The following is a 72089-nucleotide window of genomic DNA, read 5'->3' on the forward strand; positions in this document are numbered from 1 at the left end:
TTATTTGGATGTATTAAAAGTTTTAATACACATTTCTGCATGGTAGCTTCTAATATGAATATATGATAATTAACAAAGGAATGGGTTGAGACATGCTCACATACAAGTCCAAGAGTCACAGATCAAGAATTTTCCATATTTTTCCATATATTTTAGATATTCACTTCCATTAGCTTACACCAACTTCTATAATTTCAATATAATAAATAAAGTTAACTAAAGTTTCTTTAATTAACAAGCAGCTTTTAATACTAATGGGAAGACACCTGATTTATATATTATATACCACCAATTTGGTGGTGACTTAGACACAATGTATCCCAATGGTGAAAGGGTCAGCACACTGTTAGTGAATCTGTCCACTGTGCTGCAGTCTTCCTTTTTTCTTGGAAAGGCAGCTAGACTGTCTCCTGTTCTAGCTACTACTAGAAGATCAGCTATGGGTGATATATGATGCCACTGGGAGACAGAGAAATCCATGCTGTACAATGGAAAATGCCATATAACTGTATAAGAATAGAGATCAATCTTTTAAACATTTAGAGGCAATAGAATAATGACATATACTTGCCGATATTTTTAGAACTCCAAATGCTTGTAAATAAGTCACTCGTGTTCTATTTAAATGTGACAATCCATTAATTTCACAAAGGAATTATTTCTTTTTCACCATTCTCTCTTGCTTTAGCTGTGGTTCTTGTTTCCTGTCAGTCTTTAGCACTTTAATTTAATCTTTAGCTGCAATAATTGTATGAGCAATAGCCAAGATATCACACAAGCCCTGTTCCCATAAAAATGAAACACGTGAGAGAAACATCACAATGGATCAAAAATAAATTCATTTTTATAGTATTCTTGAGTCAAAACAGAAGTATCCTAACCATTTCTGCCTGAAGCATTTTAATTTCACAGGCAAGAATGGAAAAAGAAGCACTGGAAAAGTTTTGATCCCTGTATTTAGTTATACCTTGTTCAGCAATTAATAATATTACTTTGATATTAGGATATGATTACTGGACAAAGGATCGACCCAAATCCTCTAGGGTCAACAGAACACACTGTGGGCTTGCAGAATGGTTTAGTTTTCTCATGTTATTTCAGATTGATATCACAGTTATACTGCTATGCAAGTGACCCACTAAACTACATGAAAATAAGTGAAGCCTGGACTTTACAGCAGCTGGAAAAGTCTCATGAAACACTGCCATTTTTTTCTGGCAGAATAATATTTCCACAGTATCTACATTTAGGTTAACCTATTACTTGTGACCTAAATGTCACCTGCCTGTTAAATTTTGCACTATGGAGGGATTCCTGTAAATGTTGTGATTTTCTTTTGCTCTAGTATGAGGCTAGGTAAGTTAGTGAAGTGACATCATCCATTCCTGTCTTATTTTGATTAATGATCAGTGGGTGGAATAATCAGTGTGCCCCCCTCCCACACAGTGTATATGTACATATCAACTGTCCCTGTCAGGGTTCCCTTCAGAGGTGGAAAATGACAGTTTCAGAATGCCCAGCCAACACATCTAGGAAAGCTGCTTGGGCAGGCTGACATATGTATAGCATTATTCATTTTTAATCCATGTTTTAAAAATCCCCAAATCTTCACATTACCAAAATTAGTCTTAGAAATCAAATTGCATCAGTAATTAAGAACCTTGTGGATTATTGCATGTAAAAAAGCAATTTTCATTGATTTAAAGCTGACCACATCCTCTGGCTAAGAAAACGTTCTTAGCAGTAACCCAATAGAATCATGAACAAATAAATCAGCATAATGCTATCCTCCTAGAGTTGTCCTAGAGCACTCCTGCACTCCTGGAAACAAAAATCTTTTTCTTGAATACTGTAGTGTAGTGTATTATATGCACTAAGTCATCTACACTAAAAAGCACTAAATGATATTATGGCAACGCTTTCTCAGTGATGTCTATGGAGTGCATTTCATAGTGATTCTAGGGAATGTTTTTTTAAAAAGTCTGTCTTGTGGAGTAATTATCAGTTCTTGAAGAAAGTATTATGGGGTGAAGTGGGGGTGAGTACCATGCATTTGACTATATCCTTTCTTTTTCTTTTTTCAAAAAAAATTATTGGTTTTCACACATATATGGGGAAAGGTAAATGGGTATAGAAAATTTTTTGGCAGCTCCCACACTGGTGTTAGTAACCCATCCAGCACTCACAGTTTTAACAATCTTAAGAACAAAATACAAAAGATAAGCAGAAAACAAGATCTTATTCTGTAATAATAAGATCTTTTCTGTGTTTAGATGCGGCTTCTAAGGTGGAAAAGCTTCTCCAGCACAGGCTGGAAAAATTGAGAGTGGCCAGGAGAAAGGAAAGAGAAGCAGCAAGGCTCAAAGAACTAAAAGTCTTTCTTTACACCTCAGTCATTTCAAATATACTTTTCCTTCCTGAGCCAAATATTTTCATCTTACCATATTTCAACTGCTATAAAAATCTGGATAATCATTATATGATACAAGAACCAGTTTGATCTCATAGTTAAGGTACCAGACTAGAAAATAGAAGGCTGTGAGTTCTAGTCCTGGCTTAGGCATGAAAGCCGCCTGGGTGGGTGACCTTGAGCCAGTCTTCCCTCTCACCTTACAGGGTTGTGGCTAGATTGCATATGTTCATCATCTTGCGTTATCTCTCAAAACAAAAAAGGTGGGATACAATTTTAAAAAATAAAAGTAAAGAAATAAAATATGGCAGTGAAGAAGCTGCCATCTTGTCATCATTTAGCAATATCATACTGCCCCACATTAGGAGACAACAAGCTTTCTTTTGGTGATGGCCAAGAATGCTGAATAACAAGGTCCTCCCTATTCGCCAGGACAATGCATAGCCCATCACAGGATTGAAATCAGTGGTGAAATTCAATATTTTAACTAACGGTTCTGTGGGCATGACTTGGTGGGTGTGGTATGGCTTGGTGAGCGTGGCAGGGGAGGATACTGTAAAATCTCCATTTCCACCCCACTCTGGGGCCACCCAGAGATGGTATTTGCTGGTTCTCTGAACTGCTCAAAATTTCCGCTACCAGTTCTCTAGAACCTGTCAGAACCTGCTGAATTTCACCCCTGATTGAAATCCTGTAGGCCAGCATGGAAAACAGCTATTTGCTTAACATCTATCCAGTTTAACCCTGAGAATGTCTGGAAAGAGGAATAGCAATAACACTTAGACTCATATACTGTACCTCTTCATAGTGCTTTACAGCATTCCTTAAGCGGTTTACACTGTCAGCATATTGCACCCAACAATCTAGGTCCTTATTTACCAATCTCAGAAGGAGATTGCAATATCTGCAATATTACATTCTAACCACTGTGCCATCACAGATCAAGGTTAGTGCAAGGTGCCTTCTTGTGGCCTTACCATTAGTGTTCCCTCTATCAAACCATCTGGTTTTGAACTGTCTCACTCTGTCTGGTTGAAATTGAACAGGATTAGGTGTGATCCTGGAAAAAGTGTCTCTGCCCTGTATCAGTGCAGTGTATCAGGAATGGAAAGATTCCTCTTGTGATTGTAATGCTGATATGCAAACTATTAAACATATTTTGCAAACTTGCTCACAATATGCATTGTCTGGTTCCCTAGAAGATCTACTCAAAGCAACACCAGAAGAGATCACCTGGATAGTTGAATTGGACATACAGTTATAAGGCCACTGCTATACACCTGGGGAAGTTTTGTATATAATTACATTGATTGTGTAAATAAGTTGCTTCGCTTCTGTCATGTTCTTATCGTATGCTAAATAGTAATAATAATGGGTGGGCAGAGCTCTGGTTTTCCTAAACAAAGGTCCAGAGTAAGAATGATTCAAATGTCCATATCCCAGTATAATAAAGACAGGCCAGGGCATTATTTAGAAAATACTTTTTCTTCCAATATGTACGTCCATGTATGGGCATCTATGTAAGACTGAATTCATGTGCAGTTATTCTAGAATTTTTGGTGAAATACATTGCATTGATTGATTGATGACTGAAATTATATACATATCTCATAACAGTGACTTTGGATGATATGCAAAGAAAATGCAAGTAAAAACCTAACAATTAAAAATAATGCAAAGCAGTTTGGGTAAGTAGCACATTCCAATAATAAAAATGCATCACCAACAGGTTAGCCTAAGCTCCTGGACTAAACACCTGGTCAATCATCCAAGTACTCAAAGTTCTATGAAAGTCTCTCAGGGCTTTTTCAAGAGACCTATCCGTTTACTTATAAAGGAAACATTGCCATGTTACCACTTTCCCTGAAATGAAATGGCTTCTTACTATATGCCCATTGGCATTATTTTACTTATAGTACAAGGATTCTCTCATAATCATTTATCTGATCCAATGATATTTAATTTATTCTGATTTACCTTCCTATTGATACAAACAGGAAAGTTTTTACACCTTTAGTTTTTTTCACACTAATAGATGCATCTGATTCTTGAATAATCCACTATTACTAAAAATTATGGCTGATAATGTTGGGGATCTATTTTATATCACCATATAGAAGTTCACCATTCATTGAAGAAAGGGAAGAGGCTTTATCTCATTAATATTTTCTGGTGGATATATTAGGAGAGCTATTTGATTTTTTAAAAAGTGTTGATGAATGCAAATAAGGACTTTCCTAGCAGCCCTAATAAAACCCATCAAGCACTGTAACGTCATATTTTTGTAAAAGAAAAAAGAAAATGAAACCAATCTCAGTGAAGAGGCTGGTATCACCTACAATGTAAAAAATGAAATGTTACTTCATGATTCTGGTGGAAACAAAAATAAATCATGTCTTAAAAAGCTATGTGAATGAAAGAAATAATTCAACATTTAGGGAAATCGCTAATCTTTTACAACAAAGCACCGTGTACATTTCTTGAAATGATTAGATGACTTACTCAATTTTACTGTAAACACTATATACTGCTTTAAGGCCATATTGGGTGGGCTCCCGTTCTTGATCAACCCATTTTCCACCACAGAGGACATTTATCTCACAAAGGTCCCTTGAGATGAGGGGGAAGAATTTGTTTTTTTTCCACGATTACCTTGAAGAATGTGAGGGAATCCTTTCTGTGCTCTTTCACTTTGAATACTTTCTATTTAAACTACGTAGGTTGTGATTCTGTGTGATATGATTAAGCAGCTTTTTTCCTATGAATATTTTAAAACTGGATTTCCCTGAATATGACCTTTAGAAAGATATATTTACATGTGATTTGTGATAAGGGCTACAGTTATCTAAGAGCACAAACTGAATCTAGAGAATGGTGAGTACTCCAACTATTCTTTATTTCTTTTACCTGCTGAATTAGCCAAAACCTTTTATATTGAATGTTTTCAACAAACAACATATCTTTATTTTGATGCAAAGATGGGTTATTTTTTTAAATTAATTTTAATGCAATTTACTGATAATAAAAATAATATTTCTTCAAAAATAGCCTCAGAAGTGCAAGGGGTCATGAAAAAGTGTCCCAAAATGGATTCTACTAGGGAAAACTATTTGCAGAAAATGTGTATGTTAGTCAAAATTGTAGACAAACATTATACATGTGCTTAAGCAAACATTCACTCAAATACATACAGATCATAATATGATCTTTAAGAAAATAAATCTAACAAATCCAGTAAGTCCAACAAATCCAACTGGCAAACATGGATAGTTGAGAAAACCTACAATTAGATAATTTTGCTTATCTCCCACAGAGTCCAAAATATAGCATTCCAAGCCTATTACTCTCCAGTGTCTGCTTTACCTAATGACATTGCAACCCTAGAGAAGAAAATATCTTTCTGTGTCTGAATGAAAAGTTGGGGTATAAATGAAACCAAGTACAATACAGAATAAAATGCATTCAACTGTTTGGGAACTAATCAATTTAATTATACAGAAATTCGCATTGTAATCTCATATTGTTTAGCCTGGAGTATAGCATTATAAACTGACTCTGTAATTTTATGTGTGATAGTGGTTACTTTTCTAAGTTTAAGACCATAGCACAAATTTACATTTGAAGATGCATGTTGGAATAAAAAAGAGCTTGTTTAGAATCAGGAAGATAACTGTTTTGTTTTTATATAATTATCAGAATCATAAGTTAGCTCAAATCTAACTGGACATTAAATATTATCTTAAATTAGATCTTTTTAATGGAATTTGTTTGCTTTATCTATATAGCTATCTTTACAAATCTATATTCAGATATATTAATATTAATATTAGTATTTTAATGTAACATTGTAGGACTGAGCAGGCTGAAATATATGAAATACTGGATAAAGCAAAATTATAAACAAAAATCACATAATTATCTTAACATGTCCGCTGTACAGCTTAACAGTAATTATTATAATTATATAACTCTGAATTATGATGCATGAATAAATAATTTATTTATGCAGTAAAAGTTTTCTATAATGAGTCTTAAGATATGATTATGACTCAGAGACATGAAAATATTTTAAGCCAAAATATAGATCTCTAAACCAATTATTGGCTTAATATTTTTTTCAGTTTTCATGGCATTTAAAATCTTTTGGAAAACTACCAATTATAAAATTTAATTAAGGATATATACATCCTACATTTAAGTACAGTTCGGATTTGATAAGTGCCAGCCTTGTTTTATGGCATAGATTCGTGATTTAGAACTATAGAAGATTCACTCAGTAGCTCTTGTTAACTCCATTTCTTATGACTTAGATAAGAATTATTCATGATCAGTAATACAATTATTTATAAAGGTCCATTACTTTAACCCATTTCAATGACCTTTCATCAACAAGGCCCCTTCTCTTGTGGTGTTTAGAAAGTCTTGACTGTTTAAAAAGACCCTAAGAGAATGACCTTTGTTCCCTGGCCGCAGAATTTATTTTTAATTTGAGTTTATTTATTTATTAAACAAATTTACATAGCCACCTAATTTACACATAGATAACTCCGAATGGCTTCCAACACTTAAAAAATGTAAATTGTTTTGTTCATAAACTATGTAATATACATATGTGGTTCATACTATTATGTAATTTTATGTATTTGTTTGCATAGTTTGTTTTTTTCAACCCAAGTTATACAGGACAAATTGCTTATTCAAATTGTGAACAAAGCAGCATATATACTGCAAAATACATAAACATCACTGGCTGAAAAATATTGTGTTATTCCCATCTCAGGGATGAATGTATGATGATAGCAGCATGTATATTTATTAAATTATTACATATTATGTGTAATATAAATATTATTTCATTGAACAGGTTTTGTTGTAAATTTTACTAATTAAAAAGATACTTGCTGATTATGTGGATCAATATTTTTCAGTTTGATTTTTTTGGGAAAAATAAACAAAAAAAATGCTCCCATACTTTTCTAAAGTTGGTGTTAACTTCCTGTCTCTTCTTCTTTCCTAGGAAGACAACTGGCAGGTTAAAATCAGATCTGAAAGCTTGAAAAAGAAATTTGTAGATATGCATAACAGTCAGTCCTCTGATTCTGAAAGGTATTGCATTTTGTTAAATGTTGCCCATTTATTACCTACAATCTGTCTAGCTACAGTCATTGTGAATGAAATGGATGAAGTACAAACACTGGAAAGACAAGTCATTCAAGCTAGTTATCTAGTATGTAATACATATATTCCAAACCAAGCTTTCCTGGAGGCAGTTCCCCATAAATCCACTGGAATCCGGCTTCAGTTAGGTCAAGGATATTGTGAGAAGCTGAATAGAAAAACACTCCAAGTTATGAGGGCCTCCTATTCTTTTTCTTTTGATATCTCATAGTATTAATCTGCCTTTAGCTAGTGCTGCAAATGCAGAACATGTATTGCTGTACAGGGCTAGTACTCCACAGGAGAATTTTACTTGGAGGCCCAACAAAATATAGAAAATGCTCTGAGCTATCAGGCTATTTAGGTTGTAATGATCATTGATGAAGGTTGATTAAAACCATACCAGGCACACTGAAGATTCAGCCTCAGTTACTGATCTCCATCTGTCATCAAGTGTAGGCAGTTTCATAGTCACACTGATTTGATTAAGATAATACCAATAGACAGCTGTGGATATAACTATATTTCCTCTATACAACCTGTCTTTGAACATAGCATGGTAATTGATATCAAAAGGTGCTTACAGATTGCACTTTCTATACAGGTAGACCTTGCTTAGCGAATGCCCTATATAATAAATGTACGAAGTTATACTGGTGCTGAAAAACTAATTTTATGGTGAATGAAGGCAGTATGTGTTTCAGAATAATATTGCAGTAATCATGCAGGGTCCAATCTGAGCCAATCACTGGGACTAGATGTTTATTCTTCAAGATTTTGGACTCATTCTGGACTCATCGTCAGGGAACTTCTTTTTCTCCAGAATCTGTGCACTGGATTCTACTATGCCTAGTGTTGATATGATTTTGTAGGTAGCTTTTAGCTGTTAATTAGAGTGGTGATGGCTGGCTATTAGGTCATTGATTTTTGTTTCCTTGGCCGCTCTGCCCTAAGCTTCTAAGTATCTGGTAAGCGGCATGCCTTGTTCATTGCAATGTGAGGCTGCCAATACATTTGTGTCTTCTCATCTAACCACTTGTTCATCTTCTTGCAATCTGTAGTTAGCTTCCTCCCTGTCTGTTCTACATAGTCACAAGGGCAATCTGTGCAGGGATTCTGGTAAATTATATTAGAGGTTTGTCCCGGTTCCAAACAATCTTTGTATGCATTATTTGTCCTCATATTATAGACTCTGGGTGGAGGCTGATGCCAACTCACAGATATCAGAAGTTGCATTCTACTGCTTCCGAAATGTTTTTGATGAGTGGCAGGGTAATATAGTTGGTCTTGTGCCTTCTTTCTGCCTTTCTTCCCTGCATGTTGTGCAGGCATCTTGTGATAAACACTTGTGAGTACCCATTCTGCCTGAATTGTTCATGTAGGAACCTGCTCTCTTTTGCTTGCTGGGTACACCCTGCCATATGGTGCTCTGATGCAACTCTTTTTATGTGACAGTGGATGTTTACTGTTCAAAGTCAGAATGGATGGAGTGTTGGATGGATGGAGCCTTGTGAAATATCATGATTTTTTCTGCGTCAGATCTATTGGAGCGCTATGGGATACTCTACTACAACCTGGCAAAATGGCTGGAATGGTGCTTAAGTGTCCTGATTCCACCCTCGAACATCATGGTCACATCATCCACACAACTATGAGGTTTAAATATGACCCTCACAAGATCATGTTCCCTTTTAATGCAGTGTCCCTACTTACATCGCTCCCTCCCCGCTTAACCTTCTCAAACTGGTGGCTCCAATAAACACGTTTGCAACTATATTGTAGCTGTAAAATGCTCATTTTGTATTCTAAAAAGGTAGTCTTTGAGATGCCTTAAAATAAAACAAAGCAACATTATTAAAATCACAGAAAGATTCTTTTCTTTAAAAAAAGCTACAGAACTGGCAATTGTTTGGCAAAAACCATTTTTTTCTGAATATATCCCAACTATTAGTAACATTAGCCATTTCTTGAGTAAAAAAAGATGATGTAGCAGCTGCTGTACAATGAAGAAATGTTTAAAAAAATGTTATGAATTGTCTTGTATTTGCAATCTATTTGAGATGGAATACTTGTACTAAAATGTCATATTAGTCTTATCTTAATCAGTGAAGATTTCTAATTACTGAGTAGTTTGTTCAGAGATTTGCAAGACTTTTGGAGACCCCGAATGTTGCCTTCATATTAAGCATTTATCCTTTTATTATAATTGAGCAGACACAGGTGCAGATTTTGTTAATAATTGGGACATTCTATTTTTTATGCAAACCAGATGTTTCCATGCTAAGTATGACTTTTTTTGTTTTAGCTTTGTTATTTCTATGGTTCCCCAGAAATAAGTAAAAGCTTTTAGAAAACAATTGGTTCTATCCACATTTAACAACATTTAGTTTTCCAGATGTGTCATTTTTCAGACAAACAGCTGCCAGCTATTAGATGTCCTTTAAAATGCCATTCCTTTGTCATATGGGAAACACAAGCACTACTAGGACATTTATCCTAGATAAATTCTAATTCAAGCAGATATTTTGCTTGAATTAGAATGAAACGAAAGTGGTGTTTTTCTTTCTCACCTAATTTACATGTCTATATATATTATTTAAATCTATATTTATCTCTATTATGCCATAGCACCCTTTTCTAAAGAAGAAATAATGATTATACATCCATGCAGTTTTCTTAGAAGAATTTTGTTTACTGTTGCTGTCTTCAGTGCATATTTACCAGGATCTCATTTTAGCTAATAGTCATAGGAATTCAAGAATACCTCCCATCAAAACACTAAATATGGCTGACCCTTACCTTCTGAGATCAGCTATGCGCTACACTGGCTGAGGCAAACAAGAGTTAGACAATACATTTTCTTGTGCTGGAGTGTTCAATTTGTTTTCCAGGTCTGCATATATGTTCAGATGCCTTTAGAACTTGGTGCTATCAATAAATGTTAAGGACATGTTAACTGGAAATTATGGGAGCTGCCAATCAAATATATCTGTAGGTTATCACATTGGATAAGGCTGGACTACAGTAACAGAAAGACAGTAATGCTGTACTTTTCCCCCCAATGCTTTGATAAAAAATAATAATCTCAGCCTCGAATTCTTTGTACAATATTATGCAAAGAGCTCACATGTATGTTAGATATGCCAGTTGATGTACAGAGAGTCTTCAATGTATGACCACAATTGAGTCTAAAATTTTTGGTTTAAGCAAGACAATTATTAAGTGAGTTTTGCCCCATTTTATGACTCTTCTTGCTACTGTTGTTAAGTGAATCACTGTAGTTGTTAAGTTACTAATATGGTTGTTAAATGAATCTGGCTTCATTGACTTTGCTTATCAGAAGGTAGCAAAAGGGGATCACATGACCCTGGGACATTGCAACTCATAAATATGAGTCAGTTCCCAAGCATCTGAATATTGATCACACAACCATGGGGATGCTGCCTGAGAAATTTGCAGGAAGAAAGTCAATAGGGAATCTGGCAGGATGGGTACGTCTCTCCTACTTGCACCCTCTCTGCCATGATTGTGTGTATCATGCTGGCCACTTGCGAAGTCACTGCGTCTTTCCCACCTGGCAGCGACCACTTAGTTGCCTGCTGGGAAAGAAGTAAGAAGGGAAAGAAGGGAAAGGAAGAAAGAAAGGAAGGCAGGAGGAACTGAGAAAGGAAGGAAATAAAGAAAGGCAGAGTAGGAGAGAAGAAATCAAGAGAGAAAGGGATGGAGGAGGTGGAGGCAAGGGAAGGGAGAGAGGAAGGAACAAGGATCATTCATAAGTATCTTTCTCTGCCCGTTATTCACCTGGGGCCTTCCCCACTTTTAGTTGTTTCTTCCCCTTATCTCTTACGGTTATTCTCACATACCAGTAGACTTTATGACCTCAGAAGCAGTTTGAATCTGATAATGATCTGAATGCTTTATAACATTGGTTCTGACTTTGAACCATTTCATTCTGTAGACGATATGTTTATAAATATTGAATTTGACTGCTAACAATATACCGAAAAATAGCTTGTTTCTCTACCAATTTGAACTAACATCATTTGTAGAACTGACATTTCAAACATAGCATGTATCATGTTCCAGATGATGCTTTTGGCACTTTTACTGCAAAAATACTTTAACAGCCTTTTAGCTAGATATTTTAGATGTCTTGGTGTTTGTCTGAAGCTTCCATTCAGGCTCATACTTAAGAGATGCCAACACACAATCAAACAGAACATTGTATTAAAATGCCTGGCATATAAATTATGCAGATTTATTTTTTTAAATAAATAATGAAGAGCATATTGTAGAACTTACCCAAAACACCATTCAGATATTAGACCTATTAAAGCAACAGAATAGGGTTGTTGTTGTTGTTTTTGCTTATGGTGGAAATTGAAGGAATGTCAACAAAATTTTTATTGTTGCTTTTCTTTTTCCAAAGTATAAAACAATTTAGTTTTGTCTTTATACAACTATGTTGTATTGTAATCTCAACATAGTTATCATATTCTTGGGGGGAAAAAGCAAGTGAAACTGAATGTATTTGAAAGAACTTTCATCTCATGGAATTTTATTTGTAACAAAGCCATCAAAACAGTACTAATCTATTCTGGTGGGAGCATAGTGTTCAAAAGAGTTTTGTTTAATGGGATTCTCCTCCAGACATAATGAAAACCAACCACACTAGTAAAAGAAAAAAAAACACCCAAACCTATTGAATCCTAAATTTGGATAATCAACAGAGTGTGTATATCATCTTTCTCTCTTTTGACATTCATTTGTGTCTTCCAGCTTTGGCAATGAATGTCATAAAGCCATTTAATTTAAAAGGTGTGGGATGGAAAATTCACCAAAATGTGATGGTAACTTTGAAATAGTACAGACAAAAAAAAAGAGGGGGGGGGAGGAGATTTCAGGAAACCCTTTCAGAGTAGAAATGTGCATGATGTGGCCTGTTCAAGTTTCCATCATAGCTTTTTCAGTCATTATCCTTGTTTTTCTCTCAGGTACAAAAATCATTATTCCACGATTCTTTGTTTAACATAATAGAATATCTATGAATATAGGTTGAATATATACCTTTTTCTAGCACTTACTTATCAGGTGCCAGAGCAGCTCTGATTATGCTGTCAATATTGAAGGTAAACATATTGTTTTGATTGATAGGTTATTGGTTTTTTGTTTGTTTTTTGCTAAAATAAGGGGCCAAATAGGTACATTAAGATTGGGCAATACTGAATGCCTTTATTTCAAATCTTATCACTCCCTATAGTATCCTAAAACAAGCCAACAAATTTTACTCCATCTATAATGTGATCTCAAATATACATAAACACACCCATACCACAGTGGTGGGTTCCGGGTGGTATGGCCAGTGCGGGAATACCGGTGGCAGCTGGCAGTAGCGTCCACTGTATCGGAATGGTGTTTCAGTGGGCCCACCCACCTGCCCATGTTCCTTACCTCTTTTTGAGGGAAATGGGACAATTGCCCATGCGCGCACAGTGTACGGCACCTAAGTGACCTCGCCGAGCAGCTGGGACATCGCAGGGTGGTTGTATGCTTGAAGTGGACAACTGGCCCTGTCACAGCGTACTGGTTGCAATGGGATCCCGAACCCACCACTGACCCATACATAGAATATATAGCTCTGCTGTCCTGTGCCCCAGCAATAATAATTTACCTTTTAATTCTGACTAAGCCATGCTTCATACCTGATTTGTTTTTCACACAGTTAATAGTATGAAATAGCATTAAAACTCTATATCAAATTGTCAGAGATCTAAACCCGATTTCTAAGCTGTTTTCTAGAACTAAGTGCACCCACTGCAGGAAAATGGTAAACTTGTGAAATTGTCTGCCTGGTTGGCAGCATAATGTTATGCAAGCATTAGGAAATTTTTACTCTGACAGTCCTGAAAACATATATTCTGCATAGTTATGTGCAGGAAGAACATGGGAAAGGAGTTTGACACCCCAGGAATACAGCATAGTCAGACCTCGTGAACACCTCATGACTTATTTGTATCCTTGTTACTTTTATAACTGTCACTTTTTGAGAAGTTGCTAAACATGACAATTTGTTGGCTCAGGTTTGTTGGAATAATGGAAGGAACATTCATAAGTGCGTTGAAAGATGCTTGAATTACTTCCCCTTCCAACGTACTGCTAGAAAATTAGTTTCATAAAGTATATTTAATCTCCTTCTTTCCATGAATGAAGATTCTTTACAAACTATTTTTGAGAAACAATTCCTTGTCCCATCATCTCTTTCTCATCTTCAGTCTGTTCTTTGGGCAGCCGTGACTTGTCTTTGGTTGACAGTCTGTAGTGGTTCTTTTGTCTCTCTTTCAGCTCTTTCTCTTGGATATATCTGGATCTAGTTTGAGAATAATATGATCAGAGGCATTCCCACATCCTGTTTGCAGGAACTAATTATGGTTTCTAGCCCAGAAAACCTGAGGATAAATACATCCTCCCACATACCTCCAAACAGAGAACAGTAGAAACCTTTTGGCATACGATGACTACTTGGTGAGAGGAAAAAACCAACCAAAACTTTGCTGGAGAGAAGTATATTGCTGTCTTTGAATGCCCTACTATAACCCTAGCAGGAGAATATATCAACAGCAATTTTGTTTATGACTATATAAACAACTATCACATTAGTTGTGGTAGATTCCATAGCCTATGTGAATGATAGCATCACAATTAAATATCCCATCAACGATTAAGAGAAAAACAACATGTAGGTAATTTCCATTCTTCCTTAAAAATGTTAATGGAAACGAAAGTACAATTCAGGGAATCCAGTTTCTAAACAAAGATTAAGTTGCATTGCTACAACAATTTGATTCTTATTTTAAGAACAAGTTACTATGATCTCTTCTTCAGGGACAGGTTAATATATTTTATTTATAAAATAAATTACAATATCCCTGAAATATGCCTACACCAGGCCTCAGTAACAAGGCTGGGAGGGCAGTTTTGCTACCCTCCTGCAATTTAATGTGGACTAGTTGTAAGAATTCAAGCTTTATTTGTTTGTTTCTTTCATTTATTATTAAGGGAATGACTTTTTTGCCATTCCATTGGATTAACAGAAAATTACATGGTCTTTCCATGTAAAGTATCTAATAATAACTAGTGATCAACATATAGCTGTATTTGACAGTATACTAATTATCAGTAAACAATTTTTTAAAAATGTATTTACTAGGGTCCACTTTTCTTCCAAGACCTCAGTACATCTTCCATGGCGATGTCCTTCATTTTATTCTCACAGCAGCAACCTGTGAGACAATGAGGCTGAAATAGAGATTGCAGTATAGCAACTAAGATTTCTTTATGTAAGCAATTTTCTGTGCTTGTTTCAAATCACCAGATACAGAAATATCCATCCAAGTATTAATGAACTGTGAATGCAATTTTTTATTTAAAAAGAAGCATATTGTATTTTATATCAGTATTTACCAGTCTGGTGCACTCAAGATGTTGAACGGTAAATTTTGCAAGTTGAAGTGCAAGTGAAGAATATTTAGGAAACAACAGATTGGAAAAGTGGATGTTGTTAATTGATAACTCTGGAACTGAATGAATTTGAGGAAGTTAGGTTTCTGCCATAGCTGGAAATCATGATATTTTAAGTCAGTATCTCTTGTTAAAAAGTCAAAAATTAAAATGCAGCTGTGGAAAAAGTGTGTCCTACAGAACATTCTTGTAAGCTTAAAATTTTTTGATCAGCTGATGGAAATACAATATATATAAGGAAACCCCCCTGGATGGAACAGTATATAGAAAACTGCCCCAAATAGGAAAAAGAAACATCTTTAATTAAAAGACTACTTCACTGGGAGGTCCTGTAACTCAAAACTTCTAATGAATATTTCATTAAAAACAAAGAGGTTTAAATTTAAAGAACTTTACATATGTGGCCACAAAGCACTGTTGCAGCTCTGTAGTACATATGAAAACCATATTTTATGTTCCAAGCTAGATATATTTAAGCTTATTAGATCAACAGATTTATATGATCAACTAACAGCTTTTTAAAAAAGTATTTGAACAATATTTTGTAAAACTCATAAGTAATTAACAGGTTATCTTTTTTACCAGAAGCTCCAATTTGATTTGATAGAATATTTTTGGGAAACTCTTAATATGCTTAAGAGTATTCCTAATTGAATATAGGGTTAAATTAATATACATATATTTGTTGTCTTTAGAAAATAAGATATCATTTATTTTTCTCTTATGAAACCAGATGTGACAGTGTGGAACTTGATGACAAAATAAGGATTCTGATCAGGAAGAATGATACTCCAGAGTCCTGCAAGAAGCGAGAGGACAGTTCATGTGCCTTAAATGTAAGTATCTTATGTTTGTCATTTTTGACAGCTGCTTAAAATTAGTCAGTTGAATTTCTTTTACGTAATTGTACAAACGCTTCATTTATTGCTAAATTGATGCACCTATCTCTTTGCTCTCTGCAGTTGATTTCTGGTAGTACAAAGAACACTGGCATGAGATGGCATAGTTTGTATAGTAGAGTAAGACATCATTACATTGGTGTGGCAGGTTTTGGACATCAGATTTACAATAATCAGTTCTGCAATAATCTATGAACTAATTTGGGAGGTTTGAAATCAATACATCAATGAAATGATTGCTCAGGTTTTATGGATGAGATCAATACTTCGTAGTTCCATCTTCTTGCTTCCTCATTTATTTTATATTATTCTGTGAGAACTGTACAGAGACACAAGAGGGATATGTCAGGACAATTTATTTGAAAAAAAAAAAGGTTTTCATTGAACGGATGGTATCATTAGTATGCTTCTCCTTGGTGAAGAAGTGTTATATCATTATTCAGATACAGAAATACTATCACATGGTATTCAATTAGATACTGCACAGAATTTGTCAGAAATACTTTACTTTGAATTTCATTACTATGCAATGCATTAGAAATGATGACCTAAACGGCAGCTTCCAAATTATTATTCTGTCCACATTTCTTCACTTTAAATATATATCACAGCTAGATGAAAAGTCATGATTATATGAAATCATCATGAGTCAAAGGAAAAATGCCACCTTTTCCTTACCAATCAGACTTAAAGATGGAATTTCTTCATCAACCGCTTCTAGATTACATTCTTCGTTTCCACACGGTAATCAGTTGTGCTTAATTTAAAGGGGGAAAATATTCAAGAACACCATCTGCTTGATAGAACTAAAATAATGATTCCAAAGAATACAGACTTAACAAAATGATATAAAGAGCTGAAACAGGAAGCATTGTTTTCTGCATTAACTAGTTTTGTGTATCATACTAATACTAATGAGAGTGGTGTGAGTAACTGTTCTGTCCCAAGCCTCTAGCTTATACTGACGCTGGCTTGGCTGTCTGCCATGACTAAGGAGGAAGATAGGCAAACCCTTGGCTGGGAGTCCAGAAAATTATCTCTTAGGAAAACAAGGCCTGACCTCACGGATTTCTTCAAACATTCACTACACCTGGATAAATAACTATTGTTTCCTTCAAAATTCCATTCCTATCGCCCCACCTATAAGCTCTCTGGGAGAGGTCACTCAGTAGCCACCTGTTTCCTATTTCCTTCTATGAGCCTGTTTCCAAAGTTGCTCCCTCTTCCTATCAGTTCTACGCAGTCACACGTCAGGACAACCTCCCTCTGTCCCTCCTCACTGCTCCCTGACTCAGATGCCACCTGGTGGCCAACAGGCCTCTCTAGTCCGTACTCTGACTCTGAACGCCCCCCCCCCCCGAGTCTTCCTCAGCCTCCAGGGCAGTCCCATAGTGTTCATCACTGTCAGATTCCACCAACAGCTCAGCTGGCCGCTGCTGGGCCACAACAGTAACGACTAATGATTCAAAAACCTTACTACCTGTTTTTCTTCTTTATTCATTGCTGGATATTTTTCGTTCTTCCTACTACAATTATTTGTGTGATGTTGGGTTAATGTGTGGAATGAAAAGTGAGAAGATCTTGTTTCATTTCCCACTTAGACATTTTTGGACAATAATGATTCAGCAATACCGTTTTGTTTAATTTATCTTTCTATTTAATCTGAATGTATCTATAAAACATCTGAGCAATAGCCAAATAAGTGCCAAAAGAAATATCTATAGTGCGTTAAAGCCCAACATTAAAAGATTAGTTAAATTTCAGCTTGCTATAATGGAATCACAAGTCTAGATCTAGGAACATAATAGCCTGGTAAGAATGTAAGTAGATATGGTGACATCTGTTCTCTTCACATAAGCCAGTTCCTTTCCATTACTAAAGTGATTGTTAATTGATGAGACATATTGGAGGTTAGAGAAGTCCAGATGACTGAAAAAAAATAAATTCCTGAAGGATGTCTTTCATAACGTCCACCCCATCATGTGCAGAATATTCCTGATATTTTTGATAACCTCCTGACTATTGTCAGGGATGGTTCATGAACACTGTGAAATATTGACAGAAAACAGCAGTGTATGGATGCAAAGTTGTTTGTAATGAATACAAAATTAGGATTATAGGACTGTAAAACACATACAATTCCTGTATAGAATTCTTTAAAATAATCCAAGGGCACTTCTCCATTTTCTTACAGCAATCTCTTACAGAGTGCAAACCAAACTGTATCACTTAGATACATTAGATATATCCCTGTCTCCCTGTAGCCCTTGACTGCCAAAAATAATTCCAAATAAATAATAAAGTGCCTTGGCCTTCTGTAACATCTGTGAGGTTCTCCTTTACTTTACAAGACTGAGATTCAAGACTGAAAAGCAATATGTGGATGAGTGAGTAAAAGAAGGTGTCACAACATGTGTCATGTTATATCTAAATTACAATTCTTTCTTCATTTCTATCTAGTCATGGCACTGATGTTCCCTGGAAATATTTTTTTGGTCAGTTGTACACTAATTGTTCATTTCATCTCCAGCCTATGCAACTAACAGAATGTTTCCGCATCAATCTTCAATATGAAATAGAAGGAGGTGAAAAATAGTTATGACAAAATGAGTATTTTAATATATTGTATAAATGAAAGTGTACAATAAAGCGAGAAAGTAATTATGTTTTAATTAAAAGAAAAATTATTTATAAATTTTTTCACCAGCCTTCTAAATTTCAAAGTGCTATGTACTTTTCAAGAAATGCACCTTTTTGACATTAGATTGTATTTTGCAGCCTGCTGTTTGGTTTGGATGAAAGATTAGATAATCTTGAGATATAAGAGAATGTTACAATAAGAAGGATATAACCAGTAGAAGAATATAACCTGAGGGTGGAATGTTTTTTTAATGGCACAATAAAGTTAAATTTAATGTCGATTTTCAAAACCACTATGTTAGAAGTATCAAATTAAGAAAATGGAATCGATATAAACTCAGACTGTGCCTGAAAATACCTTTATCGGTTTCAACACAAGACACATTTTATAGAAGAGAAATAGCAGGCAAACTCAAATTGTTAACATATCTGGAATTAGTACAGGAACATGAGAATTTAAAACGAAATCCAGACAGCAACTGAGTGCAGATGCATTTAGTTTTCAATATTTCCGATACTTTTAGTTATTATATACAGTTAAAAGAAAGGTTTAATGTACATAGAAAAATAACTGAAATTAAACAACATAAATATTTGAAATTGCACAGTGTACAAATGATGAACAAATGATTGCTAAAATATATTAACTTTTGTTGAGGTTTGATATGGAAGAACAAATTAAACAGTGTATGATAACATGAGCTAAGATTTTGGTTATAATATACAAATGGATTAGTAGGAAAGAATGTGGTTAAAAGGGCTGAAATTTACATTGTGTTATAATTTAAGACAATACTTTTATAAAACGATGAACTGTACTGTTGGTGTATGATTCCAGAAAAAAAGTGTCTAAGATATATAAAAGTACTTCTGATCTACGTTGGAAATGTGAAAAGCATAGAAATTTTACCAAAACTCACAATGGAAAACTGGATAGTGAAGATGTCAGGATTTGAAAAAATGGCAACATTTATCTATTTGATCAATGATAAAAGAAAATACTTTTGTAAAAGACTGGAAGCCTTCTATGAACTTTTGCTAAAAATGAAAAAAAAATCAAGTGGTGTTCGGATTTGCTGATTAAAAAGGTTGAATATGGAATAGAGGAAATCTATGTGATGTAATCATAAAGAGAGTTGAAATAGTAAGTTGGTTTGTAACTGTTGTAAAGAAAATTGGAAATTACTTTATTAATTATCTTTTTCTTTTCTGTTTGTATTGTTGTTACACTTTTTTCTTTTTTCTTATTCTTAACTTTCCTCTATATTTCATATATATATATATATATATATATATATATATATATATATATATATATATATATATATATATATATATATATATATTCATGTAAAAACCTTAACAAAATTATATTTAAAAAGATAGCTAATTAACTTCAGTTTCTTTAAAAAGTGAAAAGAATGATATTTGCTACATTTATTTTGAGAATAAGATGTGGAATATTTCTTTTAGCTTTCTTGTATTACTTTTGAAACCCTATACTCATTTCACCAATCCTGTTTGGCTGCATAATATGCCAACATACATTTTGCTAGTGTTTACAGTTTCTACAGTAAAGAACTCAAATGACATTCCACAAACTGATATCTAATACCCAAAGGCTCTTGTGAGTCTGTTTTCAAACCTTAAGTGTAAACAAATTCCCTCTACTTCCTTCCCTTTTTATACAAAACAGGAAATCTTTGTAGAGAAAATAAAACTGAGCTTAAAAAATACCACATGATTGAGAACTTAATAGGATTGGGAACATCTGCTTTATGCATCAATAATCACATCTGTAATAATTTTTCATTGCCTTATGTTGCAATATTATGAGCCTTTCCTAAGACACGGTAACGTTAATTATTCTTATTTAATTTCAAGGGAAGAATAAATTCTTCAAATATAGTATTTACCCCCTAGGAAGACACAGTTTTCTCCCTGATAATTCATGTGGTTTCATATAGCCTGTTAATAAAAGGTTTTGAAAACAAAGGAATAAAAAGACACTGCAAATGATCACATACAGTATACTGCAGCTGGAAAATGTAGATACTATTACAAATTAGTCAGAGGTTTAACTGTTATAGTTGTTATAGTTGTTCCTTTCTAGTTAATCTATTTCTTTTTCTATTGCCTAACCAGGCTTCAGTTTGCTTTTCTTCTCTCCATTTGCTTTCCATCCAGTTTCGTTTCCCATTCCTTTCTTTCCTGTTTCTCTTTCCTTCTTTTTTAGCCTTTCTTTTAGAAGAAAGAAAGAAAGTGTGTCTAACATGTGTTTCTTTGTTTAACAATAATTTGGGTGTATCAGACACAATGAGTTGATATAAACAACTCTCTCTCCCCCCCCCCCCCCTCTCAGTGAAATTTCTGATGTACACTTTAATAAGAGTGGCCTATGCCTCTATATATTAGATTTGATTCCTGACACATCATTTAAGGATTATTTCCCCAGTTTGTCTTTGCTGATGACTATGGGAGTAATAGCCCAACAAAAACTTCTTGTAATCCTGCTCAAACAGACCCAAAGACTCAGTAGATTAAGCTTGATATAGCTGAACATCCACAAATATAGTTCAGCCTCTGTCATGGCACTAAATTCTTGCTGAATGGAATTCTTGTAAGGAAGTTCAGAACCAGATTCATTTTAATTATTGCCCGGCAGAGTTTTTAAAATGTATCTTCCGTATCACACATCATAAGCGACATACCTCCAATTATATTTCCTAACATTTACAGTAGTACAAACCTAATGTATTAAATGTTTATCACATGATTTTTGGGACAAAATACACACAGGTCCTGAATATTCATCACAATCTATTTTGCGTCTCAACATCCACATTGCTCTAAAATCTGGGCCTGCAAGGTGGCACCTATCAAGATTCCATTCTTTGGCATCTTACCCATGTATTATTTTTTTAAAAAATAATTTATTTGCAATAATTAAAATAATCATTAATTAATAAAATAATTTAAATCTTAAATTTAATTGCAAATTAGCATGCTGCAAAGCAAATATACAACCTTATGCCATGTTTATTTTTGGTAAAGTGTTTGGGTTCTGTTCAGATACACTTAGAAAACAAACTTACTTTAACAGTGTTCTGTTTGGAGGTTTGCTCTTAGAAAAAATAGAGGTAAAGCTATTGTGGTAAATTATGCTTGGGGAAGCTGGGAGAAGGAGAAACAATATTTGCCTCCTGATAGATGAACAAATAATGGCTGGCTACATGCATAGCAACCATTTTATGAGAGTTTTCATAACTTTCCACTTCTAAATATGTCAATAGGCCCAGAATATTTGATTGATTCTGTCAAAAATAATGCTAGTTTTGCAAGAATTTCTCAAAGGACAATCCAGTGAAATGGTTTCGTTAATATTGAATCTCTGGTGGTCTCTGAGTTTGGATGTTTTCTTGCAGATATTTTGTTGCCCAATTTTAGTGATAGAAGCTAGAAGGGAGTGGGGCCTGCTCTCTGTTTATTTAGTTAGCTTGGATTATCAGTGTTGGGGGAGTGTTTTTTCTCCTTGGTAGTGCTGTTTTCTCCTTGATTATGCTGTTGTTTATTTGATTTTGTGTCTGAGTTAATAGTTCAACTCAGCTGAACCATGAGCAACATATATTTTCTATTATTGGTTCCCCTAATTTCTTTGATCATACACAGTGTAAAGAATTTTGAAAAGCGAGATAGACACAGTGATAAATTTACCAGCTTTCTTTACATAAATATTCAGCATATTTTTAGTTCCGCATACAGTACATGCTAGAAGCAAATGTAAAGCTGCAGTTTCTACTTCAATCAGAATAGAACTGGAAGAGACCTTGGAGGTCTTGTAGTCCAACCCTCTGCTCAAGCATTTCAGACAAGTGGCTGCCCAATCTCTTCTTAACAATCTCCAGTGGTGAAGCACCCACAACTTCTGAAGGCAAGCTGTTAATGGTTCTCACTGTTAGGAAGTTTGTCCTTTTTTGGGGTGGGGGCAATAGAGTTTGGTTTATTTCCCTCCTTACTTTGAGCATGAATCAGAAATGTTAAACAAAACTGCAAAGTTGGAGTACCACAGCTACCGAAATCTGGCTTTCTGCAATTTTGTCACAGCTGCCTTAAAGAAGAATAAAGTCCATGCTGCAGATCAAGACCTGTATCTAGTGAAGAACAATCCAGTATCCTGCTTATTAAGAGACCTTTGTATGGCAGGTCACAGCAGCAATGAGTGCAGCTCCCTTTCCTGAACCATCCTCTGACAATAAGAATTTGACATAGTAGTTTGGAGCCAGCAGAGATACTGTATCCTGAAGTTTTTTTTGCTATGTAAGGGTTTGTCATATACACTGTCCCATCCACGCCAACTGTCACCCACAGCTTTGTCATGCAAATATTTTCTACAACAGCTGCCACTCCAGCTGCACACATCATAGCAGTTCGTGAGGTCACGGTATGACACACTTCCTTCACCCCTTTGGCGTCCTTAGAAGAAACGGGCAACCCCAGCTCTTCCAGGGGTTGATAAACATGTTGGCGGATTTGGCTGTCATTCTCAATGTCTGATAACAATTTAGTGGGAAACATGCCTTTGTTCTGAAGTCCTTTTAATCCATGACCCCTAAAGACAATCTCACGAGACGCTATTTCCAACAGAACATAGCCATACCTCACCCAAGTACATGCCACTAATCATCTTGTCAAATCTTTGTTGGCTAGGATGGAGAGATCCTTTATCCACTACGTCATTGTAAGATGTAATGTAGTGTTCAAGACAGCCATCACCTCCAAATGCCCCACACTCCATATTGGTGCACATTCTGCCATCATTACTTTCCAAGGTGCCCACATACCTCATTTCTTCCATATTAAGGAAGTTTCTCCTTAATTCCAGGTTGCTTCTCTCTTTGATTAGTTTCCATCCATTGTTTCTTGTCTTGCCTTCTGGTACTTTGGAAAATAAGTTGAGCCCCTCTTCTTTGTGACAGCCCGTCAAATACTGGAATACTGCTATCATGTCACCCCTGGTCTTTCTTTTCTCTGGGCTAGCCATACCCAGTAACTGCAACTGTTCTTCATTTGCTTTAGCCTCCAGGCCTTTAATCATCTTAGTTGCTCTTCTCTATAGATCTTCCAAAATCTCAACATCTTTTTTGTAATTTGGTGACCAAGACTAGATGCAGTGTTCCAGAGATGATAGTCAGCCAGTTCTGACAGGTTCTGGAGAACCGATAGTGGAATTTTTGAGAGTGGACAGGAAATGGGGATTTTGCAGTATCCTTTCCCTGCCATGCCCACAAAGCCACACCAACAGAACCGGTATTAAAAAAAATTGAATCCCACCACTGCAGTGTTCCAGGTGGGGTGTTACTAAAGTTTTGTAAAGAAGTAATAATACTTCACGTGATTTTTGAATTTTGAATTGAATTTATTGAATTTATAGACCACCCTCTCTCCCCGGAGGGACTCGGGGCGGTGTACAGACAACAAGATAAAAACCATATACAAAATAAATAATCTTAAATACCCCTAAAATCAGATTAAATGTTAAGCTGTACCGTAATAAAAATTAAAAAACAACCTAAAAAACCTACCCCTAAAAATTTGAAATACAGGCTAGAAAGATTAAAACTACGGTTAGGCCAGGCCAGCTAAGTTGAACAGGTGGGTCTTAAGTTTCTTGCGGAAGGAGCGGAGATTGGTGGTTATTCTGATGTCGGGGGGGAAGTCATTCCAGAGGGTCGGGCCCATCACAGAGAAGGCTCTACTCCTGGGTGTCGCCCGCTGGCACTGCCTAGTGGACGGCACCCGGAGGAGTCCCTCTCTGTGAGAGCGAATCGGCCGCAGAGATGTATGGGGTAGGATGCGATCCCGCAAATACCTAGGTCCTGTGCCATGGAGCGCTTTAAAGATGGTAGTCAACACCTTGAAATGCACCTGAAAAGCCACAGGTAGCCAGTGCAGCCCGCGCAGGAGAGGTGTTACATGGGAGTACCTAGTACCTCCCATGATTGCCTGCGCGGCCGCATTTTGGACCAGCTGCAGCCTTCGGGTGCATCTCAAGGGAAGCCCCATGTAGAGAGCATTGCAATAGTCCAGTCGGGACGTCACTAGCGCATGGGTGACTGTGTGAAGGGCATCCCGGTTCAGTAGGGGACGCAATTGGCGCACCAGGCAAACCTGGTGGAACGCCCCCCTTGCCACGGCTGTCACTTGGTCATCCATTGACAGCCGGGCATCCAGGAGGACGCCCAAATTGCATGTCCGCTCCACGGGGGCCAGTTCGCCCCCGATGGCCAGTGATGGAACCCACTGGTTGAACCGGGGCACCGGTAACCACAGCCACTCCATCTTGGAGGGGTTGAGCTTGAGTCTGTTACTTCCCATCCAGACCCATACGGCCTCCAGGCACCGGGACATCACTTCGACGGCATCGTTGGGGTGGTTCGGGGTGGAGATGTACAGCTGAGTGTCGTCAGCGTACAGATGGTACTCGACCCCAAAACCACGAATGATCTCACCCAGCGGCTTCATATATGTGTTGAACAGGAGAGGCAAGAGGACCGACCCCTGCGGCACCCCACAAGTGAGTGGCCTCAGGGTCGACCTCTGCTCCCCTGTCAGCACACATTGCGTTCGACCGGAGAGGTAGGAGGAGAACCACCGCATTCGACCGGAGAGGTAGGAGGAGAACCACATTTTGATCTTATGTCTCTCTCTATTGAGATACAATTTACTTGGGGCAGTATTCCTGGAAAAGGGATGAAAAGATGCAATGAAGAAATGATAATAAAAAAATAGAGCCTTAATTTGCATAGATAAAACAAGGAAGAAAAAATTGGTCCCTCTTCTTCCAAACCATAGAAGATTATTGGGTTTTTTCAGTATCTTTATTTTAGAAATAAATCTTGAAAGTAAGTATACATCATATTGTGGATTCTTGAACTTTTCAACATAGTTCTTTGTACAGCATGCACATTTGGTTAGAGATGTTTTAAGGCTTCCTGTGATTTGAAAACTGGCACAGGTTTCTAGCTTGCAATGTGCTTTGCAGGGATTTTCCCCAACTATATTAAACTGTGCTAACAATTCTTGTTTCAAATTTTTTGTCTTCCAAGGACTCAAAGGAATCCTTTTTTCCAAGGAATCAAAAATTACAATGCAAAAAAACCCCATTGTCAGTAATTAAATTATTGCTTGCATTATTGAGTAGCATGAAATTTGAGACCAATAAAAAAAATCTTCAGCAAATTGAACAAGAACTCATAAAAACAACATTGCAGACTTTGATCAAATTGCCTAAATATATTAAACATTTTTTTTCATTCTGTGACCAAACATTCCATAAGAAACTTGTTCCCATCTTATAAAATACATATATTTTACTAAAATCTGAGAAGGCAGCATTTTTTCTTAAACTTTTTTTTAGTGTAAAGTGGATATGATTTATTGCATTCTGATATTTTTGTTATCATTTAGTCTTATTTTATTCAAATATGGTAGTTTTATGATATGAAATGTAATTGGAACATGTTTGTTGTATAATTATGTCTACTTAGCTGTAAGCAGATAGCTAATTTTTTAAAATCTGAGCATGCCATTTCCATAATTTATAGTTCATAAATATTAAATTTAAGGAGAATTGCATTAAGAATATATTGTATATTCCTTTTGTGTTTTTAGGATGAGTATTTTCAAAATCTTTGTCTGAATCTGTTTTGAAGCTGTATGTAATATAATTGAAAAGTTCAAATTACCATAATATACCAAAATGGCACTTTATTTAAAGGAGTTCTATTGATATATAATACTGTAAGAAACAGGCCATGCTTGTCATAAATCTTTCTTTATGGTTACATTGTAATCTGAAGGCAAACATTTTCTATTATTTGATTATGGCCTTTGCTAAGGAATAATAAATATTTGAGAGCCTTTACCAAATTAATATATCTCAAGTAAAATTAATGCGCTGTTTAGCTTATTTCAAATTTTTAAAAAACTTATTTAAAGGTAAGCAATGAAAATCATATATTAAATGTTTCCAAGATATGTTCATTTAAAACAGTAATAAAAATTCTTGGAATGCAAATATCTCAGTAAAAAATGTGGCTTCACCCAGGTGAGAAAAAAAATGGACTAGCTATACATGTGAAAAATGTACTGTATAACCTGGAAATCTAAAGAAGAGAGATTTATAATACTGTATTACATTTTAATGAATTTGCGGAAATAATGAGTGCTTCAATTTATGTCGCAGATGACAATAATAACAACAAAAAAGAAATGAAATATTTTTAAAAAATATATTTTGAAATGCAGAGTGAAATACTCTGATTTTTGGAAATAAAAACGTACTTTTCTCCTACAAATCCAGTTTCAGTAAAATGTATTCAGTTAAATTTTCTGGAAATCTCTAAGACTACTTATAATTATTACCTCTCTTTATGTAATAGTGTAATAGTCTTTAATGGTAGAGATACAAATACCCTGTGGGGAAAAAAGATGATTACTGTTCAGCTGTTAAAAGGTGAGAAGAGATATGTCTTGGATTTCTAACTCATTGTTTACTAATCACATAAAGGTGGAAGTTGCATGTTCTAGGTATAACCTAATAATTTTTCTGATATATTTTGCTTTTAACTTTTGAACTGTAAATAACCCACACTTATTGAAATAGAAATAAAAGAAAGAAAGAAATATAGAAACGTAACAAATTACAACTTATTTTCTTTTGTCTCTTTTTCATTTTTTTCAAATGTCCCTTTCCCTGGTAATGTTGTAGAGGTGCACAGAGATAAATTTGATGAAGGAATGCAAGAATTGTTAAGAGAAAGCAAACAGCAACTCAAAAACTCCTGGGAAAGGAGAAAGCATGAGAAAGAAACTCAAGATAATCCTAGCTTGAATATGTTTCGTATCTGAGAATACAGAAGAAAATTCTGGCATGATTTCAAAATTCTTTCAAGATTTTGTCAATGTACACTATAGCAATAAAGAAACATTTTTATAATCCTCACATTGTCTAATTACTGTATTGGCCCATCTGAAATACAGTAGCTCACAGTTGTACATATTACAGGCATTGACTTTTTAAAAACATATATGATCAATTTTCCTGTGAAATTTGATAAACTGGGCTTTTCTATTAGGGTGATATTTGGGTAGTAAAATATACTTTTTTGGCATTATTTCTTTCAACTTAACAACTGTAACATTGACATATTTAATGTCATTTCTTTAGCATCTTCTTAGAGAGGTACTGATTATGTAACATAACAATGTGATATTTAACATAATTGTTTTGCTATTTTCATGTACAAAAAAGAGAAACTATGTCCATATTTTATGAGAGTTCTTAAATAAAATACACAGCTTTAAGGTGATTATAGGTTATAATCATTTCTTTCATAAATTGAAATAGTGAATTATGGTTTCTCTAAATCCACCCACTTTCACAAATGTGTAAAATTTTAAATGAGAATAACTCTATATAACTGACAATATACTACACCCACAGAAAGTGATATATTTCCATTCTTATTCTTGCACAGAACTAAAGTATCATAGATTCTTATTCACCTATATACTGCATTTTAAGTATCTGTTCAATAGATCTGCTAAGTTATTAACATAAATGTTGATTCAGTCATGTAGTAAGAAAGCTACAAGGAAAATAATGGGGAAAAGCAAAATTTTCTAATCTGTTAATTCAAAAATTAGCCTAAAACTCTAGGGAAAAAATCTTTTTTGAAAACAATATGCAATATATCTATATATGTGAATGTGAATTTCCTTTTTTTAAATTAAGAATTTCATGAATGATTAGCAGCCAAAGCCTGAAATTGCACTGAAAGTGTTCAGAAAAACTGAAGACTTTCCAGAATATTTAGAATTTTATTCAAATTTTAGTTGCTACTTGAGGGAAGTTATCATGTTAAATATAGGTTTCTGTATAAAAACATTATTGCTGACTAACATTGTCAGGCAAATATCTGCAATTCATATTTAGAAAAGTTGTATCGGTACAGTTATCAACGGAAAATTCATTTGATGCATAAATCTACAACAGTTCATAAAACAAGGTGTAACTTTGCATGGCAAACAATAAAATGAATTGGGAATGTCTACAAAAAATATTTAAAACAAAAACAAGTTAGACAATGTAAGATGTATAGTACTCTGCTTCTTTGACTAAGCTAATGATGGATCAATCCACATCTGTATCACCAAGATACATAATCATATCTGTACATCATCTGTATTAACTTTACACCAGCTCTTAGTATAGCAAGGTTCTTAGCTTAGTTTTTCCCACACAAGGAAAAGCTCATAACAACCATATAGATACCTATAAATTTATTATTGCTGTGATTAGAAATAATATCAACATTCCACTCTACTCAAGTAAAAACGTATGTTTCTTCCAGAATTCGTTTCCTTTTGAACCTACCAATTTTCACAATAGAGAAAATGTGCTTATTTGCAAGAGTTAACTTTCATTGAGGTTTGTTCCTGGGTTATAAAAGACATATTTTGTGGTATATAAATGTTACAGTCATTCTTCTGCTTTATAAAATATGATTCACCCATTTCTTTCTCATGGGCAAATATCCAGAATGTGTTAACCGTAATCAGAAAACTTTCCGGTTCATGTGGGAAATAGCATAGAAAAAAAATTCTGATAGGAAATGGTTATCATGGATGGTGGTGAGGAGATAATAAATTTGCTCTATGTTTTTTTCTGCATGTGCAAGCCAAAAACAACTGAAGGACAACAGGGAAATGCAGTTTGCATTTATAACAGTTACCTTTATTCATTAATCATCGACTCTATGCTTGAGATATTCTGGAAAGCCCCTTTTATGAAAGATTCAAATGCAAATTTCATTGCTTTCAACATTTGACATGCAGAAAAAAATGGGAAATTCTCATTTAAAGTTACTGATACTATAGTTTTAGTGTTCGTCTTTGGATTGATTCTATCATAGTTTACATGATTTTTTTATATTGCATGATTTAAAGGCCTTTGAAAAAAGCAAGAGCCAAAATTGTTCAGGGCAGAGACAAGTTGTTATGGAATCCAAGAAAACTTCAGAAAGCATTTCAGAAGTAAGTATGTTCCCAGGTGTGCCTATGGCAATTCAATCATTTTATGTTACTTTATAAATATATACTAATATATGAATATTTAAAACATTATTATTATTATTGCTGCTATTACTATTGTTACATGATTATTATATACACAACAGTGTATACACACAACATTGTAAAATCATAGCTTCAGTTCTTTAGCTAGTTTTGACTTTCTTTGCACACACGCGCTGGATACGCGCTGGGTGCGCATACACAGTTCAATCGAAATTGTTCTGCGCGTGCACAGAACTCAAATAAAAGATGGCAACGGTGGGGACCAGGGAAGCAGTTCGGAGACATGGCCAGCCTGGGTTGCTGCTGGTTCTGCAATCCAGGCCAGCATGCCACTACCTGTTCAGTCAAACCAGGCCGAACTGGTAGGAATCCACCTCTGTATTGAATTCTTCCCAAGCATCTAAGATGTCATAATGTTTCTGCGTAGAATATGTGCAGATCCAAGCAGGGAAAGCCTTTTGTAATTGATAGAAGTTTTGTCAATGTGCAGATTTTCTAAGTGCCATCTAAGATTTTTGACATGGCACCTAGTGTGCAAACACTAGGACAATGCTGACCAGTTTATGCTATAATCTTTCAATTTCAGTTTTCAGATCTTGATTCTTGTGATCTTCTCCATTTCTTTGTCTTGTAATCTACTCTCTTCTAGTATTATCACATCAATTATCATATTTCTTATTAGCAACAATTCTTAATTCTGCTGTGTTACATCCCAAAATATTATCAGTTTGTATCTGGAAATATTTTAACTGTTTCATTTCAACTGTTTTCAACTGTTACACGTTCCCACCAATTTTCAACTATGAGGTTATTCATGTCCAAATTGTTCCAAAAAAATATTGTCTAAGTGAGTTAACATCTACACCTTGCCAGTCTTGTTTTGCCCCTCAGGTATACTTCTAAACATATCCCTGTTTTAAAAATATTTTGGGGGAAATGTTTATTTATGCTTGCTGAAGGTACATTTCACCTTCCTATATATAATTTCTGATGCTAGCTGATGGTAAAACAATTTACACGCATTGCCTTGAAATCTCATGCCCCATAAGACATGGGAAGGAAGCAAAGAAGTGACCCAGAGTTTGTAGTAGTGAGAACCTACCTTGCCCATTCTCATAGAGTAAGTGTGATCAAGCCATTCAGAGAAGATGAATAACATTCATCATTTTTATTATGACTCATACATGATAAATATATCTGCAATGTGCTTGAACTTAATATCTTCTATTCAATGAAATGGGATGGAACAAAATGCCTTCTATCTGAGAATCTGATCTCTTGTGAAATTAACCATCATGGAAGCATTCCATATCCATCCTGTGGCTGTGGCTGTGATATAATATAAAACAAGTGAAATATTTAAATGAATCTTATACACTGCAAATTTTAAAATATTTTGATAAGGATAACAGAAGTGAATGGACCTAGCATAGTAGTAAAAAACAGTTTTTTTATCTAGAAAAATAGTATTTAATGATTTTTAAACTAGTATATTAATCTAATTTGCTTCTTTGTTAAGGTTCGGACAATTTTTAAAGCTGCATTTGATTTAAAACAGAAACAGATTTTTTTGATATTTCACAGGCATGCTTTGGAAGTAGAACAAAGGAAAAGTATAAAGTTTGTAAAGTTCACAATAAGTCATTATTGTAAAACAAAACCATAATATAGTGTGCTACGTTGAAATCTGCCCAAGGGACAATTTTTCTGTGAAATAATTTTTCACTGAGGGAAATAACAAATGAAAAAGTATTACATAACATTCCCTATTGTGGTCACTATTTTGTAATGTGCTATCATCAGCACACCTATTTGACATATCGGATCATGTCTGATGTACAATACTATACAGGATACGTAAAGTGATGCAAATCAGTAAGATTAGTGTAATCAGTGTAATCTTATGTATAAATATTCAAAAGTAAGTGCTTCCAGTACCAATAGCATTGTATTCCAAGTATGGTAAATATAAAACTGAAATCTTCAAGTTTCCATTCTATAAGAAGGAAAAGAGCCCTTCATTATCAGAATGCATCAGATTGCACCAGAAGTGGTATTCAGTAGGTTCTGACCAGTTCTGGAGAACCGGTAGCGGAAAATTTGAGTAGTTTGGAGAACTGGTAAATACCACCTCTGACTGGCTGCCCCCATCTATTCTCTGCCTTCCGAGTCCCAGCTGATTAGAAGGGAATGGTGATTTTGCAGTAACCTCCCCCTGGAGTGGGGAGGGAATAGATATTTTACAGTATTCTGCCACGCCCACCAAGCCATGTCACACCCACCAAGCTACATCCAACTTAGCGGTAGTAAGAATCCCACCACTGGATTGCACATAAGTGAAGTTGTCCAGTTAATGCTTGAAAGTTGGAGTTTCCAATGACTCATATTAAGTATTAATACCTTGACTGAACCTTTTAAAAATCATTTGAATTTCCTCTAACTAGAATTTAAGATGGCTTATTAAACAGCCTATATGTCAGGTGTGAAAGACCTACATGTGAAGGTAAAATTAAACTGATTTAATGTTCTTCTTTACAGGATTTTACTCAAAGGTTAGCACGATAGCTTCCATAATTATTCTCTTGTTGAAGTGTTCAGTTTTGGAGATTAATTTGGTTCCTTCAAAATCAATGTCCTGTTGCTTTAAGGTGTTGGAAAACAGAGGAAGTTTTTTTCTTTTTTTCCTGACTGTATTCTTGTGTTCTGCGATGCGTGCATTTATTCTCCTATTAGTTTGTCCAGATTTTGCATGGTATTTCATAGGGATCCATTGGATTTCTTATAGACTAAGACATCCAGGAAGGGGAGTTGGTTATTGGCTTCTGTTTCCATGGTGAACTGTATTTTGGGGTGTAGGCTGTTGAGGTGTGTGAGGAAGTTGTCCAGTTTATCTTTCCCGTGTGGCCAGATTATGAAGGTGTCGTCTACGTATCTGAGCCAGAGTTCGGGTTTGTGATCGGATCCCTAGGACACACCATCTACCAGAAGAAAACACACACAAACCGCTATTTGCACGCACTTTCACACCACCACCCAGCACAGATCAACTCTGTAGCCAAGACACTCATCTCCAGAACAAAACGCTTAGCTGACGAACAACACCTCAAAACCGAACTACATACTCTCACCAACGTACTAACATCCAACGGATTCCAAAGAAACAATATCACTAGCCTAATCCAAAAAGACAACCCCACTAAAATCCAAGACAGTGAACAAGAAAACAGCAAAGCCCTCCTCCCATACATAAAAGGCACCACAGACAGAATCAGCAAGATCCTCCACAAACACAGCATCAAGACAGCATTCTACACAAACCGAAAAATATCCACCATCCTAAGAAACCCCAAAGACAAAATAGAGTTAGATAATCAAGGAGTATATGAAATCCCATGCACCACCTGCACCACCACATACATCGGACAAACCAACAGAAGAATAAAGGCACACATTGAAGAACACAAAAACTCAGTCAGAAAGGAGGAACCAACTTCTTCCCTGGTCCAACACCACAAAGCCACAGGACATGATATAGACTTTAAAAAGACCAGAACTATTGCCAAAATTGAACACTTTAACAACAGAATAATCAGAGAAGCTATTGAGATAGAAAAACGGCCACACAGCATGAATAAACGAGATGATACCTCCCACCTACCAGTCATTTGGAAACCCGCCCTCACTGACAAACGAGTCCCTAACACAAAGAATGATACCAGACCCACACTCACGAAAACCACACAGGATGTCACTATCACACATCCACGCAAAAAGCAAGCCCAAACCCACACCGATGATGACCACAAACCAGAAGCCCGACCGCAAACCAGAAGCCAGACCACAGCTGCATTATTAGCCACTTTAAACCCCTCCAATCCATACATGAAGCAAACTGATGCCCACCACGGAGATGTGGCACGACCACAAACGTGAAGCCAAACAACAGTAACGCAGCTCACCAGCTCTAATCCCTCTGCAACTCAGACTAACACAAGCACAACCAGGCCCCCACCCAAACAGAACACGCCCCCATCCAATCAGAGCACAGCCAAACTCCCATCCAATCAGAGCACAGCCAAGCCCCCTACCAATCAGAATACACCTCCACCCAATCAGAATGCAGCCAAGCTCCCACCCAATCAGCCCCCACCCCCACTGGCAGTTAAAAAGAGGAACCGGCTGAGATCTCACATTGTTCCTGGAAGCACCAAGCCGGAAGCACCAGCCTGAAGATGATGAATGAGACTTCATCGAAACACCCGCGAAAACCTCAGAAAAAAATATATATATATATATGAAAACAAACATATATATATATATATATATATATATATATATATATATATATATATATATATATATATATATATATATATATATATATATATATATATATATATATATAATTTGTTTGTTTTCGTATATATATATTTGTTTGTTTTCATAGATTTTCATGGATATATATTTGTTTGTTTTCATAGATTTTCATGGATACAGGTATGTAGGCCTTGGCGTATTCGGGTTTTCTTCCATGTAAGATTGAGAGTATCTTGCCGACGTTTCAATGAGGTCCCACTCGCCATCTTCAGGCTAGTGTTTTCTTTTGTGTTGTAATGACCTGGATGGGGGTGGGATTCGTTTGCTGACTAGGGCTGGTTTCCAGATGTCTGGTAGGCGAGAACGTGACGATACCTCCCACCTACCAGACATCTGGAAACTAGCCCTAGTCAACAAATGAGTCCCAGCCACGAAAACTGACACCGGACCCAGAACAACACAGGACGCCACGATCAATCACCCTCACCAGACTCAAACCCAAACCATCCCATAGACAAAATGCAACCACCATCCAGAAGCCAAATCATGGCGGTATCACCAACTGCTGCACCCTCTGACCCCCACACAAAGCAAACTGACACACGCCATGAACACATGGCCAGACTGCAAACCCAGAGCCAAACCAAAGCCCGGGATGTTACATCACAGCCATCTGCTCAGGACATTACATCACAGAACTCAGGAGATTACAGCACAAAGGCTCAGGATGTTACAACGTAGCTAACCTCCCAGGATGTTGCAGCACAGGACTCAGGATATCACTACACTAGAGCTCAGGATGTCATCATACAGCCCAATACCCATGTCGTTACAACACAAAAAACTAATGAGCACACAGCTAGTACCTCAGCCACATAGGATGTTACAAAACAGCTGACTAATCTGCATACAGCAACTCCATCAACTAATCAAGATGGAACAACACAGCCAACCAACCCGCTTACAGCAACAAAGCCAGCACTCCACACACCCCCACCAATATTTATAGAAAGATGGCAGCTCCGATCATACTTTGCTTGCACAAGCACGAAGCCGAAGGCACAGCCTGAAGATGGCGAGTGGGACCTTGTTGAAATGTCGCCAAGATACTCTTAATCTTACACGGGAAAAGACCTGAATACGCAAGACTTGCATATGTTGCTGTCTGAAAGTAAATGTGATTGAACAAATTAGTTTCCAAGTACCCAATCAGATCAATACGTTAGCCTAATAATAGCTTCTAACTTTCTATAACAATAGAAAAATTAAAATTAAAATATTCTAACACAGAATATATCATATTCTATCATAACAAACTTCAGATACTAAACACTTGCAATGTGATATTTCACATAGAAAGACCATGGGAAGAAACTTGAAGGAGAACCTAATTTACATTGGAACAATATCTAATATTCAGACTGATACATTGTTTACATTATTTACCTGCAAATCTAGACTGGTATCTATTTTTATTTTACTTTAGGTCAATGTAAATAGATTTCTTTTCAACTGAATAATTTTATTTTGTAGTGTATATTGACAAAGAATTTAACAGATATTCCACTGCAACAAAAAATTATATCATTAGAAAAGCAGAAGCAGGAGGTAAGATGAAGCAATTTTTGTTGGACTTTGAACCTAAATTATTAAGATTCTCCAAAACAGTTTCTACACTATTTCATGGCTTTGTCTGCATGGAAGGAGAAGTACACATGAAAAACAAGAATAAAACTGCATAGCAGGTTTCTTGATGATTTATTCTAATTATACTGGTTTGCTTGTGGTTTGCCAAAAAAGCAAGCCAAGCAGATCAGTGACCTAGCTGTGCATTGCTGGACACCAATGAAGGTAATGTGCAATCCAACAGTTATATTTGAGAATTCCTTTCAGAATCACCAAATTGTTTATACAATAGTTGCCAGATCTTGTGTGACTTCATCTTATATTTTTCTACAAATGAGATGCTGAAGGAGCAATCAAATAATTCCTACAAGAAGAAAAAAGGAAGAAATGTAAATAACCCTGTGTAGATACATACAGAACTCTCTAAAATCCTGATGAGAAAATAGGCACATGAATAAGAAATGAAACATGTAGACCAAAAACAACAACAACAACACAACCCCATCTCCAGAAACTTGTTTCAGACTAAAGCACAAATTAAGTGGTGGGGGTGGGTGGGTTGTAAGAAATAACAAAAATAGCAAAAAACATTTTTTTAGAGAAATAGAGAAAAAACAATCCCCAAAACCCAATGACAGTGTTGGTCCATTGCAAGGAGAAAGTGGTGAATTGATCATATAGAAGAATGAGATAGAAGAACTTCTTAACATCTACTATATTTGGACCTGTCTTAGGAAAATGCTCAATCAAGCTTTCTCCAGGTATTTTGAGTAGCAACTACCAGAATTCTTACTGGGAACCCTGCAGGTTATACCGTGTTTCCCCGAAAATACACCATGTCCTGAAACTAAACCCTTGCGACATTTTTCGCGTGCGCAAAAATATAAGCCCACCCTCGAAAATAAACCCTCTGGACAATCCCCCCCCTCCGACCAGGCAGAGCACCGCTCGCCGACCTAGCGGTATCCCGAAGGCACCAAGCCACGGGAATGAGGTGGGGGCAAAGGCGCTTGCGTTGCTTGGTGCTTTCGGGGTACCGCTAGGTCAGTCAGCGGCGCTGTGCCCAGCTGAAGAAGGGGGGGTTGCTGGGCAGCTGCTCTCTTGCGAGCGGGCTCCTGAAGAGCCGGGCACAGCCTCAGGGTCGAATGGCTGTGTTGCGCTGTCGCAGCAGCAACGCAGCAGCCATGAGGTGACCAAGCTTATGAGCAGCCGCCCGGCAACCCCCCTTTCCAGCCGGGTACAGCGCCGCTGACCGACCTAGCAGTACCCGGAAGGCACCAAGCAACGCGAGCGCCTGTTCACCGCCCTCCGCGTCCCGTGGCTCGGTGCCTTCGGAATGCCCCTAGGTGAGTGAATGGGGCTCTGCATGGCTGGAGGGGAGTTTCGCAGCGGCTTTTCCTCTCCCCGCTCGCGCGAAGGGCATCTGCGCTGCTGGCGCCATCCGCCGCTTGGGGTTTTTTTTCAAAGCACGGAGGATGGATGCCGCTCTGGAAGTACGCTCTATGGTACTTCCAGAGCGGCATCCATCCTCCGTGCTTTGAAAAAAAAACCCAAGCGGCGGACGGCGCCAGCAGCGCAGATGCCCTTCGCGCGAGCGGGGAGAGGAAAAGCCGCTGCGAAACTCCCCTCCAGCCATGCAGAGCCCCATTCACTCACCTAGGGGCATTCCGAAGGCACCGAGCCACGGGACGCGGAGGGCGGTGAACAGGCGCTCGCGTTGCTTGGTGCCTTCCGGGTACTGCTAGGTCGGTCAGCGGCGCTGTACCCGGCTGGAAAGGGGGGTTGCCGGGCGACTGCTCATAAGCTTGGTCACCTCATGGCTGCTGCGTTGCTGCTGCGACAGCGCAACACAGCCATTCGACCCTGAGGCTGTGCCCGGCTCTTCGGGAACCCAGTCACAAGGGAGCAGCCGCCCGGCAACCCAAAAATAATAAACCCTCCCCTTTAATAAGCCCAAGGCCATATTTCGTGGGTCAAAATAATATAAGCCCCTGGCGTATTTTCGGGGAAACACGGTAGAACATGAGAGCCAATTTGGTATAACAGTTAAGGTGCTGGCCTAAAAACTAGAATATTGTGAGTTCTAGTTCTGTTTTAGGCATGAAATCCAGCTTTGGTCCAACCACTCTCTTTCAGCCCAACTGACAGAGTTGTAGGAAAAATAAGACAAAGGAGTATTAGGTATGTTCACCTCTTGAGTTACTTATAAAATAATAAAGTTGGGAATAAAATCTCAGAAATAAATAAACATATCTGCAGACTGTCAGATTAGGAAGTAATCTGGTCTAAGTATATAAATTTATATATAATATACTTCTCATTTTCCATGTGTTATTCACAGCATTTTATTTTGATAAACTCATAGTTATATATTTCCTTTTTTCCATATAATTTTAGTGGCACAAACTTTTACATTTTTTTTTACATTTTTTGCATGTAGGAAGTTATAGCTATGTTTAACTTTGTCCTATGCATGGATGATATCAAGCATGTGGCTAAAAATTAGATATCAGCATAATATTACCACATTGTGTGTAACTGAAACACATGATATAGGCAGCAAATACATATAATATTTAAAGCTGCTTGTTTGAAACTCCTGTTGGATATTTTTACATCGGCGGTATAATAAACATTCGGACATATTTTTGTAACATTCCCCCCTTTTAACACAAGTGTCTAGTATTAATTTACAGATCAATTTTTTTAAAAAAAGTCATTAATAGAGACATTTTGCATGCACTTCCTCAAATATGTTTAATTTGCATACATTTTCTGCACATCTTGGAAATTCCCACAGGCAGCTTGAGTTGAGAGTTTAGTGCAGTAAATTTTGCTACAGTATAATATTGAGTCATCTGCCATACCAGGGATGGGTTCCTGCCAGTTCTAACCTCTTCTATAGAAGAGGTTCCACCAATCTACAGTGCCGTTTAGAACCGGTTCCAGCTCCTTCCCCCCACCCATCCTCACATCATCAAGATGAAGAGCGAGAACAGGAATTCTGGGAGTTGAAGTCCACAAGTCTTAAAGCTGTCAAGTTTGAACACCCCTGGGTTTTTTTTTTCTAAAGGGTTGGGATGCAAGGGTCTTGTAACTTGACAGCTTTAAGACTTGCGTGCTTCAAATGCCAGAATTTCTGAGCCAACATTTTGGTTGCTAAGCAAGAGCGTTAAGTGAGTTTCACCACATTTTACAGGTGGCCACACCCACCCAGTCACATGGCTGGCAAGCCACTCCCACCCGGTCACATGGCCAGCAAGCCACTGCCACTCAGTCACATGGCTGGCAAACCGCTCCCGCAAAGCAGGCCACACCTATAGAACAGGTTCTAAAAATTTTTGAAACCCACCACTGTGCCACACCCAAACTATTATCTTGCCTGGCACTTATATTCATTCATATTCATTTCTGAATTACAGAGTAGATTAAATATTCTTAAGACATCTATACAACAATGTAAACAGTCATTAATTGTACAGGTAGTCCTTGACTTACAAGAGTTCATTTAGTGACTGTTCAAAGTTACAATGCCACTGAAAAAAAGTGACCTGCAGCATCCCCATAGTTATGTGATCAAAATTCAGACACTTGGCAACTGACTCATATTTATGATGATGCAGTGTCCTGAGGTCATGTGATCACCTTTTGTAACCTTTTGACAAGTAATGTCAGTGGGGAAGCCAGATTTGTTTAACAACCATGTAACTGACTTAACAACTACAGTGATTCAACTATGGCAAGAAATAAAGCAAAAGTCCAGTGACGTGCAGTCAGGTGAGGCAAGTGAGGCACAGCCTAACCTCTCATCATCAGGGCAGCGAGTCATTCGATGGGAAACTTGCCTTTTGGGAGGAATGACCCAGCTTGGCTCCCGCTTTCGATCTGCCGCCCAACGACCGAACGGAGAAGCGAAGAGGCAGGAGAGACAAAGCAGGAGCCAAGCCGAGTCATTCCTTCCAAGAGGCAAGTTTCCTATTGAATGACTCGCTGCCCTAGACTCGAGGCTCCAGTCCAGCCTGCGGTGCTTGCAGCCCCTGCCAGCTCCTCCAGGGACTCCCAAGCTCGGCACCAGAGAGCCGCCACGAGAGAGGCCGGCCAGGTTGCCCGGGCGGCGGCAGAGGCTCTCTTTGTTCTTTCGGGTGCGGGAAGCAGGGGGGACGAGAGGCTTCCTCCGCTCCATCCGCTCACCATCTGCGCTGCCCTCGCCCGACAAGCGCGCCCCGGATTCCGCGCAGCTCTGGCAGGCGGTGCCGTGGCCGAATCCCAGGGCGGAGGGCGGCTGGTCGCAACTGAGTATGCCTGACTGTGGAATTCTGGGAGTTGAAGTCCACAAGTCTAAAAAAATTGCTGCCTCACCAGCTATAAACCTCACCGCACATCACTGCAAAAGTCAATCATGAAATGGTGCAAAAATCATTTAACTACTGTCTCACTTATCAACAAAAATTTTGAGCTAAATTGTCATAAGTTGAGGACTATAAAAAAATGTTGGAGAAAGAATCCATAAAGCTTTAAATATTTGTGATATCCATAGTTTATAAACTACATATTTTTTCCTTTCTTCTCTAAAACTAAGCTGGTCATATTTATAGCTAAAGCCTAGACTAAATGTAAAATGTCAATATCACCTACACTACTGATATATATATATATATATATATATATATATATATATATATATATATATATATATGTATGTGTGTGTGTGTGTGTGTGTGTGTGTGTGTGTGTGTGTGTGTGTGTGTGTGTGTGTGTGTGTGTTATATTTGTACTGATAAATAAATAAAGGGAGACTAGTATAGATCTATTTCAAGCTAATTCGCGCTCATCAGCTAGCCATACCCTTACTGGGATTTGAACCCGGGCTGTATATATCTTAGGCAGGAGTTTTAGCCACTAAGCCACGGGCTCTGTTCCTTATCAGTTGAGCCAGGGAAATAGGTATGTATTTGTGTTACAACCCCTGGTATGACTAAATATGGGAGGAAGGTCACTACTCCCTCTTTCTGTCCTTCGGCTTATCACAGAAGACCATGCATGCAGAAAACCATATTTTTATTTTTAATGTTGCCTTTTATATGTGATATACATACATACATACATACATACATACATACATACATACATACATACATACAAATATACATACATACATACACATATACATTTTATAGAAGAGTTTTATGCCAACTATATTTGAAGAACTGTTTTATATTTAATATAATAATGAAAAGGAATGTAAAACCCACAATAGCATAGTAGTTTAAAGATTATATGGTAAAATAGTGTAACATTATTTAAAAATAATGTGAAAATATTGTACTAAGCATCGCTTAATCGTTTCAGCTTTTGTCAGTGAACAATCAATGGGATCAACATTTCAGGCAGATGAAACAGCATTATGAAAAAAAGGTAAAACAACAATGCATTTTTGTTTCAAAGTATGATCTATTTTCTACAATGTGTAGTTATTTTTCTTTAACTTTAATAGCAATAGCACTTATACTTATATACCACTTCACAGTGCTTTATGGCCCGCTCTAAGCAGTTTACAGAATCAGCATATTGTCCTCAACAATCTAAAACCAAGCAGAAAAGAAAAAATAGTATTGCAGAACACATAAAAGTATAAGAGTCTAATCCTTAAAACTAAATGAAAATTGTCATCTATTATTTTGCTATAAAATATGCAAAAAATCATTGATTGGGAATATTCATAATTAATAGGGACAACGGGTAAGCACAAGTCTTGGACTGGGATCATGGAGACTCAGGTACAGGCTCCCGTTGTCCTTGGAGCTCATGGACTGATTTTAGGTCAGTCATAGAATCTTTCAGACCAGTGATGGGATTCAAATTTTTTTACTACCGGTTCTGTGGACAAGTCTTGGTGGGCATGGCAGGGGAAGGATACTGTAAAATCTCCATTCCCTCCCAATTCCATGGGAAGGATACTGCAACCCTCCCCACTCCAGGGGAAGGTTACTGCATTCTCATTCGCTTCCGATCAGCTGGGGCTCGGGAGGCAGAGAATAGATGGGGGCGGGGAGAGTCGGAGGTGGTATTTACTGGTTCTCTGATCTACTCAAAAATTTTGCTACCAGTTCTCGAGAGCTGGTCAGAACCAGCTGAATACCACCTCTGACTCAGACCCCTGACTTTATCTAATGTTTTCAAGAGAAATCTGACATTTCTGCGACTTTTAACCCTTACAGAAAATAGAAATATACATGTAATAATAGTAACAACAATAATGTTGTCTTTTAAATTTCCTTTTTTAGCAGCAGAAAAAGTATACTTTTATTTCATCAGCCTGTTGTAATTTCCTGCCTTCCAATCTTAGGTTACTATACTTAAGTGCTCACCTTCTTTGAAACATCAAAGACTGGGAAATAATAACAAAACATAACAGCAACTAGAGACTTTTGCACTATTTCTGTCACAAGCATCAGTTTTCCTCCCACAGTACCCTAGATAATATATCTTCAGGCACCTTGGAGGAAAAAATATGGCATCTCGGCTACTGGCAAGAAAATAGAAAACAAACAAACAAAAAAATGAGCTAACAACATAGCAATTGCTGAATATCTTTCAAATGGTGCCATGGGCAGTGCTCAAATCAACTCATAGTGAAGACAGACTCACAAAGCCATGTGTTTCATTTCTAACCTTATATTAGAAATTTTAGTAAAGGGTCAAAAAATGGAAAATGATATTTGAGCAATTTAGTAACTCTGATGTTAACAACGTAAGCAAGTTTTCCATGTAATTTGCATATGGCTTCTTAATAATCTCCATACATTTAATATTAGGGTATAATTTATACTGTAAACATTCAAGAATTGAAGTAGAGATGCAGTTTGTGGAGATTTGTGACTGTCATATTGTCAGTTGTACATAAGCTTGTCTCTGTGATATTAGTTGATTATTATATCTTGATCTACTGTAGTTTCCTAGATCTTGACTAAAATACATTTTATTGCCAGTGGTTTCCTTTACATTTTTGAGCAGACGGTTATGTTTTCCAATTGCTGCTTCCTGATGGAACATCTTAGGATAAAAGACTCATTTCTACAGTCACCTTGTAGGGAAGATAGGTGAAATAAAAACCAACCAAACAAACAAACAAATGTATAGATATATCTTATAACATAGTTTTGTATCATGCTGCAGATCACGGAAATGAAAGCTAAACTGGAAAGTGTGCAGAAGTTTGTCAGGAATCTTGAACAAGAAAGATATCAAACACAGGAAGAGTGCAAAAGACTGGGAGACTTCATGAGAAGCCGATTAGCGCAGGAAATGGTAGGAGAACCGGGTGTGTGCAATGTTTTTATTAGGCCTGGTTTCTACTGTTCATGGTTTGAGTGTTTGTGTTAAAATGTGCATCTTGCTTAGTTAAAAAGTGACTGAAATAGCAAGGAGTCACTTGGTAGCTATTGACAAAAGAAAACAAAATTTACATTTGTTGAGATATCATTCAGAAATATTTTCACAGTCATTCACTGTTCTTTTTAATTCAAGAAACTTGGTTTACTTTGCTTTCTTCCTCGTTTCAAGTAATGTAGGACCAACCAGATAAAGTTTTATAGGCCTAGAACACAGTTTTCAGGCCCTTTAATGGAGTCCCTTGTACAGTTTCATTAAACTTTTTAAAAGAGTTTTAAAAAATCTGCATGTTAAAATTTGTTTAGATCATTCTCAACCTAAGCAACTTTAAGATGTGTGTATGCTAATTCACAGAATTCCCCACTCAGGAATTCTAGAGAATGAAGTCCACATAGTCTAACCTTAGGGGTGTCAAACTGGCGGCCAGCAGGCCGGATGCGTCACTCACAGGCCACACCCACCCCAGCTCCGTGAATGGGGAAAATGTCATGAAACATCACGTGATGGCATCATGGCACGGTGAGTTTGACACCTGTGATGTAAAGTGAAGAAACAAAAACATGCTGTATTTCTGTGGTCTGGGAAAGAATCAGTCTATATAATATATTCAATTTACATTAAAGAGTTAGCTCTTTTAGATCATGTTATTTTTATAAAATTATCAGCTGCTCAAGTCTATCGGATTAAAAGTAATAAACTGACAATTGACCTTATAAAATTTCGTAACAACAGAATCAATCAATCAATTGATCCCTTGATTTTATTGTTTGCCCATCTGTCCTAATGGATGTGATCAAACCTATACAAAAGTGGCCAAACCTTAATGAAATACATTAAAATTACAAAAACCAGTGAAAACATTAACATTTGTTATTACAGAAAATAAAATATTAGAATATATTAGGAACTTTTTAGAAAATATTTTCTCTCTTTAGCTACAGTCAGTGAAAATCTTGTGAATATCTAATCAGTGTCTTCTTGTCTAAATTCATTAGTTATTCAATTTTATTTGAATCAGGCCAAAATGATTTTCTCTCCTAAGAGGGGTTCTAGAAATTTTACACACTGTGAAGTACAGTACAATAAATAATGGGTAAAAATTTCTATAATTTTCTTGGAGCATACTGTATATTAGTTGGGATTTTGAGAAAATGTCATTTGCAGGAACTGTGGTCTTGTAAAAGCCTCTCTCACAGGGATTGCACAGTAATACAGCTCAGATCATGTCTACATTCTATTTTGTTTTTATTAAGGGCATGCCAAGCAATTTTATTTTGTGATAATTTAAGGAAATTTCTTTGGACAAAGACATTTAGAACTCTGTTTTCAAATAATAGATTATTATTTTGATTACTTAAATTTAAAAAGAATTCTGGAGAAAAAACCAAAGATATGCACATGAATGTATTTATTTTTTTAAAGGTAATCTTGTTGGTGCAAAAAGGAGCATCGAAAATCATTTGCTCCTGAAAGCTTTGGTTTGATGTTTCTTTAAAGATTATAGTCCACACAAGAGGGTAAATATAATAAAATATACTGCAAAACTCATACCAATCCTGGCTGTTTCATCTTCCATATCCCCACTATCATAATAGCAATGAGTTATGGTGTTTCTGGGGAAATTTGTATTTACTATGAATCTGCTTGTATCCCATGGGTATGACTATTAGGCAGAGAAAATTTATTAAAAGCTATTCGTCTGCTGAATTCTTAGATAAGAGATGGCCTGGTAACAACAGCACGTAACAAATGCATCTAGTTATTCAGCTAAAAAGCTCAGAAAAAGATAGCTCTTATTCCACATATCATTTAGAATATTTGATAGTGAAATGTAATAGCAACAAATAGTGTAATCTCAAAAAACAATTCCCTATTTTTCATGTTCTAAAAAATATTCAACAACATTATTTTACATCAGGCATTTGGCTTCCCAAAGAGAAAAATTACTTACTATCATGGCATCTGGAACACAGTGGAAATTAGTTCCAGTTTCAATAAAGTGGATTTTGAACCAATTGAAAATATTTTTTCTTGCTCTTCTGCCAAAAGCACACTTAAAGAAGTTTCATGTACAACAACAAAACATGCAATCCATTATCGGTTGCCTAAATAGGATTTTAGCAGAGCTGGCATACTGGCTGTAAGTCTACTAATTGTAAGTAATGTTTATTGAAGAAATAGATGAACACCATTCTTTATGCATTTTAGGGAGAGACTATTAACACTAAGGTGACCAACTTTTTTACAATGAAAAGGAGGACAAATAAATTGGAAAAAAAATATCGTAAATAAAAGAAATATTTTATTCATTGCAACAATAATACACTAAAATATGATATATGCATAATAAAAACATTTGTAACATTTTATATTGTAATTATGCTTACATGCCTGTTAATTATTATTTAAATGAGTACTCTTCCATTGAATTAATATTTTTTGTCAGTGTATCATCTTCTAACAATATATTGGAAATATCTGAACAAGAAATATCCTTCATATTGAATTTTATGGCAGGTGCTGCAGCTAGAGTATCAACATTCAATCTTGATTTCTCATTTGTCCAAAAAATCATTGGCAATTGAAAAAACTCTTTCAACTGCTGCATTAGTTCCAGGGCAGCACAACATAAATTGAACAAGTATAAATACATTTTTACATGGAATATGTTCATTTTTGAAATGGCTGAAAATATCCACCCATCTTTTATCAATTTCAACGTTTGATTTTCCCATTGTATTAATTTTTCAGAATTTAAATATACATTCAGTCTTCTAATTTCTTCAAAGAGACAATTGTCATCTATTTTAATGTCTAGCATTTCTTTAGATAAAAGCTCAACACAAGATTCAATATCTGTCCAATATACTTACGATGAAGTAAAAAAACACCATTGAAAACTGTTATTTCCCATGATGTTTGTTTCAGACCATTCTTCAATATATTGAAAACATGTTTGGTAAAAATTCTGCACTTCTTTCATAAACTTGTCAGTTATGCCCGGATTTGATTCCTCTAAGTCTGACAATTTTATTTTTATAATTAAAGGAAGAAATTTATCTTCAAATCGAGATTTATATTGAAGAATACACTCATTCAAAATAAGACTAACTTCTGTAACTGAAATGTGTTCACCTTCAATCTTTTGAATCGTTTTGTGAAAAATAGATGCTTGATTATGTACAAAATACATTAATATCTCAGATATTTCATTATTGAAAAACGATTCCAGGATTTTAGGACATTTGCCTAAACTTAAAAAATATGAACGGAGAGGCTCAAATAATTGTAGAATACGCTCTACAAAAGTTTTTTGTATTCAACATTTGCTTCACAAAATTGTTTTAAAGTAGCCACACGAACGGTAAAACAACTAAAATACAAATAAATTGTAGTTATTATTACTTCTACATCAATTGGCATGGCACATGATGCTGTGTTCAAATTGTTTTCATTTATTACTCTATATAGATCAGTGATGGCAAACCTATGGCACGCGTGCCACAGGCGGCAGCGGAGCCATTTGTCAGGGCACGCGAGGCGCAGCCCTGTCAGCTGGCCAGCGCGCATGCGCACGCTGGCAAGCTGAGTTCACCATTTTAAAAAGCTTTATAGGAGCCTGGGGAGGGCGAAAAGAGCCTCCCCGCCCCCCCTGGAGGCCCTCCGGAGGCTTCAGGGACCGCCCGGAGGGTCGTTTTAAGCGTTCCGAAGGCTTCAAGGACCATCCGGAGGCTTCCCTGACGCCTTCGGAGCGCTCAAAACGACCCTCCGAGCAAACCGGAAGTTTGCTCGGAGGGTCGTTTTAAGTGCTTTTGTGCGCACATGCATTATGGGTGCGGCACGCCCGCACACGACCCCCCTGCGCTCCCCCCATTTATGGCACGCGAGCCAAAAAAGGTTCGCCATCGCTGATATAGATGGTTTGACAAAATTTCAGCAGTTTCACCCTCACTGGATTCTAAATTTAAAATTTTTACTTGAATCCCCTTGGTAACATTAAAATATCTTACTAGTATTGGATACAATTTGGTTTCATTATGATTTGATGCATCAGATAAAACTGTTACAAATGCTGCAATTTTCAAGTCTGCTGTAAGTATTTTATCACAGTAATTTTTAAATACTGATTTAATAATAGCCTTGCATTTTGTCCTGGCACATGATAATTTAGCATTGTGAAACTTTTTCAATAATTTAGTTGTACAATCCATACTACGAAAACTTTGTGAATTATAGTATGAAATGCAAATGTTCCCTCCATTGCAGCTAACTGTTTTACATCTTCAGAATAATTTGAAGTTTTAAAAAAACCTGTTACTTTATGACTGGAAGCTGATCCAACTAATGATTGCTTATGTTTGTTGGTAGACAAGTGTTTCGTTATAGCTGCTCTGCCCCCAACTGCAATACAAAATTCTCCTCTGCAAATATTGCAGAAAACAATGGCATCTTTCTTTGATATGAATGGAAATTCCTTTTTCAATTGATCGTTGAAATGGCATTTCCTCTTTTTTGATTTTTCCACACCTAAATGAAATTTAAAATTTAAAATAAAATATAAAGCTACACGAACAATGCAAGCACATTATGAATAAATAAAATTAATTATTACAACTGAAACTTTAATAACATAAGTTAATAAACTTCACTAAAATTTAAATTTAAATTATTTTACACTTCTGTTGACAACAGGGTTGTATAAATTTGTAAATAAAATTATACATATTTAGAAATTATTAAATAGATAATGAATTAATAAAACGTGAATTGTACTTACCTCTGTATAATTGAATATTCACTGAGAAAGAAATAATTACCGTGAGTCATTCAATTGCCGACATGCCGTGAGTCTACTGCGTGTGTATGTGCCATGTCGTGTTTCGGTAAGAAGTAAACAAAGCCACTTGCGTGCGGCGCTCTTTCTCAAGGTCTCCCGTGCGGAGCGCAGGCGTCTCATAATCGCATCTTATACTGCACTATACCGAGCCTTGACGAATTGTCATTTCAAATACAAATACGTCACATAACACGCAACAGATTAGTCTTCAAATATCGAAAAGGAGGACATGTAGGAGGACACTTTTTGAGGGAGGACAGAACTTACAAAAGAAGGACTGTCCTCCCTAAAGGAGGATGATTGGTTACCTTATTAACACATGGTCTTACATGCAGTTTTCCTCCTTGGCCTACCAAACAACTACTTGGTTTTATCTTTCTGTGGGCTGGTCTGACTCCATCTATCATTTGTTTTTGTAGTAGTCTAATTTACCATTTGTCTTGTTTTTGTACTGATTTTAAGAATGTCCAATATCATATTTCTTTACAAGAAATCTTTACAAGAAGAGTTCTAAATTGATAATTTAGACGTGTGTTTTTCAGCCTTGCTGACTTTAAGATATGGGGACTTCAATGCATGCGGGGGTGGTGGTGGAGGATTTTGGGAGTTGAAGTCCACAAATCCTAAAATGGGCAAAGATTGAGAAACACTGCTTTAGACCTTCTTGGGGAAAAAATGTAAATACATGATCCAAACCTACCCCCAAAATATAAGGTTGTCCAGAAAGAGCCCTGAGGTGCTAGAGAGGTAGGGAGCAGCCTTATCAGATGGCTTCTAGTGAATTTTTCTATGCCCAAGATAGTATCATTTTGCAAGGTTGGCTTACAGTAAGTAACTCTTAAATTTTGAGGTGGACAAAAAATCCTCAAAACTGCTTGCTGTTCTGCACCAAGTCTTGCATAATTCATCATTCATATGTTGAATGATCCTTGATACAAAATAATTGCTTCTTAACACAGATAGCTAGCAAGTCAGAGAGAAAGCTAAATTCTTTTCCTTGACAAATGTCAGGATAAATTATTTGCATAAAGGAATATCAAATAAATCCATCAGATAAAATAAACGATCACTCTAAATTATTGACATGACCAGCTGTGTTCCCATGGGGCTCAATTAGCACTCTTTGAACTCTAAAATAAAAATGATGGAAGATTGGGGAAACCTTAGGACTTTCACTAATACAAAATATATCTCAAAAATACCACTGAATAAAATCTCTTCCTTTGAAATAATTCAGTGGACTACGTATACTCAGTGGACATAGAAGGGTGACTGGTTACTAAATAGAAAATAGGTACAGGGTGTGGAATGTACGTTGGGAAGACACAATTATTTTGTACACCGTACACCTAGCATTTATTTATAGACCCCCCCCTTTATTTTGCTTTTTAGTAGTCCCTGTTTTGAGATTGAAGGATGACACAAGTTATATAAAAATAATAGCAAGATTGATTTCCCACAAGCTATATTTCTTCAGTTATACTGCACTGTTTATGGCATGTATGGGCCACAGAGAGCCCAAGAAGCAATCAATAGAGTTTTATCACTCTTTGCTCTTTCAAGGATATGCTAGGCATCAGTTTTATGTTGTTTTGTTTCTGTTCGGCATAAAATGTATATAATAGTCTGTTAGAGAAAGGGGCAGATTCAATTATCTGTAGTTTATCAATGTAATTATATATTTTCTTTCCAGAAAGACAAGAACACACTGAGGAAAGAGAACATGTTTTTGAAAGAGGAAACTACCCTTACAAGCACAAAGAATATGCTTTATGAATCTGAAATAAATCGACTCAACAAGGTAGAGTACTTCTTTTAGTATTCATATACCTATGTTAAAAATCATACTCATGCATCTTTCTTATCTACTTGGTAATATTTCATTGTTGATTATGTGGATTATCATGCCTACACACAGACTAATCATGCTATTCTCATTCACGGTAAGAAAAAGAATTAAAAAATATATAAAGGATTAAGGAAAAGGAAACACAATTAAATCGAGTGGGACTGCACCTGCTGTACTTTTCTCCTGCCAACCTCCCTGGTGAACCAGACAGATAGGGAACAGAACCAGATGAGCTGGTTTTCTACCTTTTTGTAAGGCAAATTAACAGAATCTTGCACTTTTAACTTCCCTTGCCGCTTTTAACTGCCTAATAATGAGAGGGGGTCCTTCCTCTGACGGTTCTTCTGAGATTGGGGATGCTCCTTCTCTTATCTGATTATTTCCCAAACAGCATTTCTTCCCCTTGTTCCTCGGGATCATTTCCACATCCAACTCATTATGCTCCGATGAACCAGGAAGCCATCTCTCTGATCTGCTTCTGAATATTTTGGGGTTTTTTAGGACTTAATGTGCAAGACCAATTACCTATACAAAATGGGTGCATTTTGTATAGGCAATTGGTCTTGCCCATTTCCATCAAGTTCATCTGCCTTACTCTCTATCTGTCACAGAATGCAGCAGCTATTTTAATATGGGAATCTAGAAGCCAATAGCTAGCTGGATGTTACAGATATATAGCATATATCTGTATCTATTTATTGGCATACATATAGCCAATAAATAAATACGTTTCCATCAGGAAGGCAGCAAAAACCAATGAATGTATTTTTTAAATTAAAATATGTTTCCTGCTTAACCTCACACATATTTCCTGTGGAAACCTATTTCTTAAAAAAAAAAGTGTTCTAAGCTTAAAGCTAAGGAACAGGGGTCAGAAAATTACCAAAAAAGAGAGAAAGTTGTTAGATTTGGTTCACTATAAACTTGTAAAGATGTGTAGGAAAAACAAAATGAGATTTTAACAAATAAAAAAGTATAATTAATTCTTATTTCTAACCTAAGGATATTTGTGACTCAGCGTATAGACCAGGAAGCTGAAAGAACAATAAACGTGCCAGCAATAGTTTAGTTTGTAGAAAATAAACACCACTAGTACGTTTTATGAATCCGTATTTGGAAGAACAATGTTTATCTTTACATTTTTTGTATTCAAATGTATTTGTGGATATTTCCCATGATCATGAGCCCTCAAATCTTTTTATCTGAATGTTGACATTTGTTTATAATTAATAGTGTGTTATAAAATATTACCTAAAATAACTTATTTTAAAATCAAGAAGTAGATCATCTGCCACAATGTGGTTGACAGAGTTTACATAAGAGATAATCATCAGTTGGTTGGTATGCAGATAATATTAAACAAAAACCGTACAAATGCCATTGTAAATTAACATGTGAACCCAGGCAGTTACAAAATTTTCTTAAGCAAAAAATTGTCTACATGGAGTATCTCATGTTCTCTGCTAAACTAAATTCACACACAATTGAAAGTGATAAAAGAAACCAGCCAGCAAAAAAAAAAAAAAAAAAAAAAATTAGCAGGAAAAACACGCCAGAGGCACAGAATATTCCAGAACTATGGATAATAATACTATCAGTATGAAAGAATGGTATTTAGTTACTCATTTAAATCTATTATGTGGCAGCAGATCAGAGATAAAATTAGTGTACCCAGATGATCTTTCCTCTTTTCTGCACCATAAAGGAAACAATTTAGTGGAAATGGATGAGGTCTCCAACATTTGCAGGAAAAATGGGAAAAGTAAATGGATACTAAATATTCTGGTTAGATATTCTGTTTATTTACAAGCAGTGGAAATCTGTGTAATAATGGTTTCTGCAAGAATCTGAAATTGTTCTATAAAGTAAATACGGTAACTAGTGTAGTAATAGCACAATCCCTGGTTTTTCCATTTGTTTACATATACATTTTACATATAAAATCCCATCTCAGCTTCAGGTGTACAGTAATAAAGATTTTAGACCATATTTTAGACAATACCCCCACTGAATATAATTAGGCATTGAATTAGGAAATAGCAATAGTTTCCATTGAATATAATTCTACCTCCAAGACAGAGGTGCGTTCCTACTGGTTCAGCTCGGTTTGGCTGAATCGGAAGTGATATGGCGGCCTGGGTCGCAGAACCGGCAGCGACCCAGGCTGGACACGTTCCCTGGTCATTGCCATCGCCATCTTTTTTTTGAGTTCTACGCATGCGAAGAACAATTTTCATTGAACTGCACATGTGTGGGCAGCATGCATCCAGCGCACGCACAAAGCACGAACATGACCGAATCGGCAGTAATGCTGGCCAGAACCATGCTCCAAGAACATATGTAGTCGAATTGTACAGTTGAAGCAAAAATCAAACCAAAACTATTCTTATTTTGAAAAAAAATGAAAGTAGATAATATTTGGATAAAATAGCATCACATAAAGAATGCAAATCCATTATCATTACTCTAGGACCTATAGTAATGACAATGGATTTGCATTCTTTATGTGCCATTATTTTATCCAAAAACAAGTAGCTGATGACCCGGTGTTGCCTGGGTATTTATAGATGCTGAAGCATTTTTCTGACAGGAACCATTGAGAGGGGCCTTTTTTCTCCCTACTTCTATGCCCATCATCTCTGCCCTCTCTCCCCGCCCTCCCATACACTCCTGTCTGCAATCCTGGCATTTTACCTGAACTGTTTGTCTGACAGGGAGCCATTGCTTACATGCCCATCATCCCTACTCTGTCCCTTCCCATGTGCTCCTCTTTCCCACCCTGTCTTCGATCCTGACACATTGCCCCAAATCATCAGGCACTTTTCCATTGGTCCACTGGAGGGCAAACATCATGGCTGGCTTTCCAGAGGAAGCTGCGAAGGAACTGACATCACAAACAATTGCCGCTCTCTCTGGATGCCACACTCTCTGATTAATGGGCCGTTATTGTGGGCCGTTAATGTTCCAGAGTAATGCTGAAATACACACATACAGACACACATGCACACACCCCAGGGGTATCTCCCCCCCCCAGTATTTGTTTCCAGAGTGTAAGTCATCTGTGTACCAAGTTTGGTTGAAACTGTGTACCAAGTTTGGTTTGCTCAAGGTATTCCAGAGTTATGCTGCAAACACAGACACAGACACACACGAGCAGTGTTAGGAGTATCTTACCCTCACAGTATTTTTTTCCAGAGTGTAAGTCATCTGTGTACAAAGTTTGGTTGAAATTGCTGGAGGTGCTCCAGAGTTATGCCTGAACCAGTGGTGGAAATGTTGCCACGTTTGGCGAACCAGGAGCAATGACCAGCTGGCCATGCCCCCAAACCAGTCCCTCTGTTGCCGCTTGCTTGTCCTGCCCGGTTGCAACTCTCTTGCCTCGATATTTTGCAAAGCGGCTCTCAAAGAGGGGTGGCTGGGAGGCTTATTTGCCAACCAGCTGCTTCCCAGCAGTAGCGGTTGGCTGGGGGCTGCCGAAAACTCTGGTCAGCTTGCTTTCCGGAGACTCTGGACCAGCCGCTCAGGAAGGTAAGCACCTGAACAAAAGGGTGGTGGGGGGAGGAGGAAGTGGGCTGGGGCTAGGCCGGCGCCGCTAAAGAAGGGGAAACAGAGGCAATTGGCGAAGAGAGAGCACGGATAGATAGGTAAAAATCCCCCCCAAAATTCTACCTTTTCCTGTAGCCGTGGGTTGGTGGTGGGGTTGTCATGTGACTGAGGGGGTGTGGAAATGAGTGATGTCAGGTTGGCCACACCCATTCAGTCACATGCCTCCCCCCGCCTAGCCATGCCCACCGAACCGGTAGAGAATTTTTTTGAAAATTGCCACTGGCTGGAACACACCCACACACACACACACCTTCCCCCCACCCCAGTATTTGTTTCCAGAGGATAAGTGTACCTAGTGTACCAAGTGTACCATCTGTATACCAAGGTTAGTTGAAATTGCTCGAGGCGCTCCAGAGTAATACTCGAACACATAGGAAATACTAATGCTCTGATAGTAATTTCAAAAAATCCTTTCTTAGTGAGCACCTAGAAGCCAAGAGGAACATACATGGCAACTTTGAAGTTTGTAGGCTTTATGGTTCTGGAGATTTTGTGATGATGCAAGAGTGGCATTTTGCTTTTATATATGTAGATTATCTATTTGGTTTGATTTTTGCAACTCTATAAATTACCTAGAGTCTAGGTGATTCTAACAAGTATAGAAGAAAAGGCACACCGTATCTTGTATACATTAACTGTTTAAAAAAAGAGTTAATATTTGGATTTTGGATTAGTTGGGGAATATATATATCTTATTGTTTTTTGTTTGCCTTTTGCTTTTGGGGGTTAAGTGTCTTTTGGATATCTTGAAACATCAAAATGCATCCACCCAGAATTCTCATGTTGAGGCATTGGATAGGAATTGCAACCAAGAAGAGATGGGAATGCAAATCAAACTTCTCTGGGAACAGGTATGAGTGGACAGAATATAACTCTTTGCAATGTTCAGTTAATTCTGAAAATTGTGGAATCAGCATCAGCATCTATGGGGCTCAGAGGTTACCATGACTACAGGGTTAAAACCGGTACACACATTTAAAGTAGGCAGAACTCTGATTGTGCAACTATCCTTGGCTTTTATTCGTCCATTATTGCAAATCCCTTATTGGAGACTCCTTGTTCAGAACAAATGTGGGGTTATGTCACTCTGAAATATGAAAATATTTGCTTGTTGGAATGGTAGACTTAGCAAATTACAGGTAGTTCTTGACTTACAACAGTGATTTAGTGACCAAACTATAGTGACCAAAATTACTGAAAAAAGTGATTTATGATGTTTTTCACACTTACAACTGTTGCAGCATCCCCATGGTCACATGATCAATATTCAGATGTTTGACAAGTCATATTTATGACAGTTGTAATGTCCTGGGATAATATTATCACTTTTTGTGACCTTCTGACAAGCAAAGTCAGTAGGGAAGATAGATTCACTTAGCAACCATGTTACTAACAGAATAACAGAGTAACAGAATTGGAAGGGACCTTAGAGGTTTTCCAGTCCAACCCCCTGCTCAAGCAGGAAACCCTATACCCTTTCAGACAAATGGTTGCCCAATCTCTTCTGAAAACCCTCCTGTGTTGGAGCATTCACAACTTCTGGATGCAAGTCATTCCACTGAATAATTGTTCTGTCAGGTTTTTTTTTCTTAATTCAAGGTTAGTTCTCTCCTTGATTAATTTCCTTGCTTCTTGTCCTGCCTTCAGGTGCTTTGGAGAATAGGTTGACTCCTCTTCTTTGTGGCAGCCCCTGAGATATTGGAACACTGCTATCATGTCAGCTCTAATCCTAGTACTAACTTAACAACTGCAGTGATTCACTCAACAGCTGTGGCAAGAAAGGTTGTAAACAAATACGTTGTTCACTTTAACAAATACGTTGCTTAGCAACATAAGTTTTGGGCTCTGTTGTGGTCATAACTTGAGGACTACCATACATATATATGAGAAAAATGAATATTGGAGAATGATTATTGAAGAAATGAAAATGGAAAAAGATACTGTTAAATGCATATTCACAGTAAAAGGTAATTGCAAAGAATGTAATAAAACATCATGGGATATTAAGATTAAAAGATCAGGAAATTGATTTTGATGTAAATTTAAAAAACTGTTGAAAGTGAGTGAAAAGCACCAAGAAGAACTAAAAAGTAAAACTTCAAATAAAAATTATTTGAGATAAAACTGATTTTAGGGGCTGCTACAAGGTATATTTTAGAGATTAGTATAGGAATGAGGAGTCATCTTAAAACAAATTCGATAAAGTTCATTTTTATGCGAATTCATTTTTTTGCATGTACATATTTTTCTATATGACATTTAGACAGAAGTAAACAAATTTACATTTTTGTGCCTCTTTTAATTAATAATGTGCCTATAGACCTGTCACATTAAATAATGCCAATTGTAGGTTCAGATTTATGAAGAAGACTTCAAAAAGGAAAGATCCGATAAAGAGAGACTCAGGGAAGAGAAAGAACTTCTGCAAAAACTTAATGAGCAATTGCAGTCCCAGCTGAACAAATTAAAATCTCAGGTATGTCTCAAAACAAAAGTATCATTCCCAAAACACATACTTTATTCTTAGTTTCTCACATCCAGGGTAACCCAAGAAATAACTGACAGAATATTTTACACGAGAGCCTAACATGGATGAAATCATTCCAGAAACAACTGCAGGGAGATCAGGTACCACAAATGGTATTGCACCAGTATGATACAAGTTCTGTGCCTTTTTTTTGCATGCATCAGGACATTGCATACGCTTACAGAAGGGTGGAGCTTGTGCTGTGACAATATAACACTGCTTCTGTCTAAAGTTGTGATATTGGTAGAACATGAAATATAATAAATACTTTTTAATATATAGTGAGACTTGTGATTAATGCACTGTTTCCTTAAATATTCTGTAAATAACATAACATGCTCTTTTTTCCCCCTACCTCTTCTTTATGATTCCAGAACATAGTAAAAAAAAGCAAAACAAATAATAATGGCTCACTAATGTCTCCTATTGCAAGCTTTACACTTTAAGCCCATGTTGAAATATCTGGAAGTTAATGCAGCATCAGGGCCGGATTTTCCTATAGGCTAACTAGGCTTCAGCCTAGGGCCTCAAGATCAAGAGGGGCCTTTTATTTTTATTTATTATCCGTGCCACATTTTTTATAAAGGTTAGTACCAATTACAACATGGTTCATTTAATATATTGATATATATCTCTCAGTAATGATGTATTTTATTATCTCTCATGTAATTTACAAACTTAAAAATGGGAGGTGAAAGGGCCCCATAAGTGGAATAGCCTAGGGCCTCTTTTCATCTAAATCCGGCCCTGTGCAGCATACTCAAAAATAATTGTGTATAGGATCTCAACCAGAAGAAACATGGACAAAAAAAATAATGTACCTGTATTTGGAGCCTAAATCTAAATGTGAGATCACCAGGTTTGTTTTTTTTCCAGTAGAATTGTAGCTATTTTACTAAATCTTTAGGCCAGTTTTCCCAACGTGATGCCTTCCAGATACATTGGATTCTCCCAGGAACATCCTAATAATAGTTCTAGCTGGGGGGATTGTGAGATAGGAAAGCAAACATAACATAGAATGGGTGAAATAATGAGATAGGTGATTCTATAAAGACATATTATTATTAAATAGACAAATAAGGATGCAATGGAATATTGGTATATATGTGAACCTAGTTTTTAGAATATTTGTTTAAAACAAAGGAATATCAATTATAACTGAACAATATGATGTACAATGATAATAATTATCTACATATGCTTGATGGATAATCTGTGACCTTATATACAATTGAAAGTGGTGATGCACAAATGCTTGTAGCCTAACGACATGCTATATGTATTTGATGAGGGTTTTATGTTTTGTTTGTCTTTGTTTGTTTAAAAATAAAAAACTTTTTTCAAAAAAAAAAGAATGAGCGAAGTCCACCAAATCGTAGCAGAATAGTAGCATTGTGCCAACAAAAATGTTATTATATACCTATCTCTAAGTTTTTGGAATAGCAGCTTCTACCTTGGCCAGGATCTGTCATTTCTGATCAGCCAATTTGCAGTTCTTCTAAGGAAACAAAGTCTGCAGAGCATTATTCCATTCTGACAGCTGAATAGAAGGGAGGAAGGAAGGAAAAAATGGCAAAGGGTCATACTCTGTATCAATAAACAGTTCATAAATGCAAATGATTTATGCACTCTGTGTTGTATAAGAGAAATGAGTTTAATCAGTGAGTAACACAGGATAATATGTACTTAAGACATCCTTGACTGCAATTTGTTCAATTGTTACTTGACAATAATTGATAAATGGAAGTTTCCATAATCCTTCTGAAAATTACATGTTATTACATTGCATTTAGAACATAAAAAATGAATCTTAGGGCTGTAGGAAACTTACTGTCCTGTTTCCCCCAAAATAAGACACCCCGGGATAATAAGTCCTGTTGGGCTTTTGAGCGCATGCACTAAAATAAGCTTCCCATGAAAAATAAGCCCTCCCTGAAAATATTGCAACACAGCAGCAACCATGAGGTGTCCACGCTCGCCGCTTCCTGCACCTCAAAAATAATAAGATCTCCCCGAAAATAAGGCCAAGTGCTTATTATGGGGTCAAAAGAAAATAAGACCATGTCTTATTTTTGGGAAAACATGGTAGTCTTCTAGTCTATCCTTCTGCTCAAGGCAGGAAGGTGCCTTCTACCATCCCAGTTAAATGGTTAATAGCTTTAACCTTGCATTCAAACTAAGCCAGTCTGTTGATTAAAATGACTAATCTTGACTGAGAGGTTTATTCATAAGAAGCAATATATATTTTATCAACATTACACAATTTTATTCATCAATGTCTGTTTTTTTAAAAACTTTGGAATACAGTAAAAGCAATCACATTTCTGAGTTCTTAAATGATGCAGCAAACGGACCACTAGAGGGCACAAGAGGTCCTCCTTTCAACAATTCTGAACTTTGCTTTTAAATAACTGCTTGATCTTATCAGATATTCCTTTTCATGAAGGTTTGTAGGTACACAACTAATATTTGCTTCCTTATTAGATGCAGGGCCCTGTTACACTGAAACCCAGCAAGGTGCATATTTAGACAAGGCTTCTTTTTAAAATTTCATCTTTTAATAAGTGTAAAATTAAATGTCATTTTCATGTAATATTTAATACCAGTAGTTCGTCTTACTGATGCAACTTTCTTTATAGCTGCATATTATATAGTATATATATTTTAGTTCATTGGCTGAATTTATCCTCTTTACAGATTAAACACTATCAGAAAATGAACTTCTTCAGAAGCAAGTAAAACAACAGGTTTGTCTTTTTTGCTTTAGATTTATTTAGCGACTCCTAAACTTGAAGACTATACTTTTAATATAACTACTATGATTAAGCTAAAATTGACTAATATTCAGCTTTATAGTTACTGCAACTTAATGAGCTAATTTTTAAAAAATTCATTATCATTCTTCATATAATTCAACATTTTTGTAATGCACTATAATAAAAATATTTGGTTGGCATACATACATATTTATTGGTTAAAGCAATATAAAAATCAAAAATATAACCCTAATACTATATATCCATAATAATAATATAATACATTTAGAAAATTAAAATCATAACCAAATTTAAGCTTTTAAAGTTAAATCAACACTTTTGCTCAGAAATTTTGGAAAGTACTCTGCAACCTTATTTTAGGCTAATATAATTTTTGAAAAGTATTTCCAAAAAAGACACCAATAATCAGAGTTTAGATACATGTACTTGAATACTCTAGAAAGAGTGCAGAGAAGAGCAACAAAGATGATTAGGGGACTGGAGACTAAAACATATGAAGAACGGTTGCAGGAACTGGGTATGTTTAGCTTAAGAGAAAGAAGGACTAGGGGAGACATGATAGCATTATTCCAATATCTCAGAGGTTGCCACAAAGAAGAGGAGTCAAACTATTCTCCAAGGCACCTGAGGGTAGAACAGGAAGCAATGGGTGGAAACTAATCAAGGAGAGAAGCAACTTAGAACTGAGGAGAAATTTCCTGACAGTTAGAACAATTAATCAGTGGAACAGCTTGCCTCCAGAAGTTGTGAATGCCCCAACACTGGAAGTCTTTAAGAAGATGTTGGATAGCTATTTGTCTGAAACGGTATAGGGTTTCCTGCCTAGGCAGGGGGTTGGACTAGAAGACCTCCAAGGTCCCTTCCAACTCTACTATTGTATTGTATTGTATTGTAAGAATAGTATATTATCTATACTCTGATAATTGGGGCATAAAGTCAGCTATAAGTAAGCTAAGCCCCCACCCCAAGGTTAGGACAATGTGGATTTAAAAAAAAATCTTTTGTATTAATGTGTATTTTTAAATGTTTTAAGAAATAGTTCATATTGAACCAAAAACAATGAGCCATGAATACAAGAAATGCAAGTGTGTCATGTTTTTCCAAGAAAAATAATTGTTTCTGTCAATTTTGTTTTATGTCCATTTTAATATAGGCCCAAGATTTCCAAGCACTTACAGAAAAATATTTCTGCCTGCAGCAGTTGTTTGTGCCTCCTTGTCTTAATTGTGGGAATTGTGCCCCCCTTCAGCATTGGGGTCATGTGGTGCTAACAGAAAACAGCAGCAGCCCCTATAAACTGAGACTCTGTCAGCAAAAAGACTTAGAGACCAACATTTTACAACCAGATTGCGCAAGTGTTCCATGAGAATTTAGTAACGTTTAAAACGTTTTTAAAAATGCAACTTTACCAGCAGTTTAATTTTATTTCCAAATACCACATTTCTTTCTTAGCTATCATTTCATTATATCTTCTTCCATCACTGACCTCATCACTTTGCTTTCTACTGGGAATTTGATACGTTTATTATGCAACAAGTAATGGACTCATTTCTGTTAGCTGCATTTCCTGCACCTCAATTCTAAAAGGCAAAAGAAAAAAAAACATTTTATTCTTATTTTTTCTCTTTTACAGCTATACCTCTGTATGACTATTATTTTAAAAAGTAAGTTCAGATTATTAAAAAGAATGTCCACTTTGAAGTTATTTTATGCATATTAATTTTGTAAACAGTTGTACATTTGTATATAGTAGCTTAAATAAATTGCAGATAAAAATATTTTAAATTTGAAGTTATAGGCAGAATGTAATTTATTTTACTACCATTTAGTTAATTTTATACAAACCTTTGTAAAAAAGATTCTCAGGTTGCATTCCTTTAGCCTGTCACTAATGACCAGGAAAATAGCAAATAGACTATAGTATCTAAAGCTGCAAAAGCAAATATGAGAACCTAATGTCATTATCAAGTTTAAGAATACTTGAGATAAAGTACAGTCAGGTATTAAGAAAAGGGTAAATATATGCAATGTATGTACGTACGTACCTACCTATGTATGTATGTATGTATGCATGTATGTATGTGTGTATGTGTCAATATCAAGGCAGCATGAATGTTCTGGTCTATTTCTGATCTTTGTCTTGTCTTTATTACTTATTTCTCAAGTCAGTGCAATCACACGACTTTCTTTGCAAGAATGAGTGGCAAAACCTAACAAATTTCATACATCTTCTTGACCCTACTTGTTACAATAAAGGGGGAAAATACCAATTTAACATCAGTACAGCAAAGGATAATATAAGTCTGTGTTGTTCTTTTATGGAAATTTCCCCAAATACATTGCATAGAATATAATTGTGCCACAACAGTAAATAGATTATTTTTATTTCTTATATATTTATAACAAAATAAAAATGTACACACACACACACACACACACACACACACAGTTTCTCAACTTCAGCAACTTTAAGACTTGTGGGCTTCAAGTCCTAGAATTCTCCAGCCAATATTCTGGCTAGGAATTCTGGAAGTCCACATATTCTGAAATTGTTAAGGTTGAGAAACACTCAGGGGTGGGTTTCTGCCGGTTCTAACTTCTTCATTAGAAGAAGTTAGAACGGCTTAGAAGAGGTTCGTCTACCGAACTGGTTAGAAAAGTTTCATCACGGAGCTCCTGGCCCGCCTCCTTGCTCACTTACCCCACCCGTTCCGTTGCCGCTCGCGGGTAATAGCTTGTGCGGTGCGGCCGGCCTCCTAAGACCTCCCCAAACTTTCCTAGGAGGCGTGGCCGCCAGCAAAGCATGGGGGCATTCCAGGGCATCCACCCCCCCCACTGGTTCCCCACCTCCCTTCCTGGCAAAGTTTACCAAGATGTGGTTTTCTTCCCATCCCTTGTGCCCGGCTCCCGCTGAGCTCCGGTAGGGAGGAGAAGAACCTTTGGGGAATGAAGAGGAAGAGGAGGGAGGAGGAGTAGATGTGTGTGGGGCCATGCCAGCTGGGCAACCGGCAACTGGCGGAGGCAGGAAGGTTCTCAGGAGCGCTGAGAACATTTATGCTTCCACTGGACTTCGCGCTCTTCTCCGCGCGCTCCTCACGACTCCAATAGATGTCTAGAAGTGGGTTTTGGGGCTAATGGGGCTTGGGTTTCCAGCTCCACACACCCCGCCACATCTGGACATCTATTGCAGTCGTGAGAAGCCGAGGAGAGCATGGAGAAGAGCACGAAGTGAGTGAAGACCTTTTCCGGATTGCTGGTGGTGGAGGTACGGGCCCATCGCCCCGTGCTCAGCAAAGCAACTCTGAGGAAGTCCTTTGTGTCGGCCAGAAAAGGTCTTCATTCCCTCCCTCTTGCAGCACGCCCCTATGCAGAAAACGCTGAGATAGGCGCACTTGGGGCTGCTGCTGCGATGTCCAGGGAGGCTAAACAAAGCTGCGCGCCTCTCCCAGTCACTGTAAACGTTCCAAATATCATGCAGAATTAAATCATTGTCCAAGGCAAAGTGATCCTTAAAACTCCAATTTAATAAGACAGACATTTTGGCATTATGCTGTGAAATTTCAACTCTAACGTACATCCTGTGAGTTCACCCAGTTAAAAGTTCATCATCTATCCCCACACCCCATAATTCATCACATGGTCCAATCTTCATCTTCCACGCTGGCATGTACACCCCTCTTCTTCCGGCGAGGTGTCGAGGTGCGGAGACAAAAGACGACCTTGAGCTTCTAAGAAAATCCATAACAATACATTCCACAATACTACTCCTTTCTATTCCCCCCTCCCAACTACTATACCAATGAAACAGCATAAGAATATATATATGTATATAATCATCCCCAGAGAGAAATCTTCCAGATGCCCCAAACTCTATGGTCTCCCCAAGATACACAAAGAAGGAACACCACTCAGACCCATAGTCAGCTCCATAGGCTCACCTCTACAGAACCTTGCCAAATTCCTCGCCAAACAACTCCAACCCTACGCAGAATCCATCACCTCAAACGTACAAAACTCACTCCACTTCATAGAAACAATAAAGAAACAAAACTTACAACCCAGTGACCTACTTGTGAGTTTCGACGTCATATCCCTCTTCACCCAGGTGCCCATAAAAGAAGCCTTGACAGCCATCCAGAAAAAACACAACCCCCCCTAAACACATCCTGGACCTGACCAACCACTGCCTAACCAACACATACTTCATCCATAATGGACAAAGATACAAACATATAGAAGGAGCACCCATGGGATCACCCCTCTCACCTGTCATTGCAAACTTATATATGGAACATTTTGAAACCAACGCCTTAGACAAATCTGAACACAAACCCAAACTCTGGCTTAGATATGTTGATGACACTTTCGTGATTTGGCCACATGGAAAAGAAAAACTGGACAACTTCCTCACACATCTCAACAACCTACACCCCAAAATACAATTCACCATGGAAATAGAAGCAAACAACCAACTTCCCTTTCTGGATGTCCTAATCTACAAAAAACCCAATGGTTCCCTAGGACACACCATCTACCGGAAAAAAACACACACCAACCGCTACTTAAATGCACAATCCCATCACCACCCTGCACAGATCAACTCTGTAGCCAAGACCCTCATCTCCAGAACCAAACGCCTAGCTGACAAAGACCACCTGAAAACTGAATTACACAAACTCACAAATGTATTAATCTCCAATGGATTCCAAAGAAAAACAATCACCAACCTAATCCAAAAGGAGACTCCCCCAAAAAACCAAGATACAGAACAGGACCATGGCATCGCCCTCCTCCCTTACATCAAAGGCACCACAGATAAAATCAGCAAAATTCTCCACAAGCACAATATCAGGACAGCCTTCACCACTGATCAAAAAATAGCCAACATCTTAAGAAACCCCAAAGACAAAATCCAGCTAGAAAACCAAGGAGTCTACGAAATACCATGCAAAATCTGCCCAGCAATATACATAGGACAAACAAACAGGAGAATAAATGCACGCATCACAGAACACAAAAACGCAGTAAGAAAAAAAGAAAAAACTTCTTCCCTTTTCCAGCACCTTAAAGCTACAGGACATGAAATCAACTTTGAAGGAGCCAGGTTAATCTCCAAAACAGAACACCTCCACAAGAGAATAATCATGGAAGCCATTGAAATAGAGAAACACCCCCACAGCATGAACAAACGTGATGATACCTCCCGCCTACCAAACATCTGGAAACCAGCCCTAGCCAACAAACGAACACCAACCACCACCCAAGACAGCCAGTGCAGGTGAGCTGCGCGGTTGCTCTGATCACATGGATGCTCCACCAGCTCGGGTGCAGCCGCACCCGAGAAGTTTCTCTTCTCAGAAATGTCTTCTCAGTGAAGCTGTGGCAGCCTGCCTGTCCCTTTCAGGTGCTTCGACCCCTGGGAGGGAGGGGGCCAGGGGGAGCATAAAGGGAGCCGCAGCTCCTCTGTGAATGGAGGGAGAGGAAAAAAGTTGGGATTCTCCCTGCTGCAGCCTTTAAATTCATAGAGGAGTTGCTGCTCCCTTTATGTGGATGTAATGTGATATTTTGCAAGGATTGGGAAATCTCTCATGCAGCCTCTGAACAAGAAAAATGTATTTGCATGTTAATGAGAGAAACAGGTGGGCTAATTATAATCCTAAACTATTTTTGGCTTACTATACAGATAATTTAGTGCAAAGCCATGCACAACAATATTAGATTTCTGGGGCAGATGCTGAAAAATCCTTCAAAGAAATGGAAACAGTGTGTGTGTGTTTGGGGGGGGGGTTGTTTCTGCTGTGTAGGATTGGAACATAACTTATTGGCCCTGGATTTTGAGGGTGGAGGAAAATTGCAGAAGCTGAAATGCGATTGGGACAGACTGGGTAGTCCTATGTTTTCTCTGTTTTACATTTTCAGTGATTATATACAGTATAAAGAGTTAACAGTTGCACCGATTGTACTTTATATTTGTGTACACAAAACAAAGAACAGGTAGTACAGCACATGATTGCCAAGCCGCTCCCACCCAGTCACATGGCTGGCAAGCCACTCCCATCCAGCCACCTGACTGGCAAGCCACTCCCACTGGGTCACATGGCCGGCAAGGCACTCCCACCAGGTCACATGGCTGGCAAGCCACTCCCACCCAGTCACATGGCTGACAAGCCACTCCCACAAAGCTGGCCACACCTATAGAAGAGGTTCTAAATTTTTTTGAAACCCACCACTGAAAACACTGATATAATATAAAACAAATGTGATAATTTAATTTAATAATTTTGTTATCATTTTTCATAATAGCATGAATTTGGGAGAAAATGGTTTCCATTAATGTTTTAAAGTGAAGTTAATTAAATTTGGCTTTCATCCTACAGCTTTCACAATCTGGATTTTGAACTGTATAATATATTCTAAACAATTTTTGTCTTTCTTTGAGAAGAGAGCTTCAAGGGTAGAATTGTTTGCTGATTGGCTGTTTGTTTGTTTTTTGCAGTCCTTAAGATCATTTTCTTATACAATCAAAGCAGATCTAATGCATTTCTTTATAATCTGCCAAGCAATTTATCATCAAACATAAAAAGTGTTAAAAGGGCCTCAGGCTTAGCGTATGAAATACAGTACAGTTACTTCATTAAATTTTGACTTTCTATGTGCCTCCTTTGTATCTCACATTTACTATTTACTTTTTGGTTATCCATGAAAACTTTTGTTTAGTCTGAATGCAAGTCCTGGCTCTTTATTCTTTGGAATAGTTTCAAGACCCTAATTGTGAAAATGATGTTACTTGTTGTAATGCAGTGTTTGCACATTAGTGTTTGGTTTCTTTGAATATTCAGTAGTTTGACATAGCATTTAATTAAAAACCAGTTGTACTTTTGGTTGCATATTTATACCTCCACGTCCTCATTTTATTTATACTTTTTAAATCCTTCTCTGCTAAACTATACTGGGCAATTTATCCCAGTATTTGCTTATAATTTTATAGTCTACAATAACAAAAGGGAGTGAGGGAGAATGGAAAGGAATGGGGAAAAATCAAATTGCAGTATCATAGACCAGCTAGAAATTGTTCATTTTGACTGAGCTGTTATTACTCAGTGGAATGGCTTGCTAATTCCCTCTTTTAGATGGGAGGCAAAAGAACCTTCAGTTATTTGCCTCTAAAGTAAATCAGGGGATATACATATTGTTAGGTTGGGTAATGGATAGGCACACACAGGCTTAATGGTAACAACAGCTCTTTATTAAATGCAACAAGTGAGAACAATCCAGTGAAGGTTGAGTCTGACAGCAACCCTTTTAATAGGGAGCTGTCAGACCCTTCGACCAATAGGATTAAACCTCTGTTCCCGTCGGACCTTGGTGGAAACCACTGTAGCTAGTAGGAGTATTTATATATCTTTTTCATCTCTACTCTCTAAATCAACCTTAGCAATACTAATGCGTGTGTACGTCAACTTCCAGAATTCTCCAACCAGTATAAAGTTGCCAAGGTTGAGAAACATTGATCCAGGGGGCTGTTAAACTGTAAACAGTTGTTTTTTAATTTCAATGTGAAAATGTTGAGATAAATGGATATTAGTTGAAGTTCTTATATAAATTGCCTAGCTGAGGGTATGACACCATAATTCTACTCAGCAATTTGTCCATTTAGGCACAACATCTAAAACCAGGCTGGATTAGACCAGCCTGAAATCCTACTTTCCTGATGAAACTAACAGTGAGGACAATTAAATCAGGGGCACTCCATCACTGGATGTTTTTAGGAAGAGTCTAGACAGCCCCTTATCTAAAATAGTATACGTTCTCCTGCTTGAGCAAGAGGATGGATTAGAAGACCTCTAATGTCCCCTCCAGCTCATTCTATTCTGTTCTGTTCTGTTCTGTTTTCTTCTACATCAATAGATATAATATCTATACTGTAATATTATTCCAGTTCATTTACCTGAAAAACAGTAGCTAGAGAATAGACAAGTAGAGTGCAGATGTTTCTCTATGATCATGGGCTGGATCTAATTGGGAGGGAGACTGCATGTGTTCCTTGCTAAAATCTTTGGTTGTGAACCTTTAGGTAGGACTAAAAAGACATACAGTATATCTAAACACCTAAACTGTTACCTCAGGTTATACAGGGTGTAGTAAAAATCAGATTCCATAGGCCGATCCCAATTTTTCATTAGTTCACTTTTTATTTGAAGGAGGGTGGGATTTGGCTGTAATTAGGAATATTCAGAGGTCACGTGTTAAACAATTAGGAAATGTTTAAAAGAAAATGACAGTCAATTCAAATATTTAATTTAGAGTAATTTATGCAATCCATTAGTTATAAGATTTGGCTTTTTGACATCCTTTAAATACAATAATGACTCAAATAGATCTTGATAGACAGAACATACAAAAGCTGTCCTAAGGCATTTCTCAAGGAACAGTTATGAGAAGATAAGCAGATGGACAATTGATTCAACCCGTGTTTAGATTAGATTACTTTTTCTGTTACAGTGCATGTGCATCATGAAACAGTTATGCATGCTCTTCGTGATGTCATAGTTATAATTTTGGCTGGCCCTTTAAGGAAATCTGCTATTGGGTTGATAGTTGCTTGAGTAATGTGGATCAGACATAGTTTTTCCTCAAAGGAAAGATAATCCCTGGGCAAATATAGTTTTAATGAAACCAGATATTTCTGTTATTGTCACATATTACACCAGCATTTCCCAACTTTTTCTTTGTTACCCAAACCTCTTGTCAGAAAGTCCTTCTTTAAATGTCTGTGCTGTGATTGGGTAATAGTTTCATGGGTTGTTACCCAAAGAAAAACCTATTTTACTCAATTTTGGGTAATTTACCCAGGTTTGGGAAGTATTCCATCACACAATTCTATCCTTTTCTTGAATAAAACTTAAGCATAGGAAAGCTTTGAATATGAGAGTTTTGGCTTAGTGGTAATCTCTTTGTGGTTGACAAATTTTCCAGGAAATAATTTTGTCACTGGGATCATTCTCCAGCTTCTTCCATTTAAGGTAGTTTTGTCTGTAAGTCCAGCATTAAGTTTTTCATCATATTTGCATCTATCTAGGAACCTAACTCCAACCCCAACCCTTGAATTCAAATAATCTTTAACAAGTTCCAGATCGGTATGCACCTTTAAACCAAGGACAGAGACTGTGAATTTCAGCTGTCTTAGACAATGAGGCCAATTTTAATAGCTACGGGATTAGGTTTAGTGGTCTATCACAACTTTATATTGATTTGATATCCTGGTTAAAAGAGAATTGTAACCATAAGTTTTGAATCAGATAATACAGCACATAATATTTAGAATATAATGAAAAATACTGTTCTGGGAAAACCAATGTATTAGTTTGTAGATGAAGATTACTTGAAAATTCAGTTAACATTTGTTTGTTTATAGCCTTTGTTAAAATAGGAGTATCATGCTGTACATATCCAAAAGTGCATTGAGCTCTTTAGTCTTGAAGAAAGCATAAAAGCATAGGGTCTCATGGTACCTGTGAGCACCAATTCACTAGCAAATTCTTTAGTACTTACCAGTTCCAATCTCATTTTAAGAGTTTAATATGGGAAATTGGTATGTTGCAGTGTAAATTAATCGCCTCTGCATCGGCCTAAGAATTTCTAAGAATGTCTACATATAAGTCCATAAACATTCTTAAGTGTTTCATTCATAAACATTCTTAAAATAAAAACGTGGATGGCTACACCCCAATGCTTCAGTATGAATAAGGAAGCATGATAAGAGACACTCTGAAGACTAGGGTTACTTCTAATATATGTACCGTGGCTGATAACTTCTTCCATAACTGCCATTTTGGGACAGTACCAATAACATGGATTCTGTTGGAACAATTAATAGGGAAAATGACTTGCCTCTAGAAGTAGTGGATGTTCTAATGCTGGAAAATTTTAAGAAGAAATTGGACAATCATTTGTCAGAAATGATATTGGATTTGCTGCCTGAGTAGGCAGTTGGACTAGAAGACTTCCATGATCCCTTCCAACTCTGTTATTTTGTTGTTCTGCAAATTCAAAATATATCTATGCCTCCCATTCCATCGCCTTTTAACATTTTATTTCAGTGTTTCAATTAAGATCTGAAATAAATACCTTAACTGAAATAATGCATGATTTTGCAAAACCTGTATTTTTTTAAAAAGTACTCAAATCCTAACTTACTGCCATCAGACATGGAGATTAGAATTCTATCTGGGAGGTCACTGCATTTTAAAATAATTTGTAACAAATGCAATCAAGTTGCCCTCGGAACATCTTCACCTGTCAAATTGATACATACCGGGGTCTCTGTTAGCCTCTTCAGCTGACATTGACAGTCATTAGAGATCTGTTTATGATAGCATCAGGTGCATTCCATTTTTACCATGTCTTCTTCTGTTCCTTTTTAAGGTTCATAAAATTCTCAGAAATCTGATTTGCTAACATTAATAAGGTTTGCTTTGATTTAGGAGGTTTCATCAAAAAGACAGGAATAGAAAGAAAAACAGCTGAAGAATTTAATCAGAATAATTAATTCATAAAAATAAGAGGCAGCAATTTAGGAGTAAATTACTTTGACATGACTAATGAAAAGTCTCACAATATAATTATATTTACTATTTATACTAGTCTTTTGTTTGAAGTGCCTATGAAGTCCATGTTGCTGTAATGATGTTTTATTGTTCTGCGCAGCCAGACTATCAATGGCATGTTCTTGAGTGGTTTCCGCCAGATGTGCACCACAAGGAAAATGGTAAGGCAGCAGCAAACACATATTTTAAGTATTTTCTTTTAATGGGTCTTTTTTCGAGGGGGAGGGTGATAGCTAATAAACTTTCGTAAGCACTCAATGATGTGTATACAGCTCTATTTTGTGAAACTACAATGCATACATGTGGCTAAGACTATGTATTCTAAATGTGATACAGCTGTCAGCCTTTTTATTTTAAAAATATGTTATACATTAAAGAGTTGTGTAAATAATGATACCCATGGAGAAGAAATGGTCATATAACTATTTTAATCTGAACAGCGTATCTCTTTTGTCTGATCTAAAGGTAGATGGTGCATCTTTGATTTGTAAGGAAAATAGACAACTTGTTTTTGCAAACGAGAGGGAAATTCATTGCAGTTATCAATCAGAATAGAGCTGGAAGGCACATGGAGATCTTCTAATCCAACCCCCTGCTCAAGTAGAAGATCCTATACTATTTCAGATAGGTGGTTGTCAGTGGTGGGTTTCAAAAATTTTTAGAACCTCTTCTGTAGGTGTGGCCTTCTTTGTGGGAGTGGCTTGCCGACCATGTGACCAGGCGGGACTGGCTTGCTGGCTATGTGATTGGGTGGGTGTGGCCAACTTGTAAAATGTGGTGAAACTCACTTAACAACGCTCTTGCTTAGCAACCAAAATGTTGGCTCAGAAACTCTGACATTTGAAGCACGCAAGTCTTAAAGCTGTCAAGTTACAAGACACTTGCACCCCTAACCCTTTGTCCAATCTCTTTTTAAAAACCTTCAGCAATGAAGCATGTACAGCTTTTGAAGACACACTGTTAGGAAGTTTTTCCTTAATTCCAGGTTGCTTCTCTCCTTCGTTAGTTCCATCCAATGTTTCTTACCTTTCCTTCTGGTGCTTTGGAAAATAAGTTGACCCCCTCTTCTTTCTGGCAACCCCTCAAATAATGGAATACTGCTATTATGTCACCCCTAGTCCTTCTTTGCTCTAGACTGGCCGTACCCAATTCCTGCAAACTAATCAAAGGAAATGTGGTGGGACACTTTCTATGGTGGCAAGATTGACTGAAGTGATATCATCCATCACTTCTACTTTTTTTGGTTTTATTCCAAAAAAAAAAAGGGTGAAAGGCAATATACTACAGTTATCCAACAGGATGAATTTCTTTTCGCCATCAAAATAATTAATGGTTTTTCAATTTGGAAATTTTCTTACATTCATCAATAAGAGTAGAAGAAGCTGAAAATGAAGGAATGAGCCTGGATAAATTGTTGCTTGGATAAAAGTCTGTAGAGAGTCACAGTCACCAAGGTCATGGTTATCCCAAAGTTGCTTTTTTTCAGGAGGCAACTGGACTTTCTTGTTTTTCTGTCTGAAGACATTTCACAATCCTTCCATTCCCCACTATCCTGTCAGAGCTGAAGAAGCTTCTTGGGTGAGAAGTGAAATGTCTTCAAAAAAAACACAAGCAAGTCCAGTTGCCTTCTGAAAAAAAGCTTTTTGGGGGAAATATTGCTTGGAAGGGTGATTTGTCTGGTGAATGTAACCCTTTTTGTATCACCCAGAGTTTTCCTCTCCCCTCCCCTCCCCCTATTTTGTTACTATTTTCCCTCATCTTACTTTCCTTAGTGTCTTTTCTTTGTTTTCCTTTTCCTTCCATTGCAAGCATCTTTTAATCCATTGCAAGCATCCATTTTACTCTGGACCTCATATTTCATTTCCTGATTTATTTTTTGCTATTTCTGAAAGAAGAAAGGAAACACACACGTGTGTGTGTGTGTGTGTTCTTGACGATTTATATTTGCATTTTAAAGTGCTATCTGTCTGTGAGACAGTGAAGATACATATATAGTAAATAGTTTATAAAACAGAAAACCTTATTTTATAAGAAATCAATTTTTAATTCACATTTAAAAATTCAATTAATATATTCTTTTGTCCTTCTCTATTGTGGAGGTTTAGGTTCTAAAAATATAAATATTGTAACTATACACACACTCACCTATGCACACACATACACAAAAGTCTAATGCACATTGCTGTATGAGTATGTCCCAGGCACACATTTATGGGAGATGAAAATATATGGGATTTGTTTTAGCTTGTGTTGGCAACCCTAGGCTGATACTATGGTGGCCTTTGCAAAAGATTTTCATCAAGGTCTTATTTAGGAATGTTGATCATCTTAAATTCAGACTCAACTTTATTTAAATTAAATGCAGTGAAATTGGTCACGTAGCAAGAAGAACTGATGGCAGGTGGACTAAGGCAATCATGGAATGGATTCTACTTGATAAAACACATCCTTGAAAGAGACCTAAAACAAGATGGATTGACAAGTTCAGCAAGTATTGTGGGCCCAATTGGCAAAAGAAAGCTCAAGCCTGTATTGGTTGGAAACATGCAGATGAGGCCTTCATTCTGCAGCAGAAAGACATTGGCTAAAATGATGATGATGATGATGATGATGATGATGATGATGATGACAACCACATTATTTGATCTCATGCCTTGCTTATCTTTATCGACAGATGCCTTGTCTGAAAGCTATCTTTGAAACCAAACAGGACTTCTTTCTCTAATTTCATCACATTCCTAATGTTGTTTTCAGTTCCTATACCAGCACTAATGCTGGCAGGCGTTAT

At 36.9% G+C, this 72089-nt stretch overlaps 1 protein-coding gene across 1 annotated transcript; it reads left to right on the forward strand.

Moving 5' to 3' along the window:
• Nucleotides 1-7431: 7431 nt before the first annotated feature.
• Nucleotides 7432-60060, forward strand: TNIP3 (TNFAIP3 interacting protein 3; the record flags this gene model as incomplete). The annotated part of the gene is made up of 10 exons (XM_081959713.1): nucleotides 7432-7516; nucleotides 15819-15921; nucleotides 29635-29721; nucleotides 35614-35688; nucleotides 41056-41121; nucleotides 42883-43014; nucleotides 49629-49736; nucleotides 54122-54241; nucleotides 55741-55866; nucleotides 59848-60060. Exons 1-10 carry the CDS (start codon nucleotides 7485-7487, stop codon nucleotides 60058-60060), a joined length of 1062 nt encoding a protein of 353 aa, XP_081815839.1. The 5' UTR covers nucleotides 7432-7484.
• Nucleotides 60061-72089: the final 12029 nt, after the last annotated feature.

The sequence above is a fragment of the Natrix helvetica genome (genome assembly GCF_964273705.1).
Source record: "Natrix helvetica genome assembly, chromosome: 7".
Lineage (NCBI taxonomy): Eukaryota > Metazoa > Chordata > Lepidosauria > Squamata > Natricidae > Natrix > Natrix helvetica.